The following is a 69823-nucleotide window of genomic DNA, read 5'->3' on the forward strand; positions in this document are numbered from 1 at the left end:
CCAGGACGTTCAGGTTGCAGAAACTTAAAGTTGCAGACAGGCAGTAACTACAACTCCCTTCTTCCTGAGTCAGGCATCTCACCTTGAGTAAGGCAACAGTGTCTTTACTAGTTAGTTTTGTGATGCTTTCCCATCAGAGTTCAGGGGCAGAGAGCCAATGTACACACACCAATATGCAAGGAATAACTGAGCTCTTGTAGGGCAGAAATCCAGGCGCTGCATCAGGGACAACAGAATAAAAAGTGTCATTAACCTACCTGGAGGGTACCCTGCCAGAAAAAGAATACTTTTTTATTATGAAGGTGACACTGTAACACTCTGAGTCTTAGGGAATATTGGTTTTTAGCTACAGCAATTGAATAGTCTGTGACTTTTGGCCTTCAGTGCTTCACCTAGCTGTAATTACCCAGGGCTGTGATTTAAGGAGATAGTATCTCACTCCTTTCTCCCATCTAAGAGGAGATGTATTTTAAACATAATACATGTGTTTAAAAGAACATATGTATTATTTAAAATGGAGTCAAGAACCTACTGGTATCATCTGAACGACTCAAGGAGCAGACATAGCAGAGAAGAAAGAGCCATTATTAAATGAACTCTTTCATCAGACAGGTCTGCATCTGACACTGGGAGAGGGGAAGCAAGATCAGGTCCTTATCTTGGCATGAGACCCTATTACTGAAAAAGACTGACAGATCTCATTCAGTCCTGAACAAAGTGATGTGAGGGACATGAACTGGCAGCAATTCATATCTCCTGCTCTGTCGGCTCCTTTAGGCTATGAACATTGGTGATGCAACCTTGTGGCCTGTAGAGCCAGCAGCATCTTTGCGGGTTACACAGCAGGTGTCTCTACTCCACGGACCCATGAGGGACAGTTTCTTTTTTCACTGCTTCCTGCGAAGAGCTGTGTTGTTCAGACATTTAAAAACATGCCCTACAAGGTGACAAAGAAAAAGGTCTGTGTTCAAAATGGTGTCAAGTTTTCATTTATATTTCTTTTCTTTAAAGTCTTTAGAGAAGGATTTTTAGACATGCTCAAGATAGTGGTGGTTCTGATATAATTATGGGATTAAAAATCAATTTTGTAGTCAGGAATAACTTCTACTCCATTAATTCTGTGGGTTCAACACACACCAAGACAGAAGAGAATGATTCAGCCAACAAAGCATTTGCACACAAATGCAGGTACCAGCCACTGTCACTAGCAGACACTTTGCACTTCATAGGCTCTTAGAATATTGTTGGTTTTGCTATTGTAATCATCCTTGTTGGCATTTTAGCAGTAGAAACCATATTAAAGATTTTAAAACAAATACAAGCTGCAGGATCCCAGCAGGTATAAGGGATTTTAGTTTTTATTTAGGCATGCATAGCTGGTGCCTTCCAACATGCTCAGCATTTGGAGGAACTGGTGCAGAGGATGTTTTGCAAAAGGTTTTCAGTCTGGCAATGGTGAATTATTTTGTGTAACTCATCCCAACCATAAAGGATGCCATGGGAGAAGAACTGATACTGATAACATCAACAAAACAGAAGAAAAGAGATGTTACCCAAATGGTGTTGAGGTAAACACAGCATTAGCAATGCTTCTGTTTACAACCAGCTTCCAAGAGAAAAGGCAGTATGATGCACATAAATCTTCAATATACGTTTGGTCTAATCAAGGTGAAGATCCAACCATTGCAAAGGTGGCAGCTGCTGTACTAATCTAGATGTGACATTTTCTACCTTTTCCACCCTTTCTCTGGAAGCATCCCAAAGACAGACAGGTTGGGTACATGGCATTGTTGGCCCATAGCAATCTAGTATGAGAGATCCATGAATCATAGATTTAAGACATCAAAACTGAAAAAGAGACAGAAACACATCTAGAAACCTTTAAAATGTTTTGAAGATATAGTTATAAAAAATTGTAAGCACCAATAGGCACTGAAGTGAGTTTCAGAAATTGCTCAGGCAACTGCAATAACATCAATGCAGCTTGAGTAGGAAACCTCTGAGCTGAAATCTTTTTTTCTAGGTGTAACAAAATATTTTCTGACAGGTGTGGACTTCTAAATGCCTGAGAATCAATCTTTTGACCTGGCATAGCATCCACTAAAAAGAAACTCATGCATGCCAGTTGAAATCTCGAGCCTAAGTTAAACTCCTAAAATTGCTAAATCATTTAAGAACAAGGTAAGTTTCAGAGCTAGTTCTCTGAACTCTTTGCGTTCCAGCAAATCCACCTGACTCAAAACATATTTGACATTAAGCTGTGAACTCCATTGCTGGCTGGATGCTACCTTTCTAAACACTGCAGCTGCAAAATACAATGCCATCTCCCCTTTCACCTTGCACTACCTTGCCTTTCTATCCTCAGTTACTACAGTTCAGTGGCAAATTGCTCCTGGCATACCTCTGTGTCAATAAGGGAAAAGAAACCACATATAAGAGAGATTTGTTTCTTCCTAGGTTTTTGATGTACAGCAAACACATCTTGAAAGCAGCAAGTATTCCGTCTTCCCTGTTTTCCTGCACTTTGGTACTTAGTGGCCAACAGTAGCACAGTGCTCCAGGCTATCAGGATTATCAAGGTATTGACTGCCTCCGAAAAGTCAGGACCTTTTATCACATCACATTATGTCTCCTTGGATCCCACAGATGCCGCTAGGGTGGAAGTGACAGCTTCAACTAAAAAACAAATGGTAATTTAGTCCTTCCTACCGATAAGTGCTAATTGGCTGTAGTAAGCAATGGCTTTTGTCCTCTTCCCTTCCTCTTCCTGATTCCCAAATAAAACCAACTCCTTCCTGCCACCTCTATCAAAATATTTTATTTTTTGCATTTCAATATATTTCTCTCTGCTTGAGATTGTTCACAGAACTTCCTGCTGGGTTTTTTTCTAATCTCCTTTTCCTTGGCTCTCAGCTGGTGTCCCTGCTGGGCTTTTTGCTGCTGTCTTTTGGCTTTGGGTGTTGGGCTCTTTCTTCATATATATGGAAGGATCAATCACTTCGCATTTATCACCCTTTCCAGGAAGAAGACAAGTGTTTCACAACTGTTATTCCCACTAGCCCTGTGCTCTGTCTCTGTATGTGTGTGCCTTCTGGCACATGCCATTGTGACTGTGTTGGTAGGAGGAACTCCTGGTGAGCCGTGGCCTCAGCTGGTCCCCAAGCTACTGTCTGAAGAAGGAAGAAAGCATTAAGACACAGACTCAAAAAAAGCATGTAGGTGCCTAACACCCATCTGTACAGGGTCACTACCAGTTGTCCTTGTACTGAGATCTACTGCTGTAATGAAAAGGTGCCCACAGAAGAGCAAGGGGTGGATTTTCCTGGGCTAAGGCTACTGGGAGAGGGCAAATGGCCTTCTTGTGGAGGATGGAGAGGGAGCTGAATCCTATCCAGGCACACCTTACAGAAGGCAATGATGGACTTTGGGGGTCTGCTATGTTTTGAACTGTATGTCAAGGAGAGAACGAGACCTTCCTGGTTTTAAAGGAGCTGACATTTGTTTTCTTTTCTCCAGATGGTGGAAAGAAATACATGAGGTAGGTAGGCAAGGATATAAATCAAAAGAGAAAACCCGGGACCATCACTTTTCTGTGGGAGCCTGCTGTGCAAGCAAGAGGCGGGCAGTTTGGGTAAGGGTTTGGAGAAGGAGAGTTGGCAGCTTGAGTAAGTTGTCAGGATGAATCCAGGACATAGGCCGCAAAAAAAAAGGAAGCAGGTTGCAGCTTCACATCACTTCTTGTTGCACACTTAGATAGTTGAATCTGTGAATGGGTGGCTCAATAGCCAGGGGACAAAGCTTGTTACTTTTTCAATATCTTGAACATTAAGATCTTTCTGTGTTGAGACATAATTGACTTCCCCTCACTGAGTATATATATATATGTGTGTATATATCCTTTGTAAGGGAATATTCTGGGAGACAAAACATGAAAGCATGTAAGCATTACAGACCTGTTTAGGAGGATTTAATGAGCTGCTCTCATATGATCTGTGTCCAGCTCTATAAATTCTGGCCTCAGCAACACTAATGCAGCTATTTCAGAGCCCTGCCAAAGGATTTGTAGTAAGAGCTTACTAAGATACATGATCCATCCAGGTATTTATGCTATGATTTCATTGGTAGAGTATCTGTGCCTGACAAAAAGGAGAACTGTTTTGAGCCATGTGATAAAAGTGTGATGTGTAGAAAAATGGCTCCCAGATGTGTATTCAGCTCGTGCCATTTGATTCAAAATATGCCAGGTCTGGACACTGCAGACTCATTCTCTTTTCTCCTTTCTGCCCCCACAAACACATTTAATGAATTCAGTTTTTTCAAAGCACACAGCAAAAATTTGACCAAAATTAACAAAGGAGATTTTTTTTCTTTTTATTTATTTGTTTTCTAACTAACACCACTAGGACTGATAACTGAAGCCCCTTAGAAGGATTTGCAAGAGAGTGTTCAAAACCAGTACCAGTTGTAGGATGTCTTATGGTGCAAGAAGTATGAAAGTAAAATTAGAACAGGGCATCTGTTAGGAAAGTAATAAAAATGTTACTACTTGGTCACACCCAGGGTGACAAACTAATGGGATGGTGAGAAAACAGACACGTAATAAAGGAGGAAAATGATTAGTCTAAAACTAAGTGTCAAATTCTTGACATTGTCATTGTGACTGACAATACCTGCCTGCTCCAAATAAGGGTCCAAACTTAACACTTGCATCAGCTACTGCAAGGATTTCTACTCCATCACTTGGCCTCCATCATAAACTCTCTGGTGCTAAAGAGCTTGTCCCTTCTTTTTAATACTGGCATGAAGCACAAAGGCATGCTGAGGAGCAGTGCACCCATCTAACATGGCAGAATCAATACCAAGTAATTGAGTAACATATTTATTAAACCTGATGTTAATGCTTCTCTGAGAGAAGATTATATATGAATTGCTTACCTTGATTAAAATTATGTTTCACAAGAAGTAGGTTTATAAATGGAAATAATTAGAAATGATGCATGAAATGTCACATGCAAGAAATTTTGCTGATGTGCTATAAAACAAAGCGAATTATTGTCAGAATTCAGCAATAAGAAAAAAACAAACAGCTACTCACTAGATTCACTGAATGTAAGACTAGCAGAGTACTTGAAACTATTGAGAGACTTCTCTGGCAAAATGACTACAGATGCATTTAGGAGCTGAAAACAGCTGAGAAGTAAACTAAGCTCACTTGCAGCTCAGTACACTGATATGCACTCTTTGTTCCCTAGGAATTCAGACCAGTGGTAAAAACACTGTGGTGCTGACCCAGGCTGCATGCCCGATTTTTCCTTGGGTGGAGATGTGGGGGACCATATGCAATAGGGACCAAGTCATCTTTCTAGTTGAGCTACTTGTGAGGAACTCTGAGAAGTTACTGCATTGCAAATTGAGGTAAGAAAGGAGGAGGCCTTCATTTTTACATCATAACTTTTTTCACAGGCTCAGATCAAGCTCTTAGTTGGACCTAGGGAAGTTAGTTGTCTCTTTCCCCAATCAATGAGCTGCCAGAGCAGGGCAAACTGTTATAAACTGTCATGTTTGATGTTATGCTGAACTTAAGAGGTTTGTGGAGACCTCATGTTTAATGGGTTCATGCTAAAAGAAGCATTCACACTACAATATCATCCATGTAGTGGTTTTTGCATTGAATTATTAGTAAATATGCTCAGTAACAACACTGTTAGCCCGGGGAGCAAAGAACTCATCTACACAAAGCGGATAAGCAGGCGCTTCCTTATTGCAGCACTGGGTGCTAAGTGGGATTTCCACTAATCAAGCACACTCCATGCCAATTTCATTGTTGCATTTATACACAAAAATCACAAGGTAATACACTCCCAGTCACAATGATTGGTTAGTAATTTGCATAACATTATAATATCTGCTGTGTCATTGTCTTCTGTTAATACGCTTGAGCATTGAGGAAGGCTCTTCACCTGGGCAAGGGTCTTCTTGCATTATGGGTGTGTTTTGTAATATTATAATTAAGACAGTTCACTTCAGGACACCTTAACAGTAAGTTTTGTTGCCAAGTTGGCCGGCTAGATAACTATCTTGCCAGCTTGTCAAACAGCTCATCCTATATACAATAGGCCCTAGGTGCTCTGACTGTGATCTAGAGAGTAAGGACTAAGGCTAACATGATCCAGAGAACAAGGACTTCAAACAACGCAGTGTCAGATTTCAAGCAGCCCAGCAACCCATACATCATTAGTTAATAAACGCTAATATAACACTAACATAAAGGTTAACACCTTAAATCAAGATGTTTCTATAGCTAACTGCTTCACAAACACAAAATATAGAAAGATTCAGGAAAACTTAAGATAATCTACAACAATACTGACTTTGCAGATCAGGATGAGGGGCTGACTGCAGGCAGTGTCTGACATGCAAATCAGCCGCAGCATTGGCTGGGAGAGGGCACACGAACCCCCTGACACAGACAACTTTTCTGCTGGACACTGCTAACTGAGCACACCCTTATCCCTCATAGCTTGAGGGGAGGATTTTGAACACCTGAATACTGGGATCCAGACCTGAACAGCATCCTTAAATCTAACACCATAAAATCTCTTCTGAGGGAAGGTTATCTCCAATTTAAGGTAGCTGAGCCAGCCTGAGGGAGGTTTCAGTCCCTCTCTAGCAACCCATGTGCACTGCAAAGGGTCTTCAAGGACCACAAACTCCGTTCAGATGAAAAACTATTAGCCAAAAGCAAATGCAACAGCACAGAGCTTCTGTACCCTGTTAACCATTTAAATCCCACCATTTTTGTTAAAGTTAAAAACTAAGGGATTAAATGGGCCTGTTTAATGTACATTGTTGTAGTGGCCTACAGTGGCCAAGAAGAGAAGTTGAATGTGTGAAGCTGCAAGCCCAGTCCTCGGCCAGGCAGGAGAATCCCTGTGCTGTAATGTAACAGCTGTGCTTCAGGTAGCACAGGAGATGCACTGGGCATCATCACTGCAGAGTTAAAGGTAACATAACACTGATTTCTAGTCCTGAGATGAGTCCAAACATCCCCAAAGGTCTTTTCCCACAGCATTCAAAACATATGCTCCTTCTCCATCACTTGCAAGAAACTCTATGGGCTATATTCAACTGTCATATATCTTGTTGTCATTTGAAGACTTGATCTATAAGCTTAAAGTTATGTGCAAAGATTCGGATTGTGCTGCAACAACAACAAAATATAAACTAGAAAAGGATTGACACCAAAGAATATTACAGAATATAAGGACTTGTGCTGGATGTTGTCATGGCATTTGTGCCTTGAATCATGTGTAAATGTAGTTAGCTTAAGACACTGTTAATTTATTTCTGCAACAGCAAAATCAAAATTGTTGCTTTCAGTTCTACTTCCGCTTAAAAAGCCAGAGATCTTACCCCAGCATGGTAAAAAGAGCTGGCAATGGAAGACTGTATTTCCCATTCTTTTGGATTTCTGTCAGAAAAATGTTATTTTATTGGAATTCAAGAAACAAATTGCAGGAAAATGCTGGGAGTATTGTAACACATCCGTTACATAGTATCACACTAGGCACACAAGGGAAATGTCATGCATGATAACAGAGAAATGAGAAACTGCACTCGTTACACAGAGGTATCACCGAAGACACGACACTTTCAGGGTCTGACCGAACAGCCTTATCCCTTGTAAATGCCAAAACAAGTCTGAAACACCCAGATAAGCAGAAGTGATGAGAGGTGATAAAAGGCTTTTTCAGAAGGCAGAGAGAGAAAAAACTGTCAGAAAAGATCCTCTCTCTAGCATGAGAGAGCAAGTTCAGGTAGTGCTAAGTAGATGTGTTGTGGAAAATGCAGTTCCGTAGGTGCGAAAGCAAAGGCATTGAATAGATATTTAGACACCAGGTTGATTGTAAATAAAAACTGTACCGGTATTCATTTTATTTAATTGTATTTTATTTTATGATTCTAAGAACTGGGAGGGAGAAGAAAATTTCCTACCAGAGGCAGGTAGAGAAGAATGTCTTTGCATTTTCACACTACCCTGCTCCCTCCCCAACCTCCCCGCTCCCGCACTTTCCAACCCGAGCTGTATCTCCCGCTCGCGGCAGCCAATGAAGGCTATTTCTCGCCCCGGACGCGCACGAAGCTCCCCAGGACACAGGTGGGGCGCGGGTGTGCCGGATGTCCGCGTCCCCCTCCCGCATCCCCGTCCCGCCGCCTCCCCCGGGGGAAGGGCCGGTGCGGTGGCAGCGGGACGGGTTAGTGCCCGGTCCGTGTCCTGCCCCCCCGCCCGCACCCGCCATGGGCGGTGCTGCCTCCGGGCAGTCGCCGTTCGCGGCCGCTCCGCGCCTGCCCGCGCTGCGCTGGCAGCCGGACCTGCCCCGGCGGGTGCCAGCCCCGCCCGGGGGAGCCGCCCCTCGCCCCGCCGCGGCTGGAGGATGGGGCGGCGGCGGCCTCAGGCGGAGTCGGCTGCCCCATGGCGCAGGTAAGGGAAGCGGCCGCGGGGCGGCCCCGAGGGCGCGGGTAGCGGCAGCCTGGCAGAGCGGGGTGTGCGCGTCCCCGGGGCGGGCAGTGGAGATGCGGGGTGAGCTGTGGGGACGCTTTTCTGAGAGACACCGCCACAAACGAGAGAGGACGGGCACAGCCAGAAGCGTGCGGGGCTGACCCGAGCGCTGCCCGCTCCCGCGGTGAGCCCCCGTCCCGGGAGGGCAAAGCGAGCCCAGCGGCAGGTTGCACAGTACTGCCGTGCGGCCTTCTGCGAGGGGAGCGGCTGGTGGGGGCTCTGCAAGCGCCGGAGCGGGGTCAGCCCGTCGGAGCTCCCCGGCCTGGACACATGCGTTGCCCCAGCGCAGCTGCTCAAGGCAGGGCTGCAGGGCCGGCACTGGCGCCTCTGCTTGGTGTTTCCGCCGGAGTCGCTCGGTTTATTTCATGCGGGCACACAGGTAGCTCGAGAATGTCATGAGGCGGCAGAAATGCAGCTTCTCCACAGCGCATCGTGACAAGGAGCCAAACGGCACCCCTCACTTTGGGAAGGGCATGTCTATGTCGTATTCAGGTAACTACACTTGTCAGGAACATTTCTTACTTCTTAGGAGTCTTACTGTGCCAGGGCTAGCCTCCAGCCTCGTTTTTTCTGCTTCTGTTCTCATCGTGGCATCTTGAACAATAGGCCCAGGCAGTAAGTACCCAGCAGTGAGGGCTGACTTCCCTATTTCGGTCATGCAACAAGCGGTCCTTACTGCCTGTGCAAGCTGCCCGGCCCCTCATCCTGCGGAAGAGCTGTGTACGCCTGAAACTCGAAGATTAGCCAAGCCACTTAGCTGCAGGGGCTGCTCCTCTGAGTTAAGTCGGTAGTGGGCATAGAGTTTCGTGTGGTTTATGGTCTGAGAGTTGTGATACGCTGTGCGGATACAGGAGGTATGGTAGATGGTGGTTTTGTGGCTTTGATGTTCAGTACGTTTTGAAATACCAAGTTGACCTACCAACAGTTTTCAAGCTGGTTTTGAACCATTGTGAATAGCTGGTTCTTATTATGAGTTAATGAATCAGCACCAACTGATAATTGTATTTGTCTCCCATAGTCAGTTTTCTTTTTTTTTTTTCCTCTTTTTTTCTTTTTTTCCTCCTATGTTAGCTTGGTAATTTTTGTGAAGTACTTGCAAAATGAGTTGCAAAACCCTAACTGTAAGAGATCACTCCTTTCTGTGGAGAGAAGATGATTCATTTCTTTGCTAAAGTAGGTCTGGGCCTCTCTCAAGCACATTTTATTTAAGTGGAAGGATGATTGCAGCAAGATAAGGCAGTGTTCAGTTCTTGACCTAAAATGTAAATGTGAAAACCACCATGCCCCTTCCACCAGGCTTTTTTTGGACCTGAAGACAGGTCCATAACATGAAACACAGAGGAAAAAGTTGATCTTTGTGTTAAAGGTGACCTCTGTAGGTTTGAGTAAGCCTGCTTGTGCTGTCAAAAAGTTATTGTAGAGTATAATGGATTTCAAAGTGTCTTAGCTGATTTATAACCTTCATTTTGCCTTTTATAAAAATAGACCTGAGCTATTTTTAACATTTCTCTTATCCACGCTAGATCGGGCCGAGGAGTCTGTGTAAACAGATGAAAGTGATTGTTTTGTTCTGTTCGGTATTGTGTGGTGTTCTGAAAAGTTAGCAGCTGGATTCAGCCACCCCGGATTAATTTTATTCATTGGGCTCCAGTCCCTGCTGAGAACATCACTGGCAACACAATGTGAGCTGTTGATCCTAGTCCTTAGGGAGCTGGTATTTAAAACCACTCTGGGAGACAACTGCACATGAAAAAGAAACTTAATTCAGGGGCTGAAGCACGCTGTTGGAGTGTGCTCAACTGTACGGGGTTGTCTGGCCTATGTCTCTGTTTTGCGCTAACATGAGATGTGCTGTAGTGTTAGGACAGCCTGAGCACTTTGTCTTTGATGATGAGTAAAGCAAACAGGTGGGTTCCTGCATTCAGATTGCTGCCTGGCAGACAGGGATCAGCCCTAACCTTTATAGTCACTGTGTTCCTGTTGTCCAAAAAGCAGATTCGTGCTTGGCATTGATTCAGAGAAAACTCCAGGAACAAACTCGCCGGCAAAGTTTAAGTTGACAAGCAGGTATCCTTTTTGCGGCGCCGGGAGACACGGGGGATAGCTCCTCCTAACAAGTGTCACCGTATTGCTACACAAGCCGTCCTTATCTAGTCACTGGGCATATATACATATTCATGAGGCTACGCATGAGTTACATCATTTTCCAGAAAGTTTCCCACATGCATACACAAATGTGATGGGGGTCTTTAAGGGTCGTTTACTTCTCCCAACAATCTTCATCACTTCTGGCTGTCGTTGAAGCACCAGCTTAATTAACATTACAGACATAGCAATCATCCTGTCCTTCTACTTATCAGTTAGTTTAACTGCTCCCATCCTGGACATCTGCTAGTCCGGGATACTCCCCAGTAGATGTTTACATCATCTTAATGGGTTCATTAACACCAAAAACATAGCAGTCATCCTGGCCTACTTACCAGTTAGTTTAACTGTGCCCATCCTGGACATCTGCTAGTCCCAGATACTCCCCATCCCCAGGTCCCCTTTTTTCTATTTTGTTTTTCATACACTTTTTGTACTAAGGTCCTAAGGACCTGAAACTATGTCAGCTACCTTCAAGCACCGCAGTTATTTTCCGTTACAAAGCCATCAAACTTAACCTTACTTAGAACTGATTACATTTTGTGCTTTTGTGCCTCCTTGTCTCAGCATGCAGCAAACCAATTCCACATGCTCAGGAGAGATGTGTTTATTCAGGCCTGGGTGCTCTGTGGACTGTTTCACAAATCAAGCACATCAAGACCAGTTTTCTTGTTCCATTTGTACACCAAAGTTAGAAGGTGGTACAGATGCAGTGATTGCTTGCAATCTGCATATGCTATTTGCAGTGTCATTCCTTCTAATCACTATGCCTGCTCAGGGGAGGGGTCTTCACCTGGGCCATGGTCTTTTTGACCCATAGGTGTGATTTTTAATGTTGTAATGAAAGCAGTTCACTTTGAGACACTTTAAAAGTTGGTTTCACTGCCGAGTTGGTTAATTTAATGGTCATTTTGCCAAGCTGTCAAATAACTTATCCTTAGTACAAGCAATCCTGGATGTTCTCCTTTGATCTTTCAAACAGGACCAGGACCTGGTTTTCACTTATGAATACCTTATTGTTAAGGAAGGCCATCTTGCCCCATGGCCAAGATCCTAATACATACAGTAACTATGATTACCAACAGCAGATGTACAATATATTCCCAGCAAGCTATTTCATTCAGTCTGTTTCTGTAATCAAATGTAAATTTGCTGATGAAATGTAAATGCCACAATATTTTGTTGCCTTACAAATAACAATAGCAAAATATATTTCTTCTGAAATACATGTTTTAATGAAGAAAACAATTGTAAGATCTCAGAGTCTTGTTACCCATTTTCTTGGATGCATGTGTGTAACAGGGCTCAGCAGTAACTGTCCTGGGTTCAGCAGTAGCAGTCATTTTCATCCTTCTTTAGTACCTGGTGCAGTGCTCTGGTTTTGACTTCCAGCCTGGGAACAACACTGATAACACCGATGTTTTCAGTTGCTGCTCAGTAACGTTTACTCTGACCAAGGACTTTGTGAGTCTCATGCTCTGCCAAGGAGCAGGGGAAGCCGTGAGGAAGCAGAGACAGGACACCTGACCCAAACTAGCCAAAGAGGTATTCCATACCACAGCACGTCATGCTCACTATATAAACTGGGGCAGTTACCCAGAAGAGCTAGATCACTGCTTGGGTTGGGCTGGGTATTGGTTAGTGGGTGGTGAGCAGTTGAATTCTCTTCCCTTGTTATCTCCCTTATCATTATTACTGGTGGTAGCAGCGGTGGTTTGTGTTATACCTTAGTTACTGGACTGCTCTTATCTCAATCTGTGGAGTTACATTCTTTTGATTCTCCTCCCCATCCCTCTGGGAGCAGGGGGAGGAAGTGGGGAGAGTGAGCAAGCTGCTGCATGGTTCTGGGTTGCCGGCTGGGCTTAAACCACGACAGATCTTTGTGGCACCCAACATGGGGCACGAACGGTTGAGATAATGACAGATCTGACCAACGTGTGTATAATTGTATTTGCGATAAGCATTCATTGTTTCGGATTAATAGTCACTCGTCACAATGCCGATTTATTTGCTACCAAAATTGTTGCTCTTGATCTTGGAGTTCCAGCATGTCATACCTTACTTACACCTAGTATTTGCTGTGTTAGTGTTTATTGGCTGGGGGGCCTTTTCTAAGTTTCTTGTTTCACTGCACTTTATGGGAATGACTTGTAACACAATAGACTCATTGATCATGAAATTGATCTGGCTTGCCTTCCCAGTGTGGTCACCACCTCTGTACTTTGGGAGGTATATAATGGAAGTGTTTAGCAATTACACATCTTTTTTTTTTTTAACTCCTCGGGTAGTCAACCTATGAAGGAGATATTCCCTCACACCCTCTGCTCCCCCACCAGACTATTTACAGTGGGAGTAGATTCTGGAAGGGTTAAAGATCCTGAATATCTTTTCAATGCCATTGAAAGTTGCTGCAAATGCTCTCTATGTTTTGCCTAATGTGTGACCACCCTGAGAACACTCGATCTTGTCCAATCATGGAAGCTAACAGGATCCAGCTCGGGTCTTGTCTAGGGTTAAATAACGATATAGGAGGACCAACGAGAGATTTTCCCTGAGGCTGGACATCCATGAGTGGCAGGGTGTGTGGGATACTATGGGCAAGTATCTAGTCCAGTGGGTCCCTCCAGTGCTTTGAAAGTGTCGGAGATGGAAGGCAGCTGTATGGAGTACTGGACGACAAGTTGCAGAAACTGCTGACGGAGAGGGTGAATCGAGTCAGTTTGCCGAGGTGAAAGCCATCCAGCTGGCGCTGGACATTGCTGAACAAGAAAAGTGGCCAGTACTTTATCTCTATACTGACTCATGGGTGGTGGCAAATGCCCTGTGGGGGTCGTTGAAGCAATGGAAGCAGAGCAACTGGCAACGCAGAGGTAAACCCATCTGGGCTGCTGCACTGTGGAAAGATATTGCTGCCCACGTGCAGAACCTGAGGGCGAAGGTATGCCATGTAGATACCCATGTACCCAAGAGTTGGGCCACTGAGGAACACCAGAACAACCAACAAGTGGATAAAGCGGCTAAGATTGAAGTGGCTCAGATGGACTTAGATTGGCAACATAAAGGTGAATTATTTTTGGCCCGGTGGGCCCATGACACTTCAGGCCATCAGGGCAGAGATGCAACATATAGATGGGCTCGTGATCGAGGGGTGGACTTAACAATGGACACTATTGCCCAGGTTATTGTCCTGGGTTCAGCAGTAGCAGTCATGTTTTTTTTTCCTTTGTGTTAACTGGTGCAGTGCTGTGTTTTGACTTCTAGTTTGAGAACAGTGTTGGTGAAGCCGATGTTTTCGGTTGTTGCTAAGTGATGTTTACCCTGACCAAGGACTCTGTGAGGCTCATGCTCTGCCAGGGAGGAGGGGAAGCTGTGAGGAGGCAGAGACGGGGCGCCTGACCCGGGCTAGCCGGGGAGGTATTCCATACCACAGCACGTCATGCCCGGGGTGGGGGGTAACTGGGAGTTACCCGGAAAGACAGGAGCTTCCGGGTGGAACTCGTTTTCTTGGCCGGTGGTATCGTATTCTCTTCCCTTGTTATTTTCCCTTATCATTGTTTTAGCTGATAGTAGCGGTGGTGATTTGTTGCTGGACTGTTCTTGTCTCAACCCGTAGGAGTTGCACTCTCTCGATCCTCCTCCCCGTTCCTCCGGGAGCGGGGAAGGGGAGAGCCCCGGTGCAGGGGGGGGGGGGGGGGAGACGGACACGGACCTTGATTGTTGTCAGCTCGGCACCACTCACTGGGAGTGAGTGAACAAGTTACCTGACTGGGTTTAAACCACGACAGTTCTTCATGAGTGTGAAACATGTGCTGCAATTAAACAAGCCAAGCGCTTAAAGCCTCTTTGGTATGGAGGACGAATATGGGGAGGCCTGGCAGATTGACTTTATCACAATCCCACTGACCTGCCAAGGCAAGCGCCATGTGCTTACCATGGCGGAAGCAAACACCGGATGGCTGGAAACATACGCTGTGCCCCACGCCACTGCCCAGAACACCATCCTGGGCCTTGAGAAACAGATTTTGTGGCTACATGGCACCCCAGAGAGAATTGAGTCAGACAATGGGACTCATTTCTGGAACAACCTTATAGACACTTGGGCCAAAGAGCATGGCATTGAGTGGGTATATCACATCCCCTACCACGCACTACCCTCTGGGAAAATCGAACGGTACAATGGGCTGTTAAAAACTACACTGAGAGCAATGGGTGGGGGAACTTTCAAACATTGGGATACACACTTACCAAAAGCCACCTGGTTGGTCAACACCAGAGGATCTGCCAATAGGGCTGGCCCAGCCCGGTCAGAACTTTTACATACTGTAGAAGGGGATAAAGTTCTTGTGGCGCACATAAAGAATTTGTTGGGGAAGACAGTCTGGGTTATTCCTGCTTCATCTAAAGGCAAACCCACTCATGGGATTGCTTTAACTCAGGGGCCTGGATATACTTGGTGGGTAATGCGGGAAGATGGAGAAGTCCAGTGTGTACCTCAAGGGAATTTGATTTTTCTCCTTCTTAGTAGTTGGTGCAGTGCTGTGTTTTTGACTTCCAGCCTGGGAACAACACTGATAACACCAATGTTTTTAGTTGTTGCTCAGTAATGTTTACTCTGACCAAGGACTTTGTGAGTCTCATGCTCTGCCAGGGAGCAGGGGAAGCCGTGAGGAAGCAGAGACAGGACACCTGACCCAAACTAGCCAAAGAGGTATTCCATACCACAGCACGTCATGCCCAGTATATAAACTGGGGGCAGTTACCCAGAAGGGCTAGATCACTACTCGGTTGGGCTGGGTATCAGTCGGCGGGTAGTGGGCGGTTGTATTCTCTTCCCTTGTTATTTCCCTTATCATTATTATTACTGGTGGTAGCAGTAGAGGTTTGTGTTATACCTTGGTTACTGGACTGTTCTTATCTCAACCTGTGGAGTTACATTCTTTGCATTCTCCTCCCCATCCCACTGGGAGCAGGGAGAGGACGTGGGGAGAGTGAGCGAGCAGGTGTATGGTTCTGAGTTACTGGCTGGGCTTAAACCATGACACAGGACCAGGGATAAAAAATGTTTGTACCACAGCAGAGACCACATGTTAAGAAGTTTTTTGTTATGAATTCTATCTGTAATTCACTGTCCTACATTACTACAGAAGGTTGTAGCAGGTGATTGATAGAAGATGTGCTCCTATGGCTTGAGGGTATTAATTTAGTGCCTTTTGTGCTGTTCTGGCCTGGGGCAGCTACAGAACCAAAGCTTGTAGGTTTGGTTCTCATGGATGTTTAAGACTCAGGCTATGGTACCAGGGCTCCTGCCCAGGTACTGTGAGTTACATCTTTAGAGGGAAAAAGGCTAAAAACTTTAGCTTTGAATAGCCAGGAAAACATGCATCAGTTCATGCAAGGAGATGGAATCATTTCTGTAGTAAACAAAGCTGATTGAGGTCCTACCATTTGCAGACTGCCCCTGACCAAGACACTGTGTGACTGTAGATTTTGGAGTTTTAAGCACAGAAAAAGTAAAAAACCCCTCGAAAACAACCAAAACCCAAACTAAAAAAAAAAAACAAACCCCAAACCCATGCAGCTGACACTGGATATAGGTCTTATATTGGTGGGGAAAAGAGAATCCATCCCACTGGCACATAACCTGGGATGTAGTCCAAACTCTGCTAACTGCATTTTCCTTAGGCTTCTCCCCATAACCTGTCCCAACACTTTTAAAATCAGTTACGTTTGGCCATAGGTCCATTATGCACAATGAACAAGATACATTTTCCAAAGCACCTTAAAAACTGTGTGGGGAAACGGGAGGCCTCAAGATGTTGCATCAGTGCTGTGTATAAGGCAATAGTATTCACAGATACAGAAGAAGTCTCAAGAAGTTTGTGGGACAGCAACGTCTTAGCAAAAGATCTTGCAAGAGTTCAGAACTGCCCTACTTGATTTAGTGGTTTTCTTTTCTCTTTCTCTCTGGATATCACTATTTCTGTGCATGCATATATTTGTGTGCATATATATGTAGACTTTTGAAGAAGGGAGTATAAAAACTGGGTGGATTCCTTATCTTTTGTGGAATATATATATGGGGAATTATTTAGACTAGCAGGAAGTAACTCTTCAGGTTTTTTATCTGTGGCCTGAATCTTACAGTTCTCACTTCCCAAAATCTCACTTTGTCACTTTCCAAATCATGTAAGCCCCCAAGCACTGATGTCTGTGCAGCAGAAGAGGGAGTGCCTGAATGGGGCAGCAGTTGCTGTGCTGGGTCATTGCATGTACATAGGACATGACCCAGATTGGTGTGGGACAGAAAAGGAAGGCCCAAGTAGGTTTGTTATATCTGGATATATTATAGCCTTTATGAAAGATTTTGAAGCCCTTTAAAGAGCTGAATGCCTGTGCTCGATTAAAGAACTCTAATTAATAATTAACAGCATAGCACTGGGGATGTTTGTGAATTGCAGAAGTTAAGGAAGAAGATGCACACTGGATAATTTGTATTGTTTGCACTGTAGTCTCTGTGTTCATGTTTAGAAAAGCAGTTTGGGTCAGGTTATGTAAAACCTCATACATGTATAGTTCTTTGAACACTGTGAGGGTTTCCCAGTATCAAAGCAGTAGAGGGGTGAATCCTGGTCATTTTGGTATCATTTGAAGTACTTACACAGTGAGAATAGTTTGATTTACAGAGTCTTTCTCTTGGTGAGTGTCAGAAGCTTGGTAAAATGAAGGTACATAGAAACCAGGCAGGCTTTTTCCTGAAGGCTTTTCTCTACTCCATGTGAGAGCAGTCCCAGTGAAGCTGTGTGCTTACCTTACAGAACACACTTCAAGTTATTCTTTCTTTTTTCTTTTGAACTCATTGAGCAAAAGGACATGGCAATATTGCTGTGGAGGGACATCTGAAAATAGATAACTGGTCTGGGTACCTGCTCGTGGCTGGCTCTTGCCCACTAGCCGGAATTCAGCTAGGTTAAAGAAGAAGGTGTGTGAAGGATCATGTGGTGTTTCAGAGACAGGTGGGGTAAGAGAGGAGCCTGAGACATTTGAGGTATTTACTGTCCTGAGGGACTGTGATTTCAGTTTTTGTTATGGTGTGCTGCAGGAGGCACAGGGGTTTGAAAAAGCAAAGTCAAACAAGTGGCCAGGAAGGGTGTAGAGGGAATCGGTGATGTGTGGCTGACCTCCACCTGTAGTTTCTTGCTCCCTGGAGAGGCGGGAATTTGTTCCTGCTGTAGGGTGTGCATGGGAATTGTATGTGAGAGGTGATGAGTGGTATCAGGCATAAAGAAGAAACAGAGTGTGGTAAATGTGAAAAATAGAAGAGGAATTACATACAGCGGCAGAGGGAAGGTAAAGATACTCAAATCCCAAAGAAACCAAAGTAACAGACTGTGGATTTTAACAGCTCTCCCTATTCAGAGCTGTGAGTTGGCAGGCATTTTGAGTTGCTGTGAAGCTGATAGCTTGAGAAAGTTGGGAGCTGGATAACTGAGAAAGTAAGTTTGCCCTGGAAGGCTCAAAAGGAAGATAGCTGGAATTAAGTTGTGGATAAAGTTTTATCAGAAAAGGTGGTCCCTTCATACTTCTATATTTATTCAGTGGTGACTGTGTCATACCAATGAGGATACAGTACCAATCTAGCCTGGGTAAAGGTGGAGAGAGAGAGAGAAAGAAAGAAGAGAGTCTCTTACAGAACTCCAATGTCACGTAGTTCATTGACCACAATAGAAAGCATCTTGGGACAGCAGAGGCTTTTTTTAAACTGTACTTAATCTGAGAGAGTGACTGAATAAATCTAATAACTTTCATCATATTCACTGTGAGAGATGTTGTATCCTTTAGGATAAAATCAGTTCCTGGTGCAAAACAACTGCACAGGACCAAATTCACAGAGTGTAAAACTGTTTTTTTTATCTTTTAGAAGCAGTTCTTAAAGTTCATTTTAAAGGGGATGTTGAGCTGTCTTCAGCATGAAAACTGATGTCTTCATTGAAATTAACAGTGATACTATTTGTGTCTGTGCCTTCAACTTATACATCTCTGGCTCCATTTGGGGAGTAGGTTGGTGTAAATTCTGTGTTTATGCTGAACATGTAGAGCGCACGGAGTGTGTGTGTTTTCTGATAGCTGATGTAGGTGAGCCATGCTATGTAAAGCCCTAGCACTTTCGTTTCCGAAATGCATGTTGTTAGAGAGGTGCTAACAACTCACTGCAACAAGTGGAATGCCTATAACAGCGTGCATTTGGTTGCAGCCCAGATGGTATTACTAAGATTTAGAATAGATGTGTCATAGGCATTTGACAGGTGCCACATTTGGAGTCACAGTTATGTACCATTTGATCTACTCAATTGCATTGTTTTCTCTAGGCATATCAAGGATGAGGGGGTCATTAAGAGCAGCCAACATGGCTTTACCAAGGGGAAGTCATGTTTGACCAACCTTATAGCCTTCTATGAGCAAGTAACTAGGTGGATGGATGATGGTAGAGGGGTAGATGTGGTTTTTCTTGATTTCAGTAAGGCATTTGATACTGTCTCCCACAGCATCCTCATAGATAAGCTAAGGAAGTGTGGGCTTGATGATCAGGTAGTGAGGTGGATCAAGAACTGGTTGGAAGGAAGAAGGCAGAGAGTTGTGGTCAATGGGGCAGAATCTAGCTGGAGGTCTGTGACTAGTGGAGTCCCTCAGGGGTCGGTGCTGGGACCAGTGCTGTTTAATATTTTCATCAACGACCTGGATGAGGGAACTGAGTGTACTATCAGCAAGTTTGCTGATGATACTGAACTGGGAGGAGTGGCTGACACACCAGAGGGCTGTGCTGCCATCCAGCAAGACCTGGACAGGCTGGAGAGTTGGGCGGGGAGAAACTTGATGAAATTCAACAAGGGCAAGTGTAGAGTCTTGCATCTGGGGAAGAACAACCCCATGTACCAGTACAGGTTGGGGGCTGACCTGCTGGACAGTAGTGAAGGGGAAAGGGACCTGGGGGTCCTGGTGGGTAGGAGGGTGACCATGAGCCAACACTGTGCCCTTGTGGCCAAGAAGGCCAATGGCATCCTGGGGTGTATTAGAAGGGCGGTGGTTAGTAGGTCGAGAGAGGTCCTTCTTCCCCTCTACTCTGCCCTGGTGAGACCCCATCTGGAATATTGTGTCCAGTTCTGGGCCCCTCAGTTCAAGAAGGACAGGGACCTGCTGGAGAGAGTCCAGCGCAGGGCAACGAAGATGATTAAGGGAATGGAGCATCTCCCTTATGAGGAGAGGCTGAGGGAGCTGGGACTCTTTAGCTTGGAGGAGAGGAGACTGAGGGGTGACCTCATCAATGTTTACAAATATGTAAAGGGTGAGTGTCAGGATGATGGAGCTAGGTGTTTTTCAGTGATGTCCAGTGATAGGACAAGGGGCAATGGGTGTAAACTGGAGCATAGGAGGTTCCATGTGAACATCAGGAAAAATTTCTTTACTGTGAGAGTGACAGAGCACTGGAACAAGTTGCCCAGGGAGGTTGTGGAGTCTCCTACGTTGGAGATATTCAAGGCCCGCCTGGACAAGTTCCTGTGTGATGTACTCTAGGTTACCCTGCTCTTGCAGGAGGGTTGGACTAGATGAACTTTTGAGGTCCCTTCCAACCCTTAGGATTCTGTGATTGTTTGGTTAGAATAGTTTGTTGTAATTTTTTAGCCTAGCCATATATAACATAAAAGTTACTTTGCTGTTTGGTGTTTCCATCTGCCATTCCACTCTCCATGCTTTCTAAACCCTGGCTGCGTTTCAAACAGTGAAGTATTCTTCTGTTCCTATGTTTTCAGGATATTCTAGGGCTCATTATGAATATAGAGAAAAAACAAGAAACATTTTGCTTTTTAGCTGAAATTAAGTAGGTATCAATTGGTAAGATTAATTATCATCACATGTTTTAAGTAAACAGGCAAAGAGCAACATCAGTAGCCTTAGAGCTATAACAGGTCTGCACCTTTAAATTTAATTATTAATTGTATTTAATCCTACAAAGTAGTAAAGTGAAACTACTGGTTATATTACAAGAAGCTGTATTTCTTTTGCCTAACTTCTGCTGGTGTGGGACAATTTTCTGGAAATGGTGCTTAATTAGTCAAACTATGGCAAAGATCACCACGTGTGTGCTGCATCTTTTCAGGTACCAGCAAGGAAAGGGTCAGTTCTACAGAGAAGTCCAGTTAGTAGAGGAGAAAGGGACACAAGTTTGCAGAGAAGCATCTCAAAGGTTAATGACAGTAATGGAGCAATTTAAAGCTTGACAGCTAAGATAAGGAGAATGCAATACAGAGGATTAGAACACAGCATGTGAGCAGGATGCACAAACACAAATCAGCACAAACGTGTCCTTTTGCAAATAATGGTGGTTATCACTGGGGTATTTGTAGAGATAAATCAGAGTCTTAGTGCAGCGAAACAGCTTTCCTGGGGCAGGTACCTCCTGTTCCTTGATGCTGTCTGTACACCCAAGGAAACCACCCTGTCTGCTCTGTTCTGTTGTGGCAAGACGTTTCTGTTACTCCAGACCTAGTTCAGATATTTCTGTACACATGTAGCTATGTGATTGCAGCCCTGTTTGCTAACTGCACACTGATCAGTAGCTGAAAACAGCTTGCTTATGCTTTCTGCTGCTCCTAGAGAGGGGTCTTGTTCACCCATCCAATGCATCATGGTAGATCTATTCATACTTGAATATCATTACAGGTTCTGCTCCCTGCACATTCATTTATGGACAACAAATAATAGGTGGGTGTGCGAAGCAAAAGGAGATATGCTGAGGGATAGTTTGATGTATGCGCATTCAGTTAATGTTGAGATCATTGTACTTAATTGGAAACTGAAGGCTCTGTTTTTAATGTAGTAAGAAAATCTGGAAACCTGCCAGAGCTGGCAGCATCCTTCCAATGAGGTGTACGCCAGGCCACCCACAGAATCATACTTTCTCTCACCTCCACATTGATTCTTGGACCACTTTAAGGAGCAGAGTTAGCATAGATTACTATTTTTCATATTCCAAAGACTGACAAATGGAAGCTGATAGTTGACCTGTGATAAGTTGTACCTTAGTGAAAGGGCAGATGCTACTCGGTTAGAGCTCATCTCTTCAGCCTACAAGGCTGATGAATAATTCGGTAGATCAGGCTTAGCCTCAGATTGCGTTCTCTCATCCAACTGAAACTGGTAAATGGCGGAAGCAAGAATAGAATTTGAGATGCCTTTTATTTTTTTGCTATGTTTTTGAGGGAGCTTTAGTGTAAATGTTCTGCCTTGTGCTTGCACAGACATCTTTCCAAATGCAAATTGAAGGTTGTTTTCAGATAGGGTTGCAGTTTACCTGGAAACAGCCTGCTGTGGGAGGTGTGAACTTCCACACCCTCCAGTGGTAGTAGTGAAAAGGCTGCTGAAATAAAGGGGTTTGGTGATACTAAGTCTTCTACAATCAGCAAAAGTCAGTTTTTTCCTCTGTACAGGGACAAACCACATGTGGTGCTGATCTAGCTCTTGGGCCCACAGTGGTATTACTAGAAGTCAACTACTGTTTCTTCTGCTACCATTAATGCAAAATAAGCAACAAGACAGAAACACTAAAAGTGGCAGCACAGTACTGAGTAAGCAGTATTTATACCTAATCCCTTTTGTCATTAGATGTGTATTCAGACTGCAAAATTAAGCTATCTTTAAAGAAATGCCTTATTCAAAACTATGATATGTCTGATTCTGGGGGAGGTGCCCCTCCTATTCTTTCCTTAGAAGTAGCCTAGCAATCGATCCCAAATGATGTGCGGGCATGGGAAGAAGCATTTTGTTGTTTAGCAGTATTTTTCAGCTGCTCTTCATCACTGGGAAAGCGTAACAAGCTGTTGGGAAGTGTAATGTCAAGAGTAAATCTTTAAAAGCATCATCCAGTGTTTCACTGAAATGATCCCATATGTAGAAATGGGTGCTGTGAACAATCTACAGGGAACAGTCATGATTGCAAATGGCTACATTGGCTTGGATTCATTGTCAAATGACATCCAAAAGACACTGATAGCCCAAACTTTCAATGAAATCACATCATCATGTGTCTGTTTGAGAAGAATTCGTTTCCAGTGTTTATGAGCATCCATTTATACTGCAGATGGGTTCAGTACCTGGGCACTGACAGAAAGGCAGTGACTACGCTCCTGAACTGCCGTTGTCTCATTTTGCCCTCCGAGTCTACACAGAGTCAGTTCATCCACATGAATGAATGGTGCAGTGTGTATCTCATTTGAAATGCTGCAGTTGTGGAAATAGTGCATTTTAAAGATTAATTTTGACAGCATTCTGCTTCATGGAACTGTTTTATTTGTGTCTTCAGGATGTTGACCTGAAAGTATGCCAAGAAGTTTTGGATGACTGCTGTCCACATCAAGGAGATGGTCAGCTGCAACTGCAAAAGGAGGAAGAAGATATAAATCAAGTAAATGATGAAAAAAATGGAAGGGAAAAGTGTGAGGAGGATGTGAGGGAGGATTTACGTCTTGTTACTGAGATAGAGTAGTGACAGAAACAGCGCATGGTTTTGAAAGGAGCATTTGATTTCCTCTTTTCGTTTGGAATGTCCCTTGCAAGGTCAGGAAAGGAGCAGTGACTTCAGACAACACTTTGTGTATGATGCCCCTGTACAGCTTTTCAAAACCTGCCCTCCTCCTCCCCAGTGCAGTTTATGTAGTTGAAATGTTCTACATTTTACAGAAATCGCTCGCAACAAACCATTTGTCAATTTGGTTTTAGTTTCTCCATCGTGAAGGTGGTACATTCGTGGGCAAGGATTTTTTTTGGGACCTACAGACACTAGAGGTGTGGATGCTAAATTACTGTTTTCACCATTCATGTAAAGATTGATGCACAGATGTAGAATTACATTTGGGAAAATGGATTGTTCAGATCTTAACATGTATTGTAATTACAAGGTGGAGAAATAATAATGTTAAACGGAAACGTCTGCACTTTGGGTTTTGTTCTCTCTGAGAGCTGCAATGAAAAGACCATTCTGTCTTCTTGAGATGTTGTAAGAGCAGAGAACATCGGATCCAGGTTTCTTGCCAGCGCCTCTGCTCACCGCTGCCCTGGCAGATAGGCTTTGAAACAATACTTGATTTTTCCAAAGTGGTGGGTAAGTGCAGCCTTGAAGAGCAGGGAAGCCCAGTTCTGCTGTTGTGGGGCGGAGTACGGATGCTCCTGCCATGGAGTTGTTCTGCTTGTTCTAGCAACATGACGTTGTCCCATCAGGACAAAGACTTGATGGCAGGGGTCAGCAGCAGTATTTTACAGAGCTGTGCTCTATTTCCTCACAGACTTGGATTTTTACCTCCTTTTATGTAAAATAACTGTGCTTCATGAAGTGTTTGTTTCTTCTCTCACAGAGCAACCACAACCATGTAGATTCCCTTCTCTCATTAGAGAGCTATTTACAGCTTCTGTCTTCGCAGATGGAAAACATGCTAGAGGTAAATGAGAAAGCACATGTATTGCTAATAGATTGGAATACAGTTAGTGATTACTGAATAATGACTTACTCTGTTTTATCCAGTAATCTCCCACCCCAGGGAATGTATCAGCAAATCAACATAGTTAAACTTACCTGAAGACATTAAAGACACCTTTTGCAGCAGTTCTGCTTGAAAAATTTTCCTCATTAACTTGTTTGGGATATGAAAACTGTAAGTTCCTGTCTTTGCTGTGACCTGGCGCTCAAAGTTGGATGGAGCCCCTGGGCAACATAATTAGTAGAACTAATAATTCCCCTTCTGAAACCTAATCCCAATTCACATTGATAGAGTAACTCAGTAGAGCAACACTGAGTTATTAAGCACTAGCAGCTATTAAGCATTTGTGGTGAAAGATTACAATTGTCATAAATGTTGGGTCGGGTGCTTACAAGGATTCTGCTCTCCAGAACAGATCCATCTTCGCTGCAGATTAGGTCAGTCAGCATTAGGAGCAAACCCATTGTTTTCTTTATCGTCTGGGCTTCTGATACTATTGTTTGCTCTCTGGGTTCCCATCTTCACAAAACCCAGTTATCTTAATTGGGAGTCTCTCTGCTCTCCCACAGCTCATAGCTGCAACCATTAACCATAAAGCTACTCCCTACATTCCTTTCTTGCAGTACTCCAAGGGCATCTTACATATGCTTCCCATTGTAGGAGCCTTCCAGTGTCATTAGTGTTTTCCATGTTAAGTTCATGCTTATCTTTAAAACACCTTGTTTGGGGGCATCTCTAGGTTGGATAGTGCCTCCTAGTCCATAAATTAGCCTCCTCTGTTTAGCTTTGGTACTGGATTGCACACTAACAAGGTTCAGAAGTTTGTCAGTTTAGTTTTATCTGTTCTTTTCATAATTTGAAAGGAATTCGGCTGTAGCCTTTGTGTAGCTGTAAATTTCGGTTGTAATTTTATTTTAAGACTATTAATGCACTGCCATCTTGTGACAACCTATCTGTTGAAAATGGATTGCTTGTTTCTTCCAGGTAGCAAGTCCTTGCAGTGTGGTATAGTTTTTCTATAGTTAAGCTTGCTAAGAATATTCATTTATTTTCAAGAGCTTAATTGAAAATACCAGCTCAATCTCACAGACTACTGGTGGTCTAGTACAAGGTAACTCCCTAGGAAGAGTAAGACAAGACTTTCTTCTGTTATCTGAGCTTCCAGTAAACAGAGAACTTGAGACGTTCTGGTCTTTATTGGTACATCATTCCTTCCCTGTGGAAAGTGCTTTTCACATTCTCTGTTCAATGAACAGCAGTCAGAAAAGTCCTTTCCTGCACCACAATAGGGATGCTCAGCTATGGAGGAATCCTGTCATACACTTCCTACTTGATGTATTTACATTCTTAAGGGGTTTTGTATCATCTATTTTATGACTACTCTGCTTGTCAGCAACTGCCCTGACATAATCTTTGGTAGTGGCTTTGTACTTCTAGGACTCAGCAACCATAAAACCCAGGCCCACAGAAAGTGGGTCTTAATGCTGCTGCAGGACTCGTTTATCATCTGGACCTCAGGTCTGAGAGAACATACAGAAGCTTTATTTTTGTAAAGAAATATTGAGTAGTAATTTAAAGTCAGAAGACACCTACAGAAGGTGTGATCTGGGGACAACACACACACATTTCCTCCAAATCGCTTAGTAAAGGAGTTGACTTGAAATGTAGACACAGTAAACCTCAGTTAAGAAGGGGCTAAAAGTCAAATGTGGCAGCTCACTGCCTCAGAAGCTTTATGAACTGTGAAAGAAAAGCAGTGAGACTGTGACAACATGATTTTTAACATTCCTGTCCTACTCCTCTCTTTTCTTACACCATTATTCTCACTGGCTAAGTCAAGTCCCACAGGTGAGTTATTTATCTTCTTTACAGGGTTAATCTTCTGACAGTTTAGCACCTTGAACCAGCTCACCCTGGAAACTGATGATCGTCATTACTACTACCAGGAAAGGGTCTGCTCCTCTCAGAAGGGCTTTTTCTTAGACCAGACCTGATATAGCTTGTAGGCTGTAGTTTGATGAACACTTGGCAACAGTGCCATTTCTACTTCTCAACACTCACCAGTCCCACACCGTCCTTCACGAGTTCTCCCATCCCTTCAGTCAATTTTCTTCTGCACCCTTCCAGCTGTCATATGCTAACACAGGTTATGCTTTGTAGAAATGGGAAGCAATATTCAAGATAGCTAAAAGAAGACTTTAACATACAAAATTTTTACTTTGAGTCAAATAGTGGAATATTAAAACCCAAGTTGTTTAAGACTGTAGGTGTTGGATGTAGAAGCATTCATTTTGTAAAAGGTTGTGATTTTCCCCTCCATCTTTTAGGTGAGGTTACTGGAAGACATACAAGTTGCTACTTCTAACAGAGGTCAAGACCCATCATCCTCACACCAAAATGTAAGTTCGACAGAGACACTTCATCGTTTCAGTCCTCATGATGCCATGCTACTAAGAACAGACTACTCCACTCACACAAGTTCAGAAACAAGACATTTACAAAGTCAAGAGTCTTTTTCTCAGTCAAGTTATAGTATCACAAATCCAGAGTCACTTCATGGGTCAAATTTGACAGCATTGCTTTCAGCTGCTGACATTAGAAACTTAATGGCCCATGATGATAATTTTGATGAAATTAAACTCATGTCTTTGGCTTTGGAGAATGGCTTTAATACCATAGAAGTTTCTCAGCAATTTGAAGAACCTGGCTCAGATTCAGGATTGTCTTTGAACCCAAGTCACAGCACCGTCTCTTATGCAGTCAGCAGTGAAGGTGCTGTTGAGTACAGTAATGGTGTGAAATCTGCTTCCTTGCTTGGGTTAGGGACTGTTGGAGGCCACTGCCAAGAATACGCTAATTACGGGTATGTGGAATATCCAGGTGACGCAGAGTGTTCTAGAGAAACTACACTTCAGCAGTTTCTTCATAACTACACTTATAATCAGCTGCCAAGTCAAGCAGCACCCGCTCCAGTGCATCAACAGATATGGATGAAGAAACCCAATGAAGTAAAGGGTAGATGCTATAATTCTACTGATACAAAACTTACCAGTGATGAATACCGTGCAAAAGCTCTGAGACTACCATTTTCAGTTGATGAAATTGTGAGCATGCCTGTAGACTCTTTCAATGCCATGATCACAAAGAATCATCTGACAGATACTCAGGTATCACTTCTTCGTGACATCAGACGGAGAGGAAAAAACAAGGTCGCCGCCCAAAACTGTCGGAAACGCAAAATGAATGCTATTCTTAATTTGGAAGAAGATGTGTGTAATCTTCAAACACAAAAGGAGAGCCTTAAAAAGGAACACTCTCAGTGTAGCAGATCAATCAGCCAGATGAAGCAGAAGTTAAACAACTTGTACCATGACATCTTCAGTAGACTGAAGGATGACCAGGGTAGACCTTTTAACCCATGCCAATATGTCATTCATTGCAGTAGCGATGGCAGTGTTTTCATAATACCCAAACAGCTGGTTAAATCTGAGCAGAAACAAGATAATGAAAAAGAGCAGAAACAAAAAGATGGCCAAAGATGACTTTATTTTTCCTGAAAGAGGGGTATTTGTGTGACGGCCTCAGGTCAGTGACTACAGCAGTACAAACAGAAAAAAATACATTTAAGGAGCAAGAACGTTCAAGGGTCTGGCAACAGTGACCTGCTAGAATGTCTACCAGCTGATGCGTCTATATGAGGAAATCTGTTCAGTTTTAATTAAATTGAAGGAGCTAGGCCATCAGTGTAACTGTAGTTATACAGACATATATAAAACTAGGAATTTGGTTTCTAGGGAGAACATGAGTGGGGGAAAAAAAAGCCAGCTTTAGATCAAAGTTACACATGGAAGAAAAACATGATTGTTGTGTACTTGATTCTTAGTTATAGTTCAAAGTGACCTTACTTTTTTATTCTTTGTTAAGAAAAATTGTAGCTCAAATTCATCTTAAAATTCACTGTGGACTTAGGTATTCCTAAGAGATACTCTGTGCTTTGCACTTGCTCAGAACGGTTCTGCTTTCCCAGTTTTCCTTTAAGGAAAGAGGCCCAGGAGGCTGTTGTGTTTTTCCTCACTACTTTCACCTCCATAGCTCCAGGCAAACATAATTTACCCATTTAATTTTACAACTCACAAGGTCAATCTGCAAAATAATCTGATTCACTATTGCCTTACCTTCAGCCTCTGCAACTGAAACACTGTCTCCTTTCTTCAGTGAAAATGAGTGATGGTGAATGAGTTCCTGTTCTGTTTCCTAGTCCATGATGTATTTACTCATGTACTTTCCTACCCCTATTTGAATACCTTCCTCTAGGAGAAATATTGAAGGTTGTTAGCTTTTTAAAACTGGTAATTTTTAATTTTATTTTTATATATATATATATTTTTTAGTTTCCTCCGAATCTTTAAAGTAAATTAAATTGAACCAAACAACTATTTTTCTGTACTTGTGATAATGAGGTTGCACTCCAATAGTGGCTCTGAATGAAGAGAGCTTTTGGGTTTGATACTTATTTGCACTATGAAAAAGACATTTTATTCACTCATGATTATTCAACAATTTACCCTTTTCTATTTTACAACCTGAATAGGGTCTACAAAGATGGCCTAAAAGGCATGTAATGAATGATAAAGAAGGAATGTTGAGGTATATTAGTAAGATTTTTTAATTACTAACAACTGGATAGCAACAAATACTTTTTGTACCTTTTTGTAAACAGCCCATAAACCTGGTATACTAGAAAAACCCTCATTGGTCACACCATGATGACAACGTAGCAACTTCATAGTCAAGTATAAAATACTGCACCAAACACATAAAAACTACACACACACACAAGTTTAAATTCCGAATTAAATGTTTTAAAGAAATAAACTATACCATTAGCATGTAAATCATGTTAAGCAGTAGCATCAAGTGGTACTTCCTAAAAAGGGAGCACTGCCTCGAGCGCAAAATGCACTATTGCTCATCGATAATGAATCAGCCACTTTGTACGTTTTGCTCTGCGTTTTATATTAAAAAATTTATTTGAACAAATGTATCTGTTCTTCAATTTATCAGTTTTGCCACCACCATGAACTAATAGGGTAAATTCACAGCAGAAACTTTCAGACCCTGAAATCTTGTTACTGGTTAAAGCATTAGTGTGAAGCTTATCTATCCTACCTGGTATCGACAAGGAATTTATCTAACTGCTAGTTCATGAACATCAACCAAAACATGTAACAGCAGATATATATGATGAATTGTGAACTTTATTTCTAGATCCAAAGGGTAGAAGTATGTTTAAGGTCTTTAGTTCATGGCCCATGTGCACAAAATTTGACAGGTAACAGGTTGAGCCCATAACTGTAAGAACTAGAAGCCCAAGTATTTTCTGTTTTAGGACCTTGCAATACACAAGTTCCTAGAGTCCTACACGGGAAGGGATTAGAAAGAAAAGCCTACACCCAACTCGGTAACAGCTAAACAGCTGGACATCGACACATGCTGAAAACAAGGAAGCACACTGCAACTCCTTCAGACCACAATCCTAATAAGCAAGCAGCATACTCCAGATGACCCATATAAAGACATGAACCCCAATTCCCTTACCTCAACCCCATCCCGTTACTTCCCATGTGCAATGTGCAGGCAACATGAACTGCCCTCAGCTCATTCCACTCTCATTGCTCAACAACTACATTTAAAAGTTTATGCATGAATCTCAACTTCTGAGAACTCAACTAGCCACTATACCCCTACAATATCTCAGGCAAGTTAACACTGCAGAGAGTTACAACAGCACCGACGACACAGGCACTGAGCTGTACGCCTGAATGCGCCATGACGTTTTCTCAAACTTTCGGCTACCTTCCCAGAGAGAAAACTGTAAGCAGAATTCAGAACAAGGTCATGCTTTTTCAATCAACTGCCATTGTTTCACCTAAAAAGCATTGGTAATTCCTGGCTTTCCTTCCACGACAAGGGCTCCCTTTTAATTTACTTCATACAATGGGTTTATACTGTGTTTCCAACCTGTATACAAAAAGGACACACTGCACAGGAGTCAGGTAGCTATTCAAACCAGCACTGTTAAAGAAAACTTAAAACTGAAATGGTTTTAAGAGACAGAAGCCCCCCCCGACTGAAGTCTGTCGGCACTAGTTCAGTGTCAAGACTGTAATCTTCAAGAAACCGAAATCCAGTGTCCAAACCAGGAACTATGTTGTATGAGACAGGATGTGGTATCACACCCTGGAGCCAATGTCTAGTGAAAAAGCTGTTAGGACTGTATCCTACTTTACTAGATACTAACATGGAAAAAATATCCATCAGCCTGAAGCAAGAACAATGAGAAACTTTTTTTATGGAACTTGTTATACCACTATACAACTGCAAAGCAGAGGTTTGTAGTTAATTCTTTGATGGAACTTTGCTAGTTCCTTAAACACTTTTCAGAACCTGAAGCAAACAGACCTGAAAAAAAATTAATTTCCATTGTAAGAAACACAGAGAACACAAAAGTCAAAGCTCTTAATACAACAACAAAAATTGGAAATACCACTGTCGGTGTTCTCACTGCAATGCTGTTCCCATGCTAAAACTAGTCTGTAACACAGGAAGTGAACTTTTTTGTTGAATTAATAATGAAAAGAGGTTATCCACAAGAGGTTAGAAAAAAGATTAAGTACAAACAAAAAACATGGGCGGCGAGGGAATCATAAAACATGGATCACCTTCCCCAGTACTGCAACACACAACGACAGAGCAGCATTAGCTACTAGCTGCTCTTAGATCCATACCTTTTATACAGAAGCATTAATCAAAACTGAACACAGATGAACCACCCTTTATTAGAATACAGTACCCTAAGCACCACTTGCAACACATCAGGCTGAACATTCACATTCAGGCATACCACCAGTAAGCTCTCATGGAAGAGACATGCTATAATGCTAGAACACGCCACACACTTTGAATGACCACCAACAGCACTGCACTGAAGTGCAGCTTCAGCTTCACATTTTGGTTTTATTCAACAGGCTTGGCTTTTTACAGAAAACTGAAGTTCACACTGTCCTGCTCAAGGCTTACAATCTAGCTTTAGTAACTGGAGTAACAAACTTTGAAGAAAGGGCAAAACAACTTCAAGATTAGTTTGCCTGTTTTAACAGCTATTTGTCCCAAAATACACCCACTACATTTTTATCTTATGGGAGTCAGAAGCATGGTTGTAACAGGAGTGAGGTAGAGGCCTATAAATGAAGCGACACTCAGCACCAGGTTCTAGTGAAAAAATATTTATTAAATAAATCAAATAGAGATGGAAATGCAGCCATCTTAGGTTTTATTACTGTAGCATACCTCATAAAAGCATTGTGACTAACTCCACCAAATGCACTAAACATCAATTTTTATTCAAGAATGCCCAAAAAGGACCATGAAAGATGAAAAGAGGAAGCTGGGGGATGGTGGGAAGAGATGGGCTGGTGAGAACTTAAGGGGAACACCAGTTTTGTAGGACTTGTCCAGACACCTTGTTCATACAAGGCAGCAGCACAGGTCACACTGTTTGTAAACTACATGGTCCCCCAAACCTTGTATGTTCCTAACACTCCCATCAGACAAGTCACACAGCCACTTAGAACAGTTTACTTTTACTGCTGACAAACCATTCTTGGTTAACTGCAGTTAACTCTTGACCACACAAACTTCTGCTCCAAAGCAAAGAAACTACTGTTAAAAAGGACAGTACTTTTATCAACATTACTCAAGAAAACCTTTCTATGTTACACTCTCAGGCATTCCTACCAGTGTAAATGAGAACCTGGCATCTTGAGGAGGAAAAAAAAATAGCACTATTAGAGGTCACTTGCATGACTGTCACTTGAAAACAAACTGAAACGATGAAGGTACAAGGAACATCCTGTTCCAGCATCTCCTGAGCAAATCATCCCTTTCACAAATGTGCTCAAGCTGCCAAAAAAAAAAAAAATCAACTGACAGCTCCTTCAAAATTTGTATGTTTATTTTCATTCCCAGTAGTACCGATTTCATTTCCCAGATAATGCGTACATTTCTTATAAAACTAGAAAAAAAAATTCTTCTTCCCCACATGCGACACAGTTTCTGCTAATTTTACAACGGTCAATTCTTTGATGAAATTTTGCTAGCTCCCGAAACACTCTTCAGAGCCTGAGGCAAACAGACCTGAATAAAGTTTAACTTTCATTGTAAGTAACACAGAGAACACAAAGTCAAAGTAGCCAGAACTGTCGTACAGACCTCTGTATATCACCGCTTTCTAAACTGCAACTCACACGTTTTAGCTTTTGGGATTTCTTTCTTTCCTCATATAGGTTACCAACAAGTTACTTTCTTTCACACCCTTCCCTCCCCTCAGTTTACTGCAGGAAGTATTTGCCAGGGGCAAGCTGGGCCCAGTACCAATCTGATCCTTAGTTCTTAGTAAGCATTGACCAGCAGTGTTTACCTTACTTTGAAAATTAAGTCAGTAGGAGTGACAAAAACCTATTTATTTGAAATTTAAAGACCAGTAATTGACCACACACAGTTGTTTTTAGTGAAGTTGCTAGCTTTCTCTAACAGGCTGACTCAAAATGGTGACTTCTCTCAGTGAACTGATCAGCAAAACACCATTTGTCACATGCTTAAGAACGTACCAAGAAAGAAATGTCATGAAAGTGCAACAGTATAAGCTTTCAGAACTTGAGATACCCAGTAACTGAGTTTTCACATACTGCCATTCCCTATACACTTCCTTCACGTCACCAGTAAGACCACAATTAAAACATCCTCATTATGGAAAATAGAACATACTTAAATTCGACACCTTGCTGCAAAACTACTGAAAGAGTTTAAGTATCACAAACAGCGAGAAAAAGCATATTATTCCCCTTTGAACCATTGGTTTATTTTTTATTTTTTAATGTTGTATGAAAGTGGACTTGGCAACTGTAAAGAAAAACTTCCATCAGCTAAATCTAAATTACATGACAGAACGCAAATTCCTTATTATCTGGTCAACTCGTTCTGTTGGAAAGAAGAAAAGTAAAGCAGATTTTGTGCATCTTCACTTCCTGCTTCCGCTGCAGCCCACTGGTTACCTATGCAAATATTCTGAAGCGCAATTTAAGGAACAGAAAAAACCTGCATGTGAATCCTTAAACAGTATTTTGAATTCTGTAAGATAAGGTTAAAGATGTTATGATTCTGCTGAAGTTAACCACATAGATTTCAGGTTTACAATAAACTGTGTATGTTAACAGGTTAATAGTACAGACTGAAGATACCTTCCCTCAAATACATTCCCAACTGAAGCTTTCCCAAGCTCACACTTGGGAGTTTGGTTTGGTGTTTTTTAGGGGTGATGTCTTTTCTTGTTGGGGTTTTTCTTTGGCGGGGGGGGGGTGTGGAAGTAATTTTTTGTGGCGTTTCCCCCCCCCCCAAGATGCAGCTCTCAGTAATACAAGTTTTTGTACAGCAGGAACTCTACATTCCATTCAATCTTTTCATACTAAAACCTCTTTACAGGTGAAAAGGATAAGGCTATTATTGTCCTATCACATTCTGACAAACTGTCTTGTTAGTTTCATTAACAGGAAAGAAGAAAGTATTTTTATCAAGTGATATAAAACACAGCCAAAAAGCTATCTTAAAGCAGTTGTGTCCATGAGCAAAAAGATCAATGTTTTTAATCTGTAGCACTGTTTCTCTCACCAGAGAACAGATGGTTATGGTCAGAGATACAAGTTCTGTGAATACACTTGCCAAGCTGATTTTGTTTTAAATCCATCTCAAAATGGAACGTTTCAAATCATGAAAGGGTCTAAAAGCTGCACATAAACATTATTTAATGTTAGACAAACACTAGGTATTATTAAGCATTACACTAGAACTATTTTGGTATAAAAAATACTTTATTTTAAAGCTATGAAAGTTATAAAAATATGTAGTTAAACTTTCTACTCACAGAACGTTTGCTGGTTTAACATTAGTGATTTGTTTCTCCTACCAAACCTGAATTTTATTTGAAAGGTTTACAAGACATTACGACTATAATTTAAAAAACCCAGCATTACAGGGAGCTGTACTAATTGTGATCTTTTACTCATTTAACCTCTAGATTTTTAATGAAGGCAGCAAAAACAACTATTTTCTGATGGTACAGAATTTCTTATTTCTTGAAGCGTTTCTGTGGTTGACCACTTCTTCATTAGTTACCTGCAGCATGGCACCTTCCTGCCAAAGAAAAAAAAAGTGTATCTGAAGATGTTTATCACATATGTCTAAACCAAATTACCAGTAGGGAAACTTCAGCCTTTTTTTTTTGTTTGTTTTTTAAAAGTATAAGCAGTTCACTGGTGTGTCTAACACAAAGGAACAGGACTTTCTTTTTATTTGCCGAGTCCACGTTCTTCAGTAGAAAGCCTTTTAAAGGCAAAGGAACTTGGAAATTAGGGTGTTTTTTGGTTGCCTTTTGGGGTGGGTTTTGTTGATTTTTATGTAAAACCCAAACATAGCCGAGTACACCACCCTTACTCTGAGTTAACTTGTTATTGGTAGATTTTCATTAATTTGAGGTGCAGACACTCAATGCAGTGAGATTAAGGCTGACTGAATTTGGCACTAAGGTTTATTAGCTGCAAGAACTATAAAAAATGGTGGAAACCTCAACATTCTAGCCGATTCCCAATTTACACAATTACACACTTATGAAATACCACCTGCAGTTTTATTTGAAGTTTTCACTTCCCCTCCTAAAGAACTGCTTATGCAGTTGTTAAAAGAATGGACGACACATTCCTTCACAGAGGCAGTTGTATTCTGTGGTGCAATTTTTTCCTTACACGTAAACAGTCTACAGTTACTTGGGAACCTTCAGGATGAAACATGTTATACAAAATAGATTTCAGTAGACAAACAGACATAACAACACAGATCATTTTCAACAGCAGAACTACCATCACCGCATTACCTGGCAAGCACCATAATGCATAGACTCCCAAGAAAAAATAAAACGTTCCAGGATGCAAAAATAAAGTTGTACAATTTAATTAACTTGTGACCTACCATTTTAACTATCAACACCAGGGATGGAACCCTTGCAAAGCTTTACTAATGGACACTTGCAGGTCTCATTTGTTCAACTGTAGCAGTGTACAGTGGCAGCAGTCTATGCTTGTCCAGGGTTCATATCATAGCTAGATTCCAGTAGGAAAAAAATATGTTAAGTAGCTGAAATTAACAAAAATTTGTTTGTAAAAAATTTAATACAAGAAAACAGGATTCACAAATGTCTTTTCAATTGGTAATCGTTAACTCAATTCATTGCTATGTTAAAACTACATAACAATAATCACTATACTGAAAGAATATACTGTAATACAATATTAGTTTCTCAGTTTTGGAACATTAAGAAAAGAAAAGTAAATAAGATCTTACCTAAAGAAGTTTAACTGAAGCTTAGAACTACTTTGCTCTACACCCTCAGCCTTCGTTGGCATCCTTATAAACTACTGTAGTTAAAACTTTGCAGAAATACAGCGCAGCTTTTTAAGACTGGCTGAACTTAGTGACGTTTTCAAGAGTTCTCTTGTACTAGACCTGTGTCCCTGGAAGAGTACCTCGCTGGGGATATTTCCTTTCCTTGCCATTGAAGAAGCAGCATCTAAAAGATCTAAAAAGGTGTTTCTCCTTGCAGAGATATCCCTTAAGTTATCTAGATACTTTAAACCTGATCATTTACAGACAACATACTTTTTTTTCTGACCAACATTTAATTTTACATGTACAACAATAGCTTTATATTATTTGTGGGACCTTATACTACCCCACTCCTTGCCTTATTTTACAATATCAAAAAAAAATCTAAAATTACACAATATTTCCTTTAGAATTATTTTATTAAATCATAAATGTACAACAGCTTCTTAACTCTACACACGCACTTAAATTTTAAAAGGAAAACGTTATGTCTTATTACACCATGATCCTGGCTAATAGCTTTTCAAAACTTTGAGAAAAATCTTAAAAAAGGTTTCACATGTCACCTGAAACTTACAAATTTAACATTATCAAAGGAATGCTTCTACACTTACAAAGACCACTAGAAAGAAACAACAATTAAAAAGCTAAGAAACTGTCTCAAAGGCATTTTTACAATCCTTCCTCCACAGTAAGGTAATGTTATTAAATAATCCAAATCCATTCACAAAATGGCTCTCTGCATCTGCTCTGGTGTCTTCTGCCATATCACTGCATATTTATGCATGACTGAGATAAGTGTTTCCTTAACAATGTTATTTCGATAACCTGAAGCTGTTCTGTTACCTCTGGGCTCTCATCCTCTCCTATTTATACAGTGAAGCCTGTTTCAACAGAAGTAAAGAGTAAAAAAATAGGTTATGAAATTATTCATCTAACCATTTTTTAAAGGAAAGATAATATGATCCTAAAAAGCTTTTAACTCCTGTAGCTACTCTCAAGAATCACTGCAATTTTAACACTTAGAAACATACTTACCCATAGCATGCTTGCAGAAACTCAGTAACGGCTCCTCCCTCCATATCCACCACTTCCTCCACTGCCCCCGGGACCATAGTTTCCTGCAATTGCACAAAACCAAGAAAGAGAGCAGTTACATCATTTACATTTAGGAACGCTTTTGGTTCTGCATGAAGATTAACATCACTTTATTTCCCAGAGACAGCATTATACAGCAACAGTTTTCAAGTTTTGCTGTCTTCCTCCAAACAGCCTCCAATACCTGCCACAAAAATTACATCCCAAACTCTTGGAAGATTCAACAGTGCCACGTGCAATTTGATGCAGTGTATTGTCTTAAGACTGTGAGGGTTGACGTTATTTGCATGGTAACACCTTACAAATACAGGCTTTTGTGTTTCAGTTTCTGTTTCACAAACTTTGTGCCATATTAAGTAACATTTGGACACCAAAAGTAGAAGGTGTCAGAAGAAGTGATGCTGGTGGGGGGAGGAAAAATCCCAGAAAGTTTAGTAGACATTAACTAGGCTTCCCACAAGTAGTGTGAACTGACAGCAAAGAACACGAGACTTAGCTAAAAATCTTTACAGACTGGAAACTGCAAAACATTTCACTGTTCTGGAAAAAGCTTTTAAATATCTTTAAGCTTTTACATATCTTAAAAAAAAATAGTAGTAATAATTCTTCCCAAGACAAGCTTGTCACAGTGTCAAGAAATTGTAGCCAACTTGCTACAATGAGTACTGCACTCCATCTCTTTTAGAAGTTACCCTATTTTTACATATCAATTTTAGAGTCATAGAATGGTTTGGGTTGGAAGGTACCTTTACAGACCACCTAGTTCCAACCCCTGCCCACCATGGGGAGGAACACCTTCCACTACACCAGGCTGTTCAATGCCCAGTCAACCTGCCCTTAAACGCCTCAAGGGATGTGACACCCACTTCTCTAGGTAACCTCTTCCAGCGTCTTGCTACCCTCACTGTAAAGGATTTCTTCCTTCTACCCTTTCAGTTCAAAACAGTTACCCCTTGAATCTTAGCTTCCACTTCTTGAAAAAGACTAAAAAGCCCACCCACTCTGGTTCCAAGACAGGTCACGACATATACAATACCTCCACCATATGGTCCCCCCATGTTCCTGCTTCCACCAAAATTCCCACTTTTCATTGGACCATAGTTTGAAGGTTGTTGGTTGTAGTTTCCAAAATCATTATAGTTTCCACTTCCATAATTGCCTGTGTTATCAAGACAAAAGTGTAGAAAAATCTAGGTGAGCTAAAACACAAGTCACTCAAAGTTATCTCATCATTAGCATTTTAAATTAAAGTACAAAATCACACATGTCACTAGTATATGCAATGAACCGCTTTTTAACCATTTTATACTATTCAGAAAACAAGAATTTCCTTAAACATTTACACCTCCTACTCACCCACCACCCATCTCAAATGAATCGCACTAATTTACAACCGAGATGTTAGGTCATTTCAAGCCAGTACCTCCTCCATAGTTGTCATAACCACCTCCATAGCCTCCACCCTGGTTGCCATATCCAGGTCCTCCTCCACCATATCCTCCTCTTCCTCCTCCATAACCAGGACTGCCACCGAAGTTGCCACCTATGACAATATAATCCTTTAAAATAAACTTTTCAGTATAGGAGGGCACCAAATTACATAGAATCAGAGGATACTTTTCTGTTTAGACATCTACAGGGGAAGAAAGAGTCAGAATTCTGTAAAGAAATTTCTATGAACACTTTTAAAAAGCAAAACCCACCAGTCAAGACTGCCTAAAAGCTTCAATTAAAAGGCTTAATTAAAAGCCTGACTTTTCCCAGGAAATTTAAGAAAAACTACTGCTCTAAAGAAAAGGGTACAGTTGTTGAAGAAATAACCATACAATTTGCCATATATAGAAGCTTATCATGAGCCAACAGCTGAGTGTGCTTCCTGAAAGCCAACAAAATGGTCTTGTCAACTAATACAGGATTTATACAAATGTTAAGTGAATGTAGAAATATTTCTGATTGGAAAACAACCACCACCACCGTAAACTTACCTCCAGGTCCTCCACCATATCCATTATATCCATCACCAAATCCACGGCCACTTCCATATCCATCTGTTGGAAAAAAAAACCCGGAAGTATTTAAATTCAGCTGTAGCAAACTAACTGAATTCTCAAACCCCTATGACCTTAGGGACAAAACCTCGAAGATTATCAAGCACACGTACACACTCTTGAATTTCGAAGAACAGCTGTTAAATAACACATCCAATCACTGCTTTACATCTTCCATTCTCTTGCATTCGTAAGGTACATAAGTTCTAATTTTGGACATGGCCCTTCCACTGTAAAGGTCAGGCAAGTGCTGCATAGAATTGCAGAGATGAGATCTCGGAATTCCATACTGATTTTTTTAATTTAATTTTGCCTTTAAATAAAATCTTAAAAAAAAAAAAAAATAATTTACTGAATATCCATGTAATTAATCTACATACTCCAGAAGAGGTCTGTAAGTCATTTTTCTCAAACTTCTCCAACTGCTACAGCTACATTTAAACTAAACCACAGTAGCTTAGAAAATTATCCAGAACTGGAAAGACAGTATAAATAAGGAAAAAAAAAAGTGCTACAAACATGCCTGTCTTACCGGCTCCCCCTCTGAAATTGCTGCCAGGCCCCGGACCAAAGTTGCCACCACCTCCACGTGCATCACTAAAACCGAAGTTCCCTGTAAGTTTCAACATTTGTAAGCAGTGAGATCATGGAAAGTGAACACAAACATCAACCACAAACCACTACCCGTTACTTGTACATACCTCCTCTCCCACTCCGAGAATTTTGAACTTCCTGCATTTCCTGTCTAGAGAGAGCTTTCCTTACTTCTGCATTATGGCCATTGATGGTGTGGTACTTCTGCACTGTAAGCACATCAAATAGATATTATCAGCATTTAAGTACTAATCTGGCAACAAGCAAGAATATCAGGCTTCCAAAAATTAAGCTATTTTCAAATTAATCCATACATATTCCAGGTAATTACCCCCCCCCCCCCAACCAACAAAAGAAAAAAAAACAAAAAAAAGCAGCAAACAAAACCCCATACTATTTTTTAAGCAAAGAAGCCAATACTTACTAATTTAGTTTCAGTTTAGCTTAAACCATTACCATGACTGCAAGGATTAATACTATCGAATGAGTGAAATGAAGCTTACTTACACACAATTTTATCAACCGGATCATGGTCATCAAATGTAACAAATCCAAACCCTCTCTTTTTACCAGACTGTCTGTCAGTAATGATTTCAATAGTGTCAATTTTTCCATATTCCTCGAAGTAGTCACGAAGGTGGTGCTCTTCAGTGTCCTCTTTAATACCACCAACGAACAGTTTTTTCACAGTAACATGAGCACCAGGTTTTCCAGATTCCTGTTAGAATTGTTTTACATTATCACAAAGGAAAACAATTTCACAAATCACTATTTTGCCAGGATTTCAGGAATGGAATACTAAACTAAGATTTCCCCCTAGCAATGCATATCCCTGCAACCCTGCCGGGGAAGCTTTCTGAAAAGGAAGTAACATGGGGACATTGAGGTTTTTCCTCCCACACCTTTATGTCAAAGCCTCAAAAGCACTGAGAAGTGCTATAAAATACATGAAAGTCAATAAAAAGCCTTTAAACATAAAGGCACATCAGCTTCCTCTGCCCTTCACCCAACAGCAATGAAACCCACATTCCACTGGTATCCACAGCAAAGGTCCCTCAACCTCAGTGAGCCCACAGCTGTGCATTTTAACCCTTATTCAAAATATGAAGCAATTCCTCACACTCATAGACTACTTTTACCATTTGAGCATGATATCCAAGCTGCTACATCAGTCAAGAATGTCTTGTTCCTACAGCTTAGCAACAGCTTTGTGTGTATGAACAGTATGCATGTATACTGATTACCCCCTTCCAAATGCTAACCAACCCTGCATTCTGCAGGGAACAGAAAGAAAACCAGTAAAGCTAAAACTCTGGCTACCAGTGGTTGCTATTTCCATTTCCCTTGACCTCTTGGACAGCTTATTTAATCCAGTTCATCAGTCCAAATGTATTAATAAACACCTGGGTCCACCCCTGAACTCGTAAACACTCTCAGAGCTTCCACAACACAGTAAGCAGAAATAACCTAGAATCTACACTTGCTCAAGTACCTCTGTGCCACAGTAACCTGGCTGTTTACTGGTTCACTGCATTCCTATGTGCATACCTAATTTGTACCCTGAAGTTTTAAAAATCAGTATGCCTGTGGCTAAACCCAGAATAGTCCTAAGGTGATTTTGTACACCACCACTGAAGAAAGAAGTTTCCCTACTACACACTCTACTTTTAGCTATTTTGGGTTACATACCTTTTAGAAATACCCAAAATGTTGGAATAGAGTCAGAAGTGACTGACAGAAGTTTATTAATTTGAGGTTTAACAACAATAACCATTTCAGACAAGAATTAGTTTGGAATCTGCACAATCCCTGGCATTCAACATTTTTTCACTAACAATACTTTGAGACCCCAGCTGCATCCCTTGCATACACAATTCTACACCCAGAGTAATTTCATTGTAATAATAAACATTTATGTAATAGCGTCATTTAACAGACCAAATATGTGGGAATTAGTGCCCCAACTATGCATTTTAACTAGAAAATTTAAACCCAGGCAATTTCAAACAAGAACAAAGCTTAACTGTCCCACTGATACAGATATTCCTTTTTCAAAGCATGAAAACTATCTGCTTTCAAAGCCACACTTACCTCTCTAGCCACAGCTCTCTTAGGCTCAACCACCCTTCCATCAATTGTGTGAGGTCTTGCAGCCATGGCTGCATCAACTTCAGCCATGGAGGAGAATGTTACAAAACCAAACCCCCTTGATCTTTTGCTTGCAGGATCCCTCATTACCTAAAACCGATGAACACATTTAAACAATTTCTACCTGTCTCATGTTAAGCTTAAAGACTAATATTTGGAGAAAACATGTAAACTTAATTTATATGTTCCTCTATTTGATTTCAAAACGATTATAATAAAGCAGCAGGCTATGCTGAACCACCCATGCTGAACGTACATGAATGGCACTGCTTGGCATCACTGAAATTCAAACCACTCTTGTCCTCCATGACTACCTGTAACTCCAAAATGCTCCTCTATCATGTCACATTCATTTATATTTATGTTTGTTTTCACAAAAAAATCAAACACAGTTTCTTTAAGATTTCTGAAGACCACAGACTTTATGATGTATTTACTGTCCCCAAAACAAATACAGTGTGGGAACTTCTGCAAGAGTCACAGTCTCTAGAGGTATTTAAAAGACAAACAGATATGGTCCTTAGGGACATGGTTTAAGGGTGGACTTGGCAATGTCAGGTTAACAGTTGGACTAAGGATCTTAAAGGTTTTTTTTTTTCAACCTAAATGATTCTATGAAAACATCATACATAAAGACACCCTTTTCCAGCTCTGCTGAGGCTGTTTACAGCATCAGCTTCATGCCGAAGGTTACCAATCACACAGATGGAATAGTTCTGTGTAAGCACTTCCTAACGCACTTCAACCAATGACACCCAAGTTAATGTTAAACTGCTGAAGTCCGTGGTTATAGAGATAATCTGAGAGATTTACAGGAAACAGATTGTGAAATCTTCCTAGAGTTCACAAAGGAAAGCCTGAACACAGCTTCAACAGACTGGATTCTTTACTAATCTATCTACTGTACATGCAAGAAATTTCATATTCCGCATTTCCGTTAAGCTACCCAGGAAAAAAAATCCCCACTTCTGCAATTTCTAAACATTCTGTATAAGCTTTGTGCACTAGTATGCCAAACTTACCACACAGTCTGTAAGCTTTCCCCATTGCTCGTAGTAACTCCTCAAGCTTTCCTCTGTTGTTTCAAAGCTTAAGCCGCCAATGAACAGTTTGCGGAACTGCTCCTTTTCCCTCTACAGAAAAGAAGATTACATTAATGTAATTAACAATAGGCCCTCTGCACCAGCATAATTAAGACACTAAGATATGTCATGTCAAAAACCATCATCAACGTCATTTTTCAAAACCGGGCATGGCTTTTCTAGTGTTCTACCATTATTCAAGAAATGACGCAATTATTCAATGATATGGGTCCACTTTTACCAAACAGATTTTAGTAATGTATTGTTTCCATCTCTCCCTTGAAATATCAGAACAAGGAGACATAACTGAAGACTTCCAGAATATTCCTATAAAAATCTTGAGGAAATGCTTTTTAAAGAAAAACAAAACTGAAAGTTCTCATTACAGATAACCATGTGGAACAGAATTGTACAGTATGAATGAATTTGTGTTATCTATAAAAACCCCTAACATTCTGGCTCAAGTTGTTGTAGATGAATACCATTCATACTGCTTACCCAGGGCATTAAAAATAAGGTGTTGCTGGAGCATCTGTAAAATTAACCTGGGATCCTGTACCACTGGAATTAACGGTAAACCTATACAGCCTCAACAGCACCAGTATCAAAACTAAGTGGATTCCCTTTGAAAATACAGATGCAATACATATCTGCATATATGTCCAGTAATATAAATGATGCCTTTAGTAAGACTCTGTTCTATCACCTTTCAGAATTATTATCCTTCCATTTGTTCAGCAGAAGCTTTGGCTGTGATAAGTATGTTATTAAAAAACCCAAGACAAATAATAAGGTATTGCATTTACTACTCTGTATGCTTTATATCAAAGCAGGAAGGACAATCTTCCATCCTCTACAAATTCAAAATACTATTAATACTAACTTTTTTGTACTAAGGAGGCATCATAACTGTAGTTCTCTACACACAACATACATTTTTCAATTTCACATGTCAAATAGCAGTAATTAAAAAAAGTGCACTAGAAGTGTTCCCTTACACAAAATCTAAGATTTCAGAATGTTGTTTGAAAGAATTGTCCTGCTAAGGACAAGATAATGGAAATGCAGTATTACTTCAGCTTTATACTGTTAACTAATTTTAAAAGTTAAGAAAACCGCTTGGGTTTGTTTTCATGTCTTCTTTAGGGTGGTGGTTGTTTTTCAAACCCATACACTGCATAGTCAGCTGTAACTAACAAACACAACACGACCTGAACATTAAGATAAACATTAAAAGGAAACTGGACAACCAATGAAAAACCATGAAATCTGGAAAATAAACTAAATAGTTCACAGTGCACAAATGCTTCAGAAGTATGAAGCCAATCTGTGCATGGACCAAAATGTTTTCTGGAGTTGTGCAGGGCAGGCCTGGTTCTAGATGCATGTAGATGCCAATTACTGAACCCAACACTGAGTAAGGTTTTGCTCAAACAGATCACACTATTACTAGCTTGAAATGCTGCAGTGTGACACATAAGTCAACTAATCAGTTTAAATGTCTCTTAAAAACATTTGACATCTGCTGTTGGATGTAGTAAAGCAGCACAGAAGCTAGTACTGTCATCCCCCACCCCATACATACAGGCAAAATTAGACATGAGAGTTTAAAAGCAGCAAACCCATATTACGTCAAGTTTCCTTCACCTCATCTCTTAAAAGGAGTAAAGGATACTGCATGCCAGACTTGGACTAAGAAGTCCCATGCTGCAAGTTATACTACCATTTATAATTTGAGTAGGCTAGCAGAAAAATAATTTTAAGCAATGATACTGCAAAAAAAAAAAAATCCTGCCTTTAAATTATTTCGTATCTCCTGCTTGAAAATTATTAGGGACTACTTGCTACAAAAGACACTTTTCCCCATATAACTGTTGTGCGTCTAACAAATGCAAGTTTATATTCTTAAAAATTTTGCAAATCAAGCAAGGAAGTAGGCAGGTAGGATTTGTCCAGTTAAGCATTAGTTTTACCGTTGAAAACAGTTATAAACACGTAAATGAAACTCAAGGAAAGAATGGCATCTACTGGCTGAAACAACTGCGTTTTTTTAAAAGGGACAAAACACATACCACACATTACTAATAAACATTAAGCAGGATAGTAACACGCTTTATAGACATTCAAATTACTAGTAACAGCAACTTACCATGTATTATGCAATACATGTCCTACCCAGAACGACATCTAGACACCACACAACAGGACACAGCAATAACCAAATTCACACTACCAGTTCTTCAACTAAAACCACTGCGTGAAAATATTATAAACACGTTGTTCTACTGATACATGCACAGCCTCTGGATGTGGAGAGACTATGCACCTTAAATGTATCAGTTTTAAGCTCTGGTTAGTCTAAGCATTAACCTCCCACCAGGGTCCAGAGAGCTCTGACCATGTGATGTTTAGGCTGAAGCTGTAAAATGCACAACAGAAATTGTAACTTCAGTCCTCCTTAAAATTCTGCTGAAACCCCCTATTTAGTAACACCCCCACCCCCCCCCAGTATAAAAGCTGTAAAAAAAGCCTCAAGATTTGCATAGTACACTCTGTGGCAGGAACAGAATGCAAATGAACTCTGTAGGGTCTTCATTAGCGCTTATTTCAGGCCTTCCTTCGCAGGCTTAAAGCAACACTTGAAAGGGCTTAACAATGTGCAGCCTTTACTGGAAAATCACCATCAGAGCAAGAAAATGTGTCGCGTATAGCAACAATGTGCGCACAAATACTCCAAGCTGACCAGACTTCTGCAGTTAAGAAACCGAGTAACAAAACTGCTTTTGAAAGAAAGACAAGCGAGTAGGATGTCTGAATTACGATGGCGAAGCCTGCCAAAGTAAAGCTAGGTTTACTAGTCCCGAACAGATCCCTCTCTAAGCGTTCCGTCAGCCCCAATTCGTTCGGCAGGGCTTTTTTGATGTAGCGTCCGGGCTCTCTCCCTTCCCCCGCCTATCGTTATCACGAGTGAAGAGGTGACCGTGCCGGCTCCGCCATGTGGCAGAGACCAGCAGAACAGGGCCCAGCAGCTAGGAGGGGAAAATGGCGCCCAGCAGCAGCCGCCGCCCCCAGGGACAGCGATACGGCGAAGTTAACAACTTTTGGAAAGATCAAAGCCCAATTGATAAAAAAACAAACAAAAAGCCGCCCACAAACAAACCAACCCACCCCAAAGTAAACAAAAAAGGCCCCCTGGAACCTCGAACCGAACGGCAACCAAGCGCTGCGAGCCGCTTCTAGCGTGCATCTAGGAATGCACGGAACCAGGAAAAAGGCTTTTTTCGCCCCCCCTACACGACACGACCGCAGCTGCTGCCGCGGCCCGCCCCGCCTTACTACCTTTCCCGACACCGGAGCCATCCTCACAGCCTCACGCGCCGACGGACCTCAGAGCCGCCATTTTACCCCTCCCCCTCGCCACCGCCATTACTAGCAGCGCCACCCCGGCAGCCCAGCTCCTCGCAGGGAAAAAGCGACCCCCAGATCGCGCACTGACTTACCCTAGAAGAGCTGCGGCCCCCTCCTCCAGCGGCACCTTAACGGCAGATCGGCTAACGGGTACGTTAAGCGGTTTAAAAACTCGCCCCCAGCGGCTACCGCCTCCTCTCTCGCCTGCGTTACTAGCCCCAACCTCCGCTTCCAGAACCTTCCTCCCCGCTTAACGCTACCTCTTCGGAAAGTCATCCAGCCCACTAGCCGCAGCGCGCCGACCGGCAGCCCCCCTTGTACCGACAAGGATTATCCCGCTCTTAACACCCAGGCCCAGAAAAAAAATCACTCCGAACTCAAAACCAAGCGTGCCACCCTTCTTAAAAGCAAACTCTGGATTTATCCCTTTTTTTACGTACCACATTCTTCATGGTTTAGGTATTCCTGCTTGAGAGTACCGTACAACCGGTCAATAATGGCTGCCCTGTTACGTAATTTGAAATTCAGCTCCACGTAGTGCTAGCGCCCTCCTTCTCCAACCAGGGCTCGCGTCCGAGGTTTGAGTTAAAAAAAAAATTTAAAAAGCTTGAATCTGGAGCTTAAATATCTCCAGAGGGGCAGCAGTAACGCCCCTACGTCTTTTTATCACGTAATAAAAACTCATCAACTCCGCTAGTAATGGCTGTCTCCGAAATGAGCCGAAGGAGTCGTCGTCGTCGAGCTTATCCGTTTCGACAGCCGCCGGAAAAAGCCGAAACGGCAATGGAAGCTCACTCGACTCCCTTCGGCAATTTCCGGAACTTGCCGAAGATGACAGAGCAGCAGTCGGAGCCTGCTCGGCAATTTCCGGAGAATCAGACGCAGCAAGTCCTCGGCTCTCCAGCCCGTTCGGCAATTTCCGGCAACGGAAGAGACTCGCAATACGGGCCGAAGCGACCCCGATCGCGACTGGCACCGTGTCGCTTTTTTTTTTTTCTTTCCGGAAATTGCCGAACGGCCCCGAAAGCTCAAGCCTCGAAGCGCGTGGTTATAATTAGCCGAAGACGGCCTCGTATTGCTCCCCCCCCCCCGTTGCCTTCCCCTTAGTCACCTGTGGTGGTGGCAGGGATCAGGCGAGCGCAGAGTGGAGCGCACCCCCGTGATCTCCCCCGGTCGCTGCCGGCCTAGCCCCTTCCCCCTGGGCAGGAGGAAGTGATAACTACCCATATTTCGGCGCCAGCGCCGCCACACCGCGGGGGCCCGGCAGCCAGACTTCGCCGCAGCCTGCTCCGCTCTACCCGCACCGCCGACGCCGGGCGCGCCGCCCGCTTCGGCAATCCGTTCTTCCTTCCTTTCTCCCTCCCCTCTCCCTCCCTCTTTTCTCTCTTCGGCGGCCCCGCACGCACCGCGACAAAGGGTGAGTGCTGCCGCCCGGCGCACCAGGGAAATGGCGCTGGAGCGACTCCTTTCTTCCCGCCCCCTCTTCTCCTTCTCCCCCTCCCCCCTCAACTCCCGGGGAAAGCCAGCACGGATCCTCCGCAACCGCAGCGAGGCTTCACCAGCCGACCCCTTTCCCCACTAACGAAGAGCTTCCCAAACTCTCCTCCACCCCGCAGAGCTTTCCGAACCCACTCCCCTGCTCCTCGCTAACGACTAGGCCTCCCCACCGCAACGCGGGAAATGGCCGAGCTCCAATCGTCCCCCCCATCTCCGCCTCAACGAGCTTCAAACACATCCTAGCGCTCCCTACCCATCCTCCCCGCTCCCAGAGCTCGCCGGGGCCACCCTCCCGCCCTGAGGGCCTCGCTCCGCTGCGGGCGGCGCCCGCTCCGGCCCGACGCGCCCTCATGGCGGCGGCCATCATGGCGGCTGCAGTTACCGGTCGCCGTGGGCCCGTTCCCCCCCCCCACCTTACCCAGTCGCTTTCTCTGTCGCCGCGAGGCATCTTCCTTCTTTTGGACGCCTGACGCGGTCCTGCACTAGCCCCCCGTTGGAGAGACGTCTTGGCCCCCCTCCTGTGCTGGCGGCGACGACGGTACGAGGTTGCAGCTCGCGCGTAGGCGGCGTCGTGCGCTCTGCCCCGTCAGCCGCCGGCGCGCAGTGCTCGGCCAGCCCAGCCCCGCCACCCGCCGCGCCCGCCCTGCGCTGCGCCGCGCCGCCGCTCCCCACCCCCTCCCTCACTCACTCACTCCTTCCCTCCCTTCCTCCCTCCCTCCCCCCACCCCCCGCCTCAACCCCCCTCAGATGTCGCTGTTGCCGCCGCTGCTCAGTGCGCGCAGGGCGAGAGCGAGGAGGAGACGCCAGACCTGAACGGCTGGGCACCATTGAAGTCTGTATCCTTCTCTCTCTCCCTCTTTCTCTCGCTGCAGCCGCCTCCTATCCCCCTCTTCTCTCCCCATCCCCGGCTCCCCTTCCTTCTGCGCCCCAGGGCCTCGCCTGTGGGCCGCCGCGGGTCGATGCGGGCACAGCCCTCCCGCCTTCCTCCCCACCCCGTTAGTACACCGCCGCTTCTTTGGCGGTGGGGGGTAACGGGCGGAGCAGTGCTGCCGGGGGGGCCTCGGCCTCGGCGGTTGCACGGTGGTTGGCGGCCCGCATGGGAGAGAAGGGAGGGAGGGCCCCGGGGCTAGCGGGCTTTACCGCGGGGAAGGAGGGTTGAGCCGGGGGGCGGGGGCAGCGGCACCCGCGCGGCAGCGGCGGCGGACACGCTCGGGAGACAAAGCCAGCCCGCCACCGTCGAGGGGCGGCCCCCGCGGTCGGGCGGCCCCGCTCCGGGAGGTGGCGGCGTGCGCCGGGCTCGGGGAAAACGTGGCGGGGTGGGGGAGGCTGTGTGGAAAGGGGCCCTGGCGGCGGGGGCGCGGCTGCTCGGGGCGAGAGCTGCGGGACCGTTCCCCCGGCCTTCGCCGTGTGGCGGCGGATCGGCCCCGCGCCGCCCGGGGCAGCCCTTTTAGCGCGCCCGCCGCGTCCCCGCCTGCCTCACGTGCGCCCGCCACACGCCCGAGGCGCGGCCTCTCCCGGCAGGCCTCCTCCGCAGGGCTGCTTGTGTTCTGTTGGGGGGTGGCATCATGGCGGGGGAGGGGGGGGGCGGGCGGGAGAGGTGTTATTATTACTATTGTTTCTTTTCCCCTTTTTCCTGCCTTCGAACGGGGACACGGCAAAGCCCCTCTGCACTGGGGCCCTGGCCCCTGGCCTTCACTCCCCTTACGTTCCCCATCGCCTATGGGGCTGCCAAAATCCACCTCCTGTGTCAGGGGAGAATTGGGGGAGGATTGCTGAATCCGGGAGGTTTCCTGGCCTTGCAGGACTCTCCTCTGCCTTGCCCCCCGGCATATGGGGAGTTCTAACAGTTCTATAGTTTGCAGTGGGGAGGGGACAGTACATGACTGAGGAGGTGGCCAGTATGAGAAATGGCATGGAAAAGGGGATGGATTCTATTCAACATCATTTCTGTAGGTTAAATATGTAGTATGTACAGCTTAGCTGAGTTAACATTGCTCTAGGACCTTAACTCTTGCAAGCTTGAGCATCAGAAGGCAACGTTATAGTTGCATTAAGATAAATATTTGCTGTTCGTAAAAATTTACTACTATGTAAGAGTAATGGGTGACTCATTATTAACACCACAGATATGTAGCTGCTCCCCACCAGAAATATACCTAGTATATACCTAGGTATATCTCAATTAACTGCTAGAATCTGAACTCCTATTCCATTGGGTTTAAGGAAATAAGCATCCCTGATGGTCCTCCCCCTTTTCCCTTGAAACATAACTGTGCCTTAGAAGGCCTTGGGGGAAAAAAACCCTTTTTTCAACCGTATATACCACTTTGTCATATCATTTATCCTGGCTAGCATAATGGTGCATTACTGGGTTATGCCAGATGAAGTGGTAACCTACTTTTTGTTCTGGATTCAATCTTTATTAGAAACGTTGTATGCAGTGATTACATGGGGGTTGGAACAAGGACCATGCTTGTATTGGGATGCCTTTCTTTGAGTAATGTAAACTTCCTTTTAATTGTCATGCATTTTTCTAGTAAAAGCTCTGCAAGTCTGCAATAAAAATGGCCTCCAATAAAACTACATTGGTAAGTTCATGCACACCTAAAGTATGTAAGGATTTAATCAACATATTTTTCTTCAGACTTATAACTTGGCATCTCCATTTAAAAGATACATCCACATCTCCCCTCCCCAGCATTGTTCTGACCAAAATTTCAGATCCAGAAAGTAAGGCTACTAAAAAGGACATTGGCTTTAATAAATCTCCCATTTCTGAAGAGATTTGTTGGGAAAAAATATTAAAGGACTGCACTGTTTCATCTGTTTTACAATAGAGAACACTAAGGATTTTATTTTTTTTTTTAGATTCCTTTCAGCACACCATGTACTTCATCATATATGTAGAAAATAATATCCAAATCATGTATTCATTTAATTTCTCCCAGTGTACTTGGGGAAAATCAATTGCCTGAAAAAGGCAAATGAAAAATAACATTATTGGGAAATGATGTGGCGTAGTTAAGATGCCTTTTGAAATGATTTTTAACAAATAACAGTTTCTTTGAATTTCATAGGAGCAGAGATTATCAGATGTCAACCCCTCCTGGACCGTTTTAATGATGCATTCATGGATCTCAAGTCCTGTAAAGCTTTGCTTGACATTAAAATATGGACTTCTAAGGGCAGTTGGTTGCTGGTTGCCATTCAGCTAATAATTATATTGTTTTACGAGAGACAGAACTGAAAACGTAGAGTATGAGATGCATCTGAGGTTGAGGTGGGGAAGTAAGCTGAAATACACATGTACAATTCAAAATTTGGATAGCAAAACAACTGATTCATAGTGCTCTCAAAAGGCCTATACTTAAATTTACTGAAATGATTACTGGTTGACCCAAGTAGAGATACATTAAAAACTTGTATTAACTCCTGGCTTAAAAGTGCAATGGAGTGCTTCCTTTGTACTGCACAATAAGAAACTATTTTAAAAAAATTTTAACCAAGGTCAGTGTCTGAACTTCCTGTTAGTAATTGGTTGTCCAGTTTTCCCTAATTCAAGGAATAGAAGTAGTTAGCCAGCCTGGGGAGGGCATGCCTCAGGGAAAGGAAAGAATCTGTGAATGCAGTATTTTTAATCTTTCGATGTTTACAGAAGAATTTTGCTGCACAGGTCAGGAAAGGCAGTTATGGTTCCCATGGGAACTGTAACTAATTCTGCTTCATTATGTATCTGCATGCAAAACCTAAATGTATTAAGGGATAGCATAGCTCTGGAACTATAATTCCTATTTTTAACCTTCTGTGTGTTAAAACCCTTCACCACAGTGTCACATCAATGTTTTAATCATGCCCCTTAAAGAAAGTGATCAGCCACACACCTGCAACCCTCATATGTGACTTTGGAATGCAGGAAGGGAAATGGGCCATAGAGGATCTGTTCAGTGATCAGATGCTCAAGTAACAGCTTACATGTGACCCTAGAGAAGGAAGCTTCAGGGGGTCTAGTGGCCACTTCAGTCATTATCAGCGAGATTTACATTGGCTTGTATAGTCTCAGAATGTACAGGCTTTTAACAAATGTTCAGTATTTCTGCAGGCTCTGCAATCAAGTATTACTTTAATAGGTTGGAAAGGCTCAAGAGTTCGGAAAGCAGTGCTGATGTACACAAGAGCTAATTGAATCTCTTAAATATTTAAAACAAAAAGCAACATGCTCTCAGTTTTGTTATTTCTTACTGCACTTCAAGAAAAAAATACAGATCCCCATGACATGCATTTTCTCCTGTGGAAGACTCTCTAGATACTTAAGTCTTAGAAAGTAAAAAAAAAAAAATGTTGCTTTGATACAGAAATCCAAAACATTTATCTTTAAGTGACAAGAATTAGTGAAGCCGAAAAGCGTACCAGAAAACAATCTTCCATTGAATCAAAGAATTTTAGTGCAACGGAGAACACAGATGGAGATATTCCCCACTTGTAGCCTGCTTGCCTCATCACCAGTAATTATAATGTTATTACTATGGTATAGTGAGTCTGTCTTGTTTGGTTTTTATTTTTCTCTTTTATTTTTATTTTTTTTTTTTTTGTTCATGTGTTTTCCTCATTTCTGCCTGTTTCTCTTTTTCGCACTTCTGTTTCTGGAACGAAGCTGCCTTCATAGAAGCATTGGACATCTCCATGTTTTAATTTTCTTTCAATATCAGTCTTACATTCTTTTTCCTGTGGAGGCAAAAAAAAAAGCCAGTGTGCTTAAGTTGACACTTTTCAGACATGAATGCTGTGGTCAAAATACACCTGGGATATGCAGGCAGTTAAAATCTTAATTGGAAATACATGCTCTGTTTTAGATAATCTCTCTTCTGTGCTTCAGATCAAAACAAATGTTGCATGAGATATAACCATATACAGAAACTTGCTGTTTGAAAGAGAAATTTGAAACTTTTCCTTCTCCTTGTTGTTTACACCTTCAGTTTCTGCTAACCAGAGTAAAGCTGTTTTGGGGAGTGGGGTGGAAATCAGTTATGAAAAATAAGGGCACAAAGACATGGCTTTGGAAAGAAAGAATTGGCCTTAAATCTTCAGTTTATAAAAAGAACAGGTTTTTTTTTCTAATGTACATATTTTTTATTTTTACCTTTCACCACATCAAGACAAATTCCTACGAAGTGTAAAAACCTGCTTCACAGTATTCTCAAACCAACCTGCTTTCATTCTAGAGAGGATTAGAGAAAGGCCATCATGCAACTAGATGTGCTCTGAGATTTATTTTTTGCTTGTCTGTTTTCTGTTCTATAGGAAGTGCATTAGTGAGGAATTAGTTCTGTCCACTTTGATTTAGGGTGCTGCACGAGTATACGTTTTAGGAGCTTAATCCTGCTCCCATTAGTTTATGGCTGCCACTTTAACAATTTCCTTATAAGGTGCAGTCCAAAATGGTGAGCAAATTGCTTTTGGTCTGCTAGTGCTCCAGAAATGTGATACAACATGATAGGCTTGATCCAAACCTTTTAAGATTGTAAAAAAGGAAATTATTAAATGTGTCCTTCTATTACTATTTAAATGTGCCTTATTAAACTGGGAATGCCTTGAGGATGATGTGGATGTAATATTTTAAGAATATTATTTGAAGTATCAAATGTAAACTTAAAACACTTACAAAGTTGTTTAAGTTAGCAAAATTTCATTTACATGTTTAGTGCTGTACTTAAGTGTAGGTGTCTTTAAATTTTTGCACCTTTGTGACATCTGTTTGAATGTAAGTTGCATTGGTGCGTGGCTGAGAATGAGAAGGGACTGCAGTAATGGAATGCTTCTAGCATGCATCCTGTTAGACAGTGATGGGTTATTGTTGAGTATTTTGTTTATTGTAGTTATACATCATAAACTTTGCTCCCATCAGCTTTTCCTTTTTTTTTTTTTCCTGTTTTATGCATTTCCACAGTTCCCTTACTACTTTACTTCTGTCTTATGCTGTTTCTTGCTCTCTGCCTTTTCACAGGCATAGAGTTAACTTTCAGAAGCTTTATAAATTTTTGAGCATGTAGCACTGAGAGTTTCTTATACTGAAATTTATAAGGGGAGTAGAGGCACTGTGTATGGACAAAAATATTTCACCTTTATAAAACTAGTGTTGGGTATCTCATTAAGCAACTGAAAAAAACCCAAAACATTAACATGTCTTGCTCAGGTTACCTGACCACATGCACTAACGTAAAAGGAGTCTGAGCTTCTGGCTTTAGTGTGAATAAGTACATGATTCTTTGCTGTTTAGTGAGCAAAGTTGGATTTGGCCAGTGAAGTAACTGTGTAAAGCGAAAGAAAGAATAATGTCATTCTGAATTTCTTTTGTAGCACAAAATGGGAAAGAAACAGAATGGCAAAGGTAAAAAAGTTGAAGAGGCAGAGCCTGAGGAATTTGTTGTGGAAAAAGTCCTGGACAGACGTGTTGTAAATGGAAAGGTGGAATACTACTTGAAGTGGAAAGGATTTACAGAGTAAGGCATTACCTGTTATTTTTTTCTGATAGAATGCTAAATATTAACCATTTATTTGAAATAACTATGCAAAGAGGGGATTGGATGATGGTGATACACTTTAAAGAACAAGCAAAGGATGTCCATAAATGCATGTTCAAGTGGGGCAGCCAAGTTAGACTGACAGTTGTTATATATGTAGCAGAATGAATGTTACTTCCAAGTAGGAGACTTTGCAGGGATTTAGACTGTAATCAGTTCTGAAATGATGAATTTGAAGCAGACAGTTTATTATTCATTTTTCTGAACAACTTTCCAATTAGATGAATTTGCATAAGGAATTCTGTGGAATAGTTGCATTCATTAGGCATGCCCAAAAGGTATCTTTTGAGTCGCTTTCACAGGACTTACGGAAGCCCAGGAAAGTCTTTTAAGTGAACTTAAAAATTGATTGTTAAAGCACATAGCTGTGCCTCCTCCATCCCTCCCTTGACACTTTCTGGCAGGCTGCTTTACTATCTGAAAAAAAGGTGATGCACCTATCATTTGAACTTAAGCAGTTATATGCAATGGTATTATTGTTATGTACCTCCCAGAGTGATCACAGTGCAATATCCTGCCTTCTAGTACCTGAAGTTTGTGTAGTGGTAAGAGCAGAAATAGCAAAACACAATGTGTTTAGTATTTGAGGATGTTACTTAAAAAATACAGTTCAGTAACTGAAAATACTTTGTAGGCATCCTGCTTGTGCGGTAGTGCCATGGCAGGATTTGTGCATGAGGACTTCTGAAGAGGTGCTTAGTTGTTGTAGAGAATATTCACGCACTTAAAATTTTAGTTAACAGTATGCATGCTCACTGAAACATTTGCACTGCCCAGCTCTGGACATGGAACCTTTGTTCCCTCCTGTAGTTGACTGAAGGAAGAAGATAGTTCTAGGTACAGCTGAGCTCAGTGCTCAGAGCTTTTTAGCATATTCTTCATGTATAGAAACTTAGACATACGGACGCTGTTTGTGGTGAGTGTTGTGTACATTCTGTTCTCCATAAGTCTTAGTGCTCTATCATATAACTTGTTTGCATGGACACTCTTTAGAGGAACCAGGGAAAGGAGTCAGTTTAAATGTACAGGTAAGTTTTGGTAGAGTGGGTATTGCTTGTTTTAACTCCTATGGTCCTGCTGGATTATAGGAGCTAAGAGACCTGCTTGTTCTGTATCTCCAGTTTAAGAACATAATTTGTCAACAGTAGCAGAGCATACTAATTTCTTTTATGAAATTTAGTACATGAAGGTTACAAAAGATGGCAAGATAAGCATCTTTAGGTTTGAAAAACTTGCCTTACGTAAAGAGAAAATGAATTAACTTGCTTAAGGTGAGCCATTTGGCTAGTTTTATTTCTTTCCATAGTTTTACATAACTGTGTATATGTTTCAGTGCTGACAACACATGGGAACCTGAAGAAAACTTAGATTGTCCAGAGCTAATCGAAGCTTTTCTGAACTCTCAGAAAGCTGGTAAAGAAAAAACAGATGGTGCCAAAAGAAAATCCTTGTCAGATAGCGAGTCTGATGATAGTAAATCAAAGAAGAAGCGTGATGCTGTAAGTATATGTTCATGTGCTAAACTTTTTTTTTTCCTGTGTCTCTTCACTACCCCTCCATCACCACCCCCCAAAAAATCCTATTGTCATTTTGAGAATGAGACCAAACATGGGTTTAAAACTGTAAAAGCCTCACATCTGGAACTGTGGTTTGAAAAGAGTAATCATTCTTGGTTGTTAATGAGACCTTCCAAAAGATGAGTAAAAGATGATTGATTGACATGATTGCTAAAAGTTCTTGTGTTGTCCCATGATGCTTCCTGAATAACTGAAAGTAAGACTGGTTAAAAAGTTATTAATGAATGATATCAAGTGGTTGGTTATATTAGAGCAGAAGGTTCATAAATGGAACAAAGATTAAGTTCTGGTTTTGCTTTCATATTTAGCATACGATTTTGAATAGGGGAGTGGCAAGACTGCAAAATGTGAAGATCAGGCAGTTACTTAGATTAGGACCAGACTTGATAAGAGGAAGTAGAAAGGCTAAGTGAAGAAAGCAAGAGTATTTTAGTTTCTGTATAAAGTCAGTTGCATGGCTTTATCTGGTACAGCAGTGGTCACTGTCTCAAAAGGATATTGTGAACCTAGAGGAACTAATACAGGAAATAGTCATGATATTTCTTGCCACTGATGTGATCTCAGTCAGCCAAGAACAATTGAGATATTCCCCAAGGGTGCAGTTTCACAGTTGGCTTAAGCCATCACAAGCCTGTTGTTTTGCTGAAAATGATGTGTTTTTCCCTCTTGCAGGACTGCATTTCTGCTTTGCCCCTTCTGTTGCTTTTACTGGCCATGTTTGGTTTTTTGTCTACTATAATGGTTTTAGACCAATTGTTTCATCTATTGAGTTTTCAGAAATAAATGCTAGAACATTTCTGTAAAGTCCTTTGTTACTACCTTACATCTGGATGACTCGGCGTGAAGATCAGTCATTGAAAAAGTAGATATAATCTTCAGACAATAATACGTAATTACAGCATTTACAATTATGCAACGCTATTTTTTTTTGTTGTTCTGATACAGACACATATGTATGTAAAAGAATGTGTGTATTTAACACTAATGCCCAAGTAGAATTTCGTCTTAAACGAGATACTGATATTTTAACTTACTCAATAGGTTGATAAACCAAGAGGATTTGCAAGGGGTCTTGATCCTGAGCGGATAATTGGGGCTACAGATAGCAGTGGAGAGCTTATGTTCCTCATGAAATGGTAAGTCTTAGATCCACAGTTCTCCATATTAAGAGAGGACAGGTAGTTGCACTTAGGCTAATTGGGCAACTTTATTTCAGGAGTAAGACAGAGGAACTGGTGGTCTGCTTACTGTCCTTGTATTCTTAGAAAAACAAGGCTTCCTATAATCAGTTAGTACTTAATCACTCTTCCTTCAAAATCCAAAATAACTTTAGTTTCTGTTGGTTCAGTTTTATGGAAGTAGAAATTTAAAAGGTAAATCCTGATAAAATATGGAAAAACTAGCATTTGTATGGAAAAGATGGATCTTGGTAATGGTTTTGCTGAGTGAATGGCAGGGAGGAATCCAGCTTTACACATTCCACTAAGCAGGAGCCAGGTGCTGCATAGCCAGCTGTTTGGCTGTAGTGCCAGCTGTTCTGCATGCAACTAAGTGGAATTGGAAGCAGCTAGTGGAGGAAGCTGAGGATGAGATGAAGAATAAACAATATGGAGGAAAGGTTTATTGTTATGGGCTAGAAATAGGGGAAAGTGATGGAGGGAGTTTGTGTTGTTGGGAGGGTAGGTCAAGACCAGCTTCACTAGCTACAGTGTTGACAGAAAGACTTCCTACCTTGTAAAACAAGTAGAAGAAAATCAGCACTGTTTTTCCAGTGTTGAGAATACAAGAAATTGAATTGACATTTACTGGGGGTTGGATGTCATATGGTAGTGGGATAAGAACAACGATAGCTTTCCACAGCCTTTGAGGAGGGCAGAATTTTCTGAATGGAGTCAAACTGAGTGGTCTCCAGAGAAATTATTTGCCATGTGATGTGCCCGGACTGCTGAAGATTAGTGCTTTGGAAGATTCCGTCTCCCTTCTGTTTTCTTACATCCTCCCTAAATTATACGTGAAACTCAGAAGCAATACAAAATACAGATTATGACAGTGTGGATTTCTGCAGTGATAATTGGCAAAATGAAACAGAAGGATTTAGTTCAGTTGCAGTTTACTAGTTTTTCATAATTGATAGTAGGCAACAAACATAGATATAAATATGTTTTCACAAAACTGACTTGTGAAGGCAACATACACTTCAAAATGGACTCTGAAGCATGTCAGACTGGGAAGTTTATTATCCCAAAACAGCAACAAGAAAAGCAGTGTAAAGTATAGGAAGTGACTTGCATAAAGAGTAAATAGAAATTGAATGCAAGTGCCCCATCTTAAGACTGATGCTAGTGATTTTTAAAAGTCTTACTATGAAGTTGTGATTATACTTTAAAAGAAAAAAATCATCAAAATTGTTTTGTTACATACTGCAATTGGTAACTGTATAAATGGTTCACTTTGAATAGCGTTTTCCTTTAAAACAGAAAAAAAATACAGGAAGGGAAGGAAGATGCAGCTATGAAACCTTACCATTAATGTGGAAATTCTTGGTATACTGAAAACTGATATTCTTTTTAGAACCTATGACCTATCAAAAGCTGCTGTATTTACTTACTTACAATTATGCATTTTCTTAAATCCCACTCTCTTCTACATCAGGAAAGACTCTGATGAGGCAGATCTGGTGCTGGCCAAAGAAGCTAACGTGAAGTGTCCTCAGATCGTAATCGCTTTTTACGAAGAGCGACTAACTTGGCATTCATGCCCAGAAGATGAAGCACAATAATTAGTTGCATTGCTTTTTTATATATATGAATATTAAACCCGGAAATTTGATTTATTAGCAATGTGAGAAACATACATTCTAACAAGAATCAAATTTGATATTTTTTTGAAGTAGTATGTTTTGCATCAACAGCAAGTAAATAAAAGCTTTCTGCGACTTGTTTCATTTATCACAAGAGAGCATTTGATACTACTACTTCCTCCATATTAGGTAAAAGCTTTTATAAAACATTCATAAACTTCCATAGTTATTAAAGAATCATAATGAATGTTTAAACAAACTCACAGATGTTTTTGTAGTCTTCTATACTATTGATGTGCATGTACCTCCTTTACCCAAACCTAGCCCTTTAAAACTGTAGAATCATTCTTTTTAGTATTTGGGATCACCTGGTCTCAAGAAGACCAGGTGAAAACTAACTTTGTAGTAATTTGAATGTTATCAGACTGTATATTGTTTACTTTATTGTAAATACTGGTGAACAGTGGTCAATAAAATAGTTTTATATTCTTCCTTTATACTGATAGGCTGTGACTCTTTTGAAGCGGTATGATATTTCTGAACTTTTGATATGTTAAGCTCTCAATTTGTAATATATTTAACTGTAAATTGGGTTTTTTTGGGGGGTAGATCGATTCATGAATATTGCCCTGTTGCTACTCTGTAGTCACAATACCAGACAAATACCAGGCTTTGGTTCTTTGTATTTTTTTCAGTGAATAATGCCTGAGGCATAGGGTTTTTTTTTCAGTCAGGAAGGGCTTGTGAAGTGAATGTGCTTTGGGTACATGTTTAAGTCAGATAGCAAACATACTGCTGAGTTATGGCTGTTGGTCCATAAGCCTGAGTGGCCTGTGGAGGTATACTGGGAAATATTTAAAGTGTTAACAGTATCGGCTTTGCTTTAATTGAAGTGTTAATATCAGGCTATAGTGTAACTGCCAGTGGTTTTGATGGAATTATTCTTCAGGCAGTAGCCTGAAGAATGCTTGCATAGCTCTGTCTTTAAAAGGGAATATTTTAATGAAGTTACTTAAGTCATATACTTTAAACAAAAGGCTTTGTTTCTGTTTCAGATTGCATTTTAAAATGAGTTCTATAATCAGCTGCTTGGAAAATGCCTTCAGGAAGGCAGAAATAAAGGGTGGGGAGCTCAGGACGGAAGAAGGTTGTCCTTTTCCATTCTTTATCCAGCTGCCATTCCTCTCTTCACTTGTTTTCATTTAAAACACCTTTTTGTGTTTTGACTGCAGTTGTATAGTTTGTCTTTAGTTGTGCCCTCTCCATATGTCAATGGCCAAGCTTGTTTCAGAATTCCCCTTAATCTAAAGTTTTGACTAAAAAAATATCGTGTAATATGCTATTGTCAATGTCACAGAATCAGAGTGGTTTGGGTTGGAAAGGACCTTAAGGCTCATCTGGTTCCAACCCCCCTGCCCTGTGCATGGACACCTTCTGCTAGACCAGGTTGCTCAAAACCCTGTCCAACCTGGCCTTGAACACTGCCAGGGATGGGGCAGCTGGAGCTGCTTTGGGCAACCTGTGCCAGTGTCTCACCATCCTCATAGTAAAGAATGTCTTCCCTATATCCAATCTAAACCTCCCCTCTTTCAGTTTAAAGCCATTTCTCCATGTCCTATCCCAACATGCCCTTGTAAAAAGCCTCTCCAGCTTTCTTGTAGGCTGCTTTTAGGCACTTAGAAGGCTGCTGTAAGATCTTCCCAGAACTGCTATCAGGCTGAACAAGCCCAACTCTCATCCTGTCTTAACAGGAGAGGTGTTCCAGCCCTCTGATCATCTTTGTGGCCCTCTGGACTTTCAGAGTCCTAGGTGAGACAGTTAAGTTTGCCCCGCTCTGTTTCCTTAAAAGGGTAAAAGAGGATGGGGGTTCCTGGAAACCCTCCTGAGGAGTGAATGAAGGAATTTAGTCTGCTTGATGTTCTTTCAATACTGTTTAACAAGTCGTTACTATAACTGTTTGTCCTCACATAGTTTAAAAAATATTTACATTGTGAATCAAAGCGTGTAAAACAATTACAGTTGAACACTGCAGTGGCTAAACTGATGCTAAGTTACCTTTTTTGTGTAACTGCTTTGTCTTGTCATATTTTTTATTATTACTGGGTTTGGGCAGAATTCAGTTGCTGTTTGTGGCTCTAGGAAAAAAATCTGATATTCCTGTTAGTGTGGGGGTTCACTTGTATCAGGTAATGCTAATTTCAGAGCTTAGCCTGTTCCTTAGACTACCCCAACATCTGTATTAAATCATTTGCAGAGTCAGGGTTTAATTCTTTCAGGCCTCTAATAGGAATATTGATGCACCTAGTATATAGGATTCTGAACTCCTTGGTTTATACCCAGTAGCTTGAGAAATACACTGGCTAAACAAGAATTCCAAAGCAGCTTGTTTCTTCCTGCTTGCTGCTTCCACTATGAAGTGCTTTTTAAGGAGTCTTAAAACTTATTCTCAGTTTGCGTTTTATCACGTTTGCAGTTTCTATACTTTTTTTTTTTTGTTTAAGTGTGGATACCAAGTTTATATGAAGTTGCTGATTTGAAGTGATAGAGGTGAACCAGTTGATTTAAGTTACCGGTTATTGTAAGTGGTAGACATAGAGGTTTTTCTTGAAAGGTTGATCCTTGATTTGTAACCCTTAAAATATAGAATTGCAACAAGATACAGTTGTTACATTATATAGGTTCTTCCCTCTGGCTCTCTGTAAAAATGTATTCACGTTTAATTTTACAGCTTGTTAGACAATTAATTACAATTCCAAATTTTTACACTATGATGGTAGAAATGCTGACTGGTATTTGTTTCCTTTTTTGTCTTCCTCACTTTGTGTCAAACGGCATTTTGATAATAATGAAATGCAACACTTTAAAGTTACAAGTTCTGTAAGATTATGCTGAATGTGCTGCATACATATGCAAGAAGTTAACAAATGTTATTAATTTAAAATTAACTGATTAAATAAATGAGATATCTTCTGTAGTTAGTGACTTGTGCAGCGGTTTCTGGTCCTTTCTTACACAAAAACAAAGTGGTTTCAGGCTGTCATTTCATGATCACTCTGTTGATGCTGCTGTTCCAGAAAAACCCAAACCAGTTGTGCCTGCTCCAGTACTGCTGAGAAAATACTCTGGAGTTTGACATAAGCAGGTAGTGCTAGGTAATGCAAAATTCATCCTCTCACAGCCTGGCTCTTTGTGAGGGGAAGAATAAAACTCATAATTTGATCATTAGTATTGAATTAGTTGCAAATTAAAGAGCAAGTGCTGTTAAATAGAATAAAACGTACATTCTTAGTAACTGAAAAAAAGTGCTATCAGTATTGCAAGTGAATATTATCAGTTCAGCACAAACATCTGTGTGCTCTTTAGTAATTAGAGATTTATGGTCCAGTTCTCTTTAAAACTCTTGAGCAGTTCCTTCACAACAGATCATAGCATATTTAGGACTTGACATATGTTGCCATCATTTCATGTGTAGCTGGAAGTACATTTTTCCTTAAACTTCAAATTACTAAGCTCAGTTACTTGCCTGAATTGGGCTCCTGCACTGTAAAAGATGTCCTCCTTTCCTGTTCTAAGAGCATCCTCCAAACATCCTCAGCATTTTCTTTGCCATTGGTGTCCTTTGCTTTCTCTTTGGAACTTCTTGTCAAAATGCCACCTTTTATTCATGGTTTGAATTTAAGCTGCCTGTGTTAAGTAAGACACATCTACTCTGCTGGCAGAGGCCTCTAAACTTGGACTACCCACCAAGCCATATGCCTTCAAATCTGTTTCTGAAAAGAGAAGCTTACAAGCACAGACTTGCTGCACCTTACAAGCTGAAGTGCAATACAATGGAAATATGGCTCTGGTTCCTGCACCAAGATGTTGCAGGGTTAACTGGAGCCACATTTTTCCCTGTAGATTTGTGAAACTAGTCTTCACTAGAGCAAGTTGTGCTTTGTTTTGCACAGCAAATGCGCTGACTCGCTGTTGTGGGTTTTACCCGCCTCAGATGCGTGCTGTTCACAGCCAGTTTCTGCCCCATAGTGTTTTGCTATTCTCTGATCTTTTAGTTGTGACAATACTTGAGAAGGTTATGAAAGTGTTTGGTAGTATCATCATGTCAGCAGGACCTGGGAAGAGCTTCACTGCTGCTCCTTCCTAGTGGGACAGTCACAGCCGTCAGCTTGGGTAACATCAGATCCTTTGGATGTTCAAATGGAAAACTTCCATCTCGTCAAAACCTTTCAGGGACTCTGATGTAAGCACTCTGGGCTCTCATTGCAAATAAATGATAGATGGTTTAATAATAAGTGCGCCCCCCTCCCCCCCCCCAAAAAAAATCCTTGTAAACTGCTGTGGGATTTATTAATGCGGTGAGAGAACTGGATGTGGTTCCCAGGGCTCCAGATGATACCTGCCAGATGGGAGCTCATATTCTAAAGATGCTGGTGTTAATGGCATGGTGTTTGAGAAAAAAATAACCTTTTGTGATGCATTTTGTTACTTGATAATGGTTTTAGTAAACGGTCAAGTACTTCCATTCATTGCAGTACCTGCAAAATGATTTTAATCTGGTGAAAAGATGGCCCTTCTGCATATGGTATTTGATGGCAGGGTTTGGTTTGTTCCTTGGCTGAATGCGCACATCCTGCAGGTTTCCTACACCAGCAGAAGCATCATTGGCTTCTCCATCTGATTCCTCCTTCCCTAGAATAGATTTCTTATTCAGGTGCACTGCTCTGCACAGTGTTCCCATTTGAAATCTATGTATTACTACTTCACAATCCTTGTCAAAACACACTGGCCCTTGTTGCCTGACTTTTTATAAGCAGGGTCACTAGTGACAGGGTGTCACTAGGAAGGTGTGTATAAAGAAAAGGCTTGTTAAAGACACAATAAATCAGAGACACTTGGAAATGACTCCTAAGTGTCCAATCATTAACCAGCACTGCCAAGTCTACCACTAAAGCACCACACTTCCAGGGATGGAACTCAACCACATCCCTGGACAGCCTGTTTCAATGCTTGACAACCATTTTGGTAAAGAAATTCTTCCTAATACCCAGGATAAACCTCCCCGGCACAACTTGAAGCCATTTCCTCTCATCCTATTGCTTATTACTTGGAGAAAGACACTGACACCCACCTCACTACAACCTCCTTTTAATTAGATGTCGAGTGAGAAGTGTCCCCTCAGCCTCGTTTTCTCCAGACTAAACCACTGCTGGCTCATACTCGGCTGGCTGCCATGGGGACATATATAGAGGCAGCAGGTTACAGACATAACAAGCATATTGAAGAAAACTGATGCTCTGCATGAACATTTTTCATACAGGAAAATTACTTTTCAGGCATAACTTCTGAATTTTTTTCTCACAGTGTTTCTACCTGAAGGGGGAAGAATAGGGAATAACAGTCTGTTTGACAGAATGATTAGCAGCTCCTACATGGGTAAAGGGCTGACATGAGGCGCTGAAGGGGGAAGATTAGGGAATAACAGTCTCACAGGAGAAAACATTTGCAACTGAGACAGTGACAGAATGATTAGCAGCTCCTGGATTGTTCCAGACTGAAGACCGCTCTTTCTGTAAAGGACCATGGGTAAAGGGCTGACATAGAGGCGCATGAATGGACACGCCAGCATGTGCCGAAGGACACTAGTCCTTTTCCTGTCAGAGTAAAACTGTCAGTACTTCCCTTTACCGAGCGTGTGATGTGTTGCTGTAACACAGAGAAGAGATTTCAATCCATCACCTGCTTTCCCCCATGACCTCTTCTCCCACCCAGGGTGGTCACTATTTCTTGGTGCTTTCCTTCTGAAGCGCACCCTTCCAGTTTGCTGCCAGCTCAGAACACCATGTGAACTGGCATCAAGCTCTCCCTGCACAGCTTCTGTTTCTGCTTCATTTAGGAAAGCTTTTGCAACAGCATCGCTGCTGCACTTCCCTTGAGCTCGTCTTCCTTGGCTTGGGCTGCAGCTCTGGTGAACATGGAATTAGGCAGCAGCCAGTGAAGTGTTGCATTCTAGTAGTAATTCCAGAGGTAAACCCCCAAGCTGGACACGTGAATGTTACTGAACACAAGCAAATACCTAAGCACCCCGTGTAACAAACGCAGAAGAGGTTCCTGAAGTTCTGAACACACAGATGCATTTACAGGGACGCCCCGCAGCGGTGCCCGGTGCGCGGCCGCCACGGGCAGAGCCATCCCCCTGGGCCTCCTGGGCACAGGCACTGCCTCAGGGCCAGCAGCCCGAAGGCCTTTCTCCAAGACGTGCTGGGAGAAGGGGCAGCAGCAGCAGGGCTGGGGTGGGGTGAGCAGGGCTGCGGGGGGGGCCCCGTCTACCCCCGTGTCATAGTGCCAGCACCCGGCAACGCAGCATCACAATGCTCCGGGGCACTATAAGAGCAGCGCTCTCCCCCAGTGCTTTGGAGCTCCGGTGCCAGGCACCGGAAGGGTTCTTGCTCCCAGGCTAGATCAGGCCAGCGGCACTTTGCTGCTCTTGGAAGCCCCTGCGGTGGCGCCAGGTGCAGGCAGAAAAGGCAGCGCCAGCGTCCCCTCGTCCCCTCAGAGGCATAACCAGCCCGGGGACCGGGAGCAGGTCTCGCTCACGTGCTCAGGGAGTAGCCGATCGCCAGCACTGGGGTCAGGAAGGAATTTTCCCCCGGGGCAGATTGGCACCGGTCCCCGGGGGTTTTTTGCCTTCCTCTGAGCACTGAGCGTGACCACTTGTCAGGGCTCCTCTGGTCCTGCTGCTCTGCCTTATCGCCTGGTGCTCATGCACCACGAAGGTGGCCCCTCGTGTCCTGCAGCTGGGGGGGGGGCAGGCTTTTGTGCCCCAGGGCTGGACTAGCAAGTGTCCCTAGGGTTCTTTGCCTCCCCCACAGCTGAGCACAGCCCCTTCATAGGGCTCCTTTGGGCTATTGTAGCCAAAAGTCCAAGGGAACCAAAAGTCTAAGGGAACCAAAACTCTAATATAACCAAAAGTCTCAGCTAAGCTGAATGTGTAAGGTAAGCTAAACTCTACGCTAAACTCTCGTCTAAGCTAAGCTGAAAGTGTAAGGTAATGTAAACTCTTAGCTAAACTCAAGTCTAAGCTAAGCTCAAGTCTAAGCTAACCTAAAGTCTAAGCTAAGCTAAAGTCTAAGTTAAACTAAATTCTAAGCTAAACTAAAGCCTAAGTTAACCAAAAGCCTAAGGTAACCAAAAGACTAAGGTAACCAAAAGTCTAAGCTAAGCTATAGTCTCAGCTAGGCTGAATCTGTAAGGTAACCTAAACTCTCTGCTAAACTCATGTCAAAGCTAACGTAACTTTTGGTTACATTAGACTTTTGCTTTCCTTGGACTTTTGCTTTCCTTGTACTTTTGCTTTCCTTGCACTTTTGGTTACCTTGGAGTTTTGCTTACCTTAGACTTCTGTTTACCTTAGTCTTTTTCGTTACCTTAGACTTTTGTTTACCTAAGTGTTTGGGTAACCTTAGACATTTGGTTACCTTGGACTTTTGCTTTCCTTGGAGTTTGGTTACCTTGGGTTTTGGTTACCTTAGGCTTCTGGTTACCTTAGGCTTTTGTTTACCTTGGAGTTTTGGTTCCTTTGGAATTTCGTTACCTTAGACTTTTGTATACCTTGGAGTTTTGGTTACTTTGGACTTTTGGTTACCTTGGAGTTTTGGTTACCTTCGACTTCTGTTTCCCTTAGTCTTTTGGTTACCTTAGACTTTTGTAACCAAAAGTCTAAGCTAAGCTATAGTCTCAGCTAGGCTGAATGTGTAAGGTAACCTAAACTTTCTGCTAAATTCCTGTCTAAGCTAAGCTAACGTCTAAGCTAAGCTAAAGTCTAAGCTAAACTAAAGGTAAACAAAATACTTAGGTAAACAAAACTCCAAGGTAAACAAAAGTCCAAAGTAACCAAAACTCCAAGGTATACAAAAGTCTAAGGTAACGAAATTCCAAAGGAACCAAAACTCCAAGGTAAACAAAAGCCTAAGGTAACCAGAAGCCTAAGGTAACCAAAACCCAAGGTAATCAAACTCCAAGGAAAGCAAAAGTCCAAGGTAATCAAATGTCTAAGCTAAGCTAAAGGCTAAGGTAACCAAAACACTTAGGTAAACAAAAGTCTAAGGTAACGAAAAAGACTAAGGTAAACAGAAGTCTAAGGTAACCAAAACTCCAAGGTAACCAAAAGTGCAAGGAAAGCAAAAGTCCAAGGAAAGCAAAAGTCTAACGTAACCAAAAGTCTAAGGTAACCAAAAGTGCAAGGTAACCAAAACTCCAAGGAAAGCAAAAGGCCAATGTAACCAAAAGACTAAGGTGACAAAAATTTTAAGGTAACCTAAATTCAAAGGTAACCAAACTTCAAAGGTAACCAGAAGTCCAAGGAAAGCAAAAGGGCAAGGTAACCAAAAGCCCAAGGTAACCAAAAGTCCAAAGTAACCAAAACTCTAAGGCAACCAAAATGCTAAGGTAACTAAAAGTCTCAGCTAAGCTGAATGTGTAAGGGAAGCTAAACTCTCTGCTAAACTCAAGTCTAAGCTAAGCTAAAGTCTATGATAAGCTAAGTGTAACCTAACCAAAAGTCTAAGGTAAACAAAACTCCAAGGTAACCAAAAGTCTAAGGTAACCACAAACCTAAGGTAACCAAAAGGCCAAGGTAACCAAAACTCCAAGATAGCAAAAGTCCAAGGAAACCAAATGTCTAAGGTAACGAAAAGCCTAAGGTAACCAAAATTCTAAGGTAACCAAAAGTCTAAGCTAAGCAATAGTCTCAGCTAGGCTGAATGTGTAAGGTAACCTAAACTCTCTGCTAAACTCATGTCAAAGCTAAGCTAAAGTCTAAGCTAAACTAAAGGTAACCAAAATACTTAGGTAAACAAAAGTCTAAGGTAACCAAAAGACTAAGGGAAACAGAAGTCGAAGGTAACCAAAACTCCAAGGTAACCAAAAGTCCAAAGTAACCAAAACTCCAAGGTATACAAATGTCTAAGGTAACGAAATTCCAAAGGAACCAAAAGTCCAAGGTAAACAAAAGCCTAAGGTAACCAGAACCTTAAGGTAACCAAAACCCAATGTAACCAAACTCCAAGGAAAGCAAAAGTCCAAGGTAACCAAATGTCTATGGCAACCAAAACACTTAGGTAAACAAAAGTCTAAGGTAACGAAAAAGACTAAGGTAAACAGTAGTCTAAGGTAACCAAAACTCCAAGGTAACCAAAAGTGCAAGGAAAGCAAAAGTCTAACGTAACCAAAGTCTAAGGTAACCAAAAGTCCAAGGTAACCAAAACTCCAAGGAAAGCAAAAGGTTAATGTAAACAAAAGACTAAGGCGACCAAAATTTTAAGGTAACCTAAATTCAAAGGTAACCAGAAGTCCAAGGAAACCAAAAGGGCAAGGTAACCAAAAGCCCAAGGTAACCAAAAGTCCAAAGTAACCAAAACTCTAAGGCAACCAAAATGCGAAGGTAACCAAAACTCTAAGCAACCAAAATTCTAAGGTAACCAAAAGCCTCAGCTAAGCTGAATGTGTAAGGGAAGCTAAACTCTCTGCTAAACTCAAGTCTAAGCTACGCTAAAGTCTATGATAAGCTAAGTGTAACCTAACCAAAAGTCTAAGGTAAACAAAAGTCCAAGGTAACCAAAAGTCCAAGGTAACGAGAAGGCCTAGGTAAACAGAAGTACAAGGTATCCAGAAGCCCAAGGTAACCAAAACTCCAAGGTAAACAAAAGTCTAAGGTAACCACAAGCCTAAGGTAACCTAAAGTCCAAAGTAACCAAAAGGACTCCAAGGAAAGCAAAAGTCCAAGGTAACCAAATGTGTAAGGTAACCAAAATCCTAAGGTAACCAAAATTCCAAGGTAACGAAAAATCCAAGGTAACCAAAAGTCCAAGGTAAAGAAAACTCCAAGGAAAACAAAAGTCCAAAGTAACCAAAAGTCCAAGGAAAGCAAAAGTCCAAAATAACCAAAACTCCAAGGAAAGCAAAAGTCCAAGGTAACCAAAACTCTAAGGTAACGAAAATTCTAAAGTAACCACAAGCCTAAGGTAGCCAATAGTCCAAACTAAGCAGAACTCCAAGGAAAGCAAAAGTCCACGGTAACCAAAAGTCTAAGGTAACCAAAAGTCTAAGCTAAGCTATAGTCTCAGCTAGGCTGAATGTGTAAGATAAACTAAACTCTCTGCTAAACTGAAGTCTAAACTAAGGTAATGTCTAAGCTAAGTTAAAGTCTAAGCAAAGCTAAAGCCTAAGCTAAACTAAAGCCTAACGTAACCAAAAGTCTAAGTTAACCAAAATTGTAAGGTAACCAAAACTCCAAGGTAACCAAAACTCCAAGGTAACCAAAAGTCCAAGGTAACGAAAACTCCAAGGTAACCAAAAGTCCAAGGTAACCAAAAGTCTAAGGTAACCAAAATTCTAGGGTAACCAAGATACTAAGGTAACCAAAAGTCTAAGGTAACCAAAAGTCTAAGGTAACCAAAAGTCTAAGGTAACCAAAATTCTAGGGTAACCAAGATACTAAGGTAACCAAAAGTCTAAGGTAACCAAAAGTCTAAGCTAAGGTAAAGTGTAAAGTCTCAGCTAAGCTGAATGTGTAAGGTAACCTAAACTCTAAGGTAAACTCAAGTCTAAGCTAAGCTAAAGTCTAAGGTAAACTGAAGTCTAAGGTAACCTCAAGTCCAAGGTAACCAAAAGTCTAAGGTAACCTAAAGTCTAAGCTAAGCTAAAGTCTAAGATAATGTAAACTAAGATAAAAGAACTTTATTTATAAATAAATAAAATATTCTTTCTACCTGTAACTTTATTTGTGCCTGATCTGTTTCAGAATGGAATGGAATGGAATGGAATGGAATGGAATGGAATGGAATGGAATGGAATGGAATAGAGTGGCATGGGACGGAATGGATTGGAATGGAATAGGACGTGGTGGGGTGGAACGGGTTGCAATGGGATTGGATGGAATAGAAGAGAATGGAACAGGAGAGCTCTGATATGTTATGCAGATAGTTCTGCATGACAAGCTGTGACCTAGGTCTGAGGGGCTGTCTGCAGTGCCGGTCCCGGGCACTGAGGCCTATGAGCACCCTCTGGACCCTGACAGAAGTAGACCTCTGCTCCCCATATTCTCTCCTTCAAGCCCTCAGCCTCCTTCTCTCCCAACTAGACAAATGCAGTGTCTCAGCCGCCCCCTCACAGGACATGCCTTCCAGCCATGTCACCAGCTTTGTTGCCCTCCTGGACGCATTCAAGGACCTTCATGTTCTTCTGAAATAGTGGGCCCCAGAACTGCACCCAG

General features: G+C 42.0%; 3 protein-coding genes across 16 annotated transcripts; 2 read left to right on the top strand and 1 right to left on the bottom strand.

The window, feature by feature from the left end:
- The first annotated feature begins 8337 nt into the window (after positions 1–8337).
- NFE2L3 (NFE2 like bZIP transcription factor 3) lies at positions 8338–27777 on the top strand. 2 transcript variants are annotated; one of them, XM_057418342.1, is made up of 4 exons: positions 8338–8482; positions 23061–23162; positions 24109–24192; positions 26559–27777. In XM_057418342.1, exons 1-4 carry the CDS (start codon positions 8474–8476, stop codon positions 27771–27773), a joined length of 1410 nt encoding a protein of 469 aa, XP_057274325.1. In that variant the 5' UTR covers positions 8338–8473; the 3' UTR covers positions 27774–27777. The 2 variants fall into 2 exon arrangements, with proteins under 2 accessions (XP_057274325.1, XP_057274324.1); XM_057418341.1 differs by lacking the exon at positions 8338–8482 and having other exon boundaries at positions 23019–23162.
- A 6115-nt stretch (positions 27778–33892) lies between these two features.
- HNRNPA2B1 (heterogeneous nuclear ribonucleoprotein A2/B1) lies at positions 33893–48684 on the bottom strand. Of its 7 annotated transcripts, XR_008973366.1 has the most exons (12): positions 48409–48516; positions 42635–42745; positions 41556–41702; positions 39972–40182; positions 39572–39673; positions 39394–39483; positions 38808–38870; positions 38246–38365; positions 37859–37981; positions 36763–36845; positions 35311–35441; positions 33893–34479 (listed from the first exon to the last, which is right to left on the bottom strand). XR_008973366.1 is itself a non-coding variant. In XM_057418343.1 (11 exons), the coding sequence occupies exons 1-10, from the start codon at positions 48499–48501 to the stop codon at positions 36784–36786; spliced, it is 1122 nt and encodes a 373-aa protein (XP_057274326.1). In that variant the 5' UTR covers positions 48502–48516; the 3' UTR covers positions 33893–34479; positions 36763–36783. The 7 variants fall into 7 exon arrangements, 6 of the variants coding, with proteins under 6 accessions (XP_057274326.1, XP_057274331.1, XP_057274327.1 ...); XM_057418343.1 differs by lacking the exon at positions 35311–35441; XM_057418348.1 differs by lacking the exons at positions 33893–34479; positions 35311–35441 and adding an exon at positions 36125–36608 and having other exon boundaries at positions 48409–48684.
- On the top strand, positions 46099–59051 carry CBX3 (chromobox 3). Of its 7 annotated transcripts, XM_057418351.1 has the most exons (7): positions 48348–48431; positions 50137–50187; positions 51976–52101; positions 53954–54096; positions 55511–55676; positions 56796–56890; positions 58407–59051. In XM_057418351.1, the coding sequence occupies exons 3-7, from the start codon at positions 52060–52062 to the stop codon at positions 58531–58533; spliced, it is 573 nt and encodes a 190-aa protein (XP_057274334.1). In that variant the 5' UTR covers positions 48348–48431; positions 50137–50187; positions 51976–52059; the 3' UTR covers positions 58534–59051. The 7 variants fall into 7 exon arrangements, with proteins under 7 accessions (XP_057274339.1, XP_057274336.1, XP_057274340.1 ...); XM_057418353.1 differs by lacking the exons at positions 48348–48431; positions 51976–52101 and adding an exon at positions 47302–47519; XM_057418352.1 differs by lacking the exon at positions 51976–52101 and having other exon boundaries at positions 48298–48431.
- The last annotated feature ends 10772 nt before the right edge of the window (positions 59052–69823 follow it).

The sequence above is a fragment of the Pezoporus wallicus genome, unplaced genomic scaffold (assembly GCF_028554395.1).
Source record: "Pezoporus wallicus isolate ANWC-B61680 ecotype Strahan unplaced genomic scaffold, APGP_CSIRO_Pwel_v1 contig_9789, whole genome shotgun sequence".
Classification (NCBI taxonomy): domain Eukaryota; kingdom Metazoa; phylum Chordata; class Aves; order Psittaciformes; family Psittacidae; genus Pezoporus; species Pezoporus wallicus.

Excerpts from the sequence above, each read along its gene's own strand:
- NFE2L3 (XM_057418341.1), top strand. The coding sequence starts at position 23,034 with ATGGAACTGTTTTATTTGTGTCTTCAGGATGTTGACCTGAAAGTATGC. Across the intron at positions 23,163-24,108 it reads AGGAAGAAGATATAAATCAA|AGCAACCACAACCATGTAGA; the intron begins GTAAATGATGAA and ends CTTCTCTCACAG. Across the intron at positions 24,193-26,558 it reads AGATGGAAAACATGCTAGAG|GTGAGGTTACTGGAAGACAT; the intron begins GTAAATGAGAAA and ends TCCATCTTTTAG.
- CBX3 (XM_057418351.1), top strand. The coding sequence starts at position 52,060 with ATGGAGATATTCCCCACTTGTAGCCTGCTTGCCTCATCACCA. Across the intron at positions 52,102-53,953 it reads GCCTGCTTGCCTCATCACCA|CACAAAATGGGAAAGAAACA; the intron begins GTAATTATAATG and ends TTTCTTTTGTAG. Across the intron at positions 54,097-55,510 it reads AAGTGGAAAGGATTTACAGA|TGCTGACAACACATGGGAAC; the intron begins GTAAGGCATTAC and ends TATATGTTTCAG.
- HNRNPA2B1 (XM_057418343.1), bottom strand. The coding sequence starts at position 48,501 with ATGGGGAGAGAAGAGGGGGATAGGAGGCGGCTGCAGCGAGAGAAAGAG. Across the intron at positions 38,366-38,807 it reads ATATGGTGGAGGACCTGGAG|GTGGCAACTTCGGTGGCAGT; the intron begins GTAAGTTTACGG and ends ATATTGTCATAG. Across the intron at positions 36,846-37,858 it reads GGGGGGACCATATGGTGGAG|GAAACTATGGTCCCGGGGGC; the intron begins GTATTGTATATG and ends GTGCAATTGCAG.